Raw genomic sequence first — 72,089 nt, 5'->3', positions numbered from 1 at the left:
TCTCCCATTCCAATAGTAGTCATATTCTTAGCTTCCTTTCTGAGATCAACCAAAATGGACTAGGTGCTACAATTTGTTGTAGATTATGATGTTAATAGATCGACATCGAAAAGAGACTTATGCCATATGGATTGGGTGGAGGCACCAAAGTCTAGAAATGCAGTTCTATTCATGTACCAGCAGATATAAACTCTACTGAGATCAATGTTTTCTATTGCCAAGTGAACTTCCTGAATGATCAGTAGATAACAAGCTGGCATTAGGTGAAGGTCTTTTAACCCACTGAGCAACTCAGCATGTGAATATGCTTTGATTATGGCATTTTCCTCTGTTCTGTTACACGTTATGACTTTGTTTTAACTGCTGCTCCTGCAGTTTTATTTTCCTTCTTTCTGTCTATCTGCAAAGTCTTCTAATTTTTATTTTACCATCTGATGTCTCAAGAGATGTAGCTGAAAGTAGCCATATAACTTTTCTACAGAAACAATTGACTTTATTCAAACATTCCCTCCATATGCTCACAACACCTCCCAAAAAATGCTAGCAGGAAAGAAAGAAAGAAAGAAAGAAAGAAAGAAAGAAAGAAAGAAAGAAAGAAAGAAAGAAAGAAAGAAAGAAAGAAAGAAAGAAAGAAAGAAAGAAAGAAAGACCATATTTTATAACTTTTTCTACTGGTTTAAAAGGCCATTCCTGAGAAAACTGCTATGGAGTAGGAAGTAGCAAACCCCCAATTATCATTACAGATGATATTGCCCTCCATTCTTCAAGGATCATCTACCACCCATGTATCTTTCAGGGCCATCAGTCCATTTATATCCATAGGGATTTCTTTGACAGGAATCACCCATGCCGGGAAAATGAGCTGAATTACAGTGGGAAATTGCTTGAAGCCTTTTCTTTTCTTCACTTCTGCTTATGACAATTTGAACTGAATCCTGTGGAAGAGCTTCAACATTTGTCTTATAGTAGAAAAATGAGCATGAGCTTCTCTTTGGAAGCTCTGTAAACATTTTTACAGAATTTTTAAGTGGGATCCGTAGAAGCCATTTCTTCCCATTTCATCTTCCATTAATTCTGTTCAGCCAACCGTAGCCTTTTTCCTTCCATGCCTCCTCTTCTCCTATTTTGCCACATTTTCTTACTGTCAGGCACAACATTTGGGAGATAAAGAAATATAAGAAGGATGCTGGAAATTCAATTGCACAAACATTATCCTGCATATACTTCTTCTATGGTACCAAGCTACCAATGCAAAAAGTAGGTTTGTAACTGCTTTGTTTTCAGCTGAACAAAAGCATTCTTCTAGGCATACTAGTAGCTAATATTTAAATACATCCCATTTTCTCAATATTTATTTATTTATTTATCTATCCACACACCTCTGTGTATTAAGGAGTCTCTTGTGGAGGTGGTTAGCAGCATCAAATTTCTGGCTGCGCAGCTAATGAGTAGATTAGCTTGATTGCTCAACAGTGAGACAATGGTAGAGCGGGCACTGCAGTGCCTGCATTTTTTGCATCTCATGAGAAAAGCACATCTTCCTTCCCCTGTCCTTACCACTTTCTACAGAGGGACAATTGAGAGCCTCCTGTCATATTACATTACTGTCTGGTTTGGAAGCAATACCGCTTCAGACAGGAAAGTGGTGGAGGGAGTGGTGAGGATGGCAAAAAAGATTATTGGTAGTTCATTTCCTTCTATCCAGGACATAGCATATAAGCGATCCACAGGATTGTCTGAGATGCTACACATCCTCTTCATGGCCTGTTTTCCTTGTTATCTTTTAGGAGAAGGCTTTGTGGTATCCGAAGCAGAACATCCAGATTCAGTCACAGTTTTGTTCCATATAGCATCAACCTTATGAACTCTCAAGTTTCCTCTTTCTGTTATGTGTTCAAAATAGACAGTGATTAATGTGTGTGTGTGTGTGTGTGTGTGTGTGTGTGTGTGTTTAATGAGAATTTTTAATAGGAAGTATAGTAATAGTAATAAAGTAATTGCATATTTCCTCTTTAAATCAGTTCACCCCCTGAGACAGTCAATGTGCAAAACCTATTGGGGAAAAATTGTAACCAAATAGAGCACAGATCTACATGTTGTTGTTTTTTTAATCTTTATATGAAGTCTGGTTTAGTGCCTGGTATCTTTCTTTGGCCCAGCTAGTGATCAGAAGGGTAATCCCTGGTTGCCTGTCAGAGTAACCAAGAAATGTTGTGATTATTTTTATTTTTTATTTATTCTTGTTTGTCATCGTTTCTCAAAAAAAAAAAAACCTCAGGGAAACATGGGAATTGTCCTATTTTATTTAGAGCTGGGTGAGCAATTTATTCAAAAGTCTCTAAGAGAAGGCAAATGCAAGAGCTCCCCTCCATTCTGTTCCCTAGAGATTGAACTGAAACGTAAAACAAATACAGAAAAGTTGTAGACCCCAAAGAAATGATGGTGTAATGAAAAACAGGACACTTCACCCTCAGACTGCCTACCTATTAAGTATGTTCTATAGTGAGGAGTCCTTGGTGGTCTCTGAGCATGCTTGTTTTCTTATAGACATTTCATTACCCAAACTAGGTAACATCATCACTGCTAGTAAGGAGTGCTGTTTGCTGTCAGTTTATATTCTGGTGGCTTGCCTGTCAGTGTTAGTAGGGGTGGTCTTAGAGATTCCTTGAATGGGCTGTTTGCTTTTGGCTTCTTTGGCAGTTTTTTGATTGGGGTATTGTTTACTTGAATGTTGGTCTGATGTTAATCTTGGAGTTACTCTATGCTGATCTGGGTGTTGACTGCTGGTGGAGATGTGCTTGGGACTTTTTGTTCCTTTTGGGGAGTGTAATCTCTTTTGCATAGTCTATAGATAATGATGATGATAATGATGATGATAACAAAAACAACAACAACAACAAAAACAATAATAATAATAATAGTGAGCTACCTGGTTGATACCTAGAATGCTGGCAGCAACCCATGTCAACCATCAGTGCCAATCAGTTTGAATGTTCAGTTGACTGAGGTTCATGTCTAATGAATTATTATTATTATTATTATTACTATTATTTACCATTAGTCAATTGCAAAAGGCGGCCTTATTAGGAACTGTTTCCATCCTGCAATGATATCTGTAATACTATCAAACATCCACATCTACCTATCCCAGGTCCTTGGGAAGGACTCGATAGGTAGACAAAAATGCCAAATCCAGTCTGAACATCTGGCTGACTATGTGATGATCCATAATAATAATAATAATAATAATAATAATAATAATAATAATAATAATAGTAATTGGAAGGGACCTTGGAGGTCTGCTAGTCTAATCCCCTACTCAGGGAGGAAACCCTATACCATTTCAGACAAATGGCTGTCCAGCCTCTTCTTAAAAACTTCCAGTGCTGGAGTATTCACAACTTTTCTAGGCAAGTCGTTCCATTGATTAATTGTTCTGTCAGGAAATTTCTCCTTAGTTCTAGGTTGCTTCTCTCTTTGATTAGTTTCCATCCATTGCTTCTTGTCTTGCCTTCAGATGCTTTGGAGAATAGCTTGACTCCCTCTTCTTTGTGGCAAACCCTGAGATATTGGAACACTGCTATCATGTCACCCTTCGTCCTTCTCTTCATTAAACAAGACATATCCAATTCCAGCAACCGTTCCTTATATGTTTTAGCCTCCAGTCTCCTAATCATCTTTGTTGTTCTTCTTTCTAGAGTCTCAACATATTTTTTACATCGTGATGACCAAAACCGGATTCAGTATTCCAAGTGTGGCCTTACCAAGGCATTGTAAAGTGGTATTAATACTTAATGTGATCTTGATTCTATCCCTTTGTTAATGCAGCCTAGCACTGTGTTGGCTTTTTTGGCAGCTGGAGCACACTGCTGGCTCATATTTAAGTGATTGTCCACTTTTAATGTCTATGTGTCTATTGGTGGCTGATTTGTCAGAGTATCAGGCTTCTAAAAATTCCCTGGCATTTTTGGACTTCACTTGGCTTTGTCTAGGATTCTCACATTTTCACAATCAGCAATTATTAATTGTAATTTTATCAGTTTAGCAATAGCACTTACATACCACTTCACAGTGCTTTACCCAGCACTCTCTCTAAGTGGTTTACAGAGTCAGCATGTTGTCCCCAACAATCTGGGTCCTCATTTTACCAACCTCAGAAGGATGAAAGACTGAGTCAGTCTTGAACCAGTCAAGACTGAACTGCGGGCAGTCACCAGACTTATCCTACAATATAGCATCTAACCACTGCATTACCATGGCTCTTAAGTTTAAGTCCTCAAGCTTTTACACCTGGAAAATCCTTACTAGGTAATATCTTTATCATACATTTCTTAGAAAATCTGGCCTTGGAAAAGCTAATACTGTATTAGCCTCAAGTAACTGTGGGGAAAAAAGTTCCCGAAGGCAATGTTCTCAGAACAGAGATGAAGCATTTATTTTAGCTGTCTGTGTTTATTTCCTTGATTGCTTAAAACAGTTTGGGAGTTTCATGAGATGGTATCTCACCAAAGAATGCAAAGTCAAATTCTACCTTCTCTTTGATAAGACAGCCTACTGTGGCATATTTATATAAGAGAATAGTTGAAAAAGCAGAATTTATTTCATGATACAGGTTATGTGTTTCCCATCTTCCCCTCATCAATCTTTTCTGCATTTATTAACTTTTCTTGGCAACAGTCTAGAATTTTATGAGAAGTAGTTCAGGAGGCCAATTGGCACCAACTCTCCACCCCTTACAATAAACATTATAAACAGAATTTCCACTCAGAATGTTGGGACGTAAATATCAAGCCAAAGAAGCACACGCAATAATTCAAAGAACAGATTGTCCTTTCTGAGAAGTCCTCTTGGATGCATTCTTTCATGCAGAATCCAGATTTTCTGTTGCCTGTAGCAGCCCAACTTCACAATAGCGATGGCAGCACAAAATTGGCTTCACTCAGACTACATTCAGTTTTCCCTCTGCAGTGAAAAACAATTTGCCAAAAAAAAGTGGCAATATTTAAATATTTCCTTGGTCTTTTGCAAAATCTTGAATCCATAATAAGTTCTCAGAGCTTTCCTCTTCATTACATCTTTCTTTTATTTAAAGGCTTTTGGACAAGAAAAGATTGTGCAGCCATTGGTTACCAAAACCTTCCAGCTCTTATTGGAAATCAATAGCAGCATCAACTAATTAAAGTCCAGGTTTAATTGCTGTACTCTAATTAAGTCTGCACTCAACCTATTGTCTTTGCTTTTGAGTTTTTGAGCACTTTGTATTTTAACTATTAGATCAAATAACAACCTCTTGGCAGATAGCTGGGACACATAGAAAATAAATTCAGACAGAGAGCCAGACAGACAGACTGTTTAACATTGTCTTCTCTGAATTCTTTTCTTCCTGTGCCAAATGATTTCTGTCACCACCCTGCTCTATTCCTAGCAACATAGACAGGTCCCTTTTTTATCCACTGATAAGCCATAAGACTTGCTTAGTTGGGAAACTGGACTGATAAATGAATGAATAGCAGTGATGGTGTGCTGGCCATGTTCAAATCTATCCACTGACAAAACATTTCTGATATGTGTGCCTCATTCCACCCCCCAAAGCTGCCAAGCATCTCAGCTGACAACAGGCAGACATGGCATCAACAGGGGGAAAACATCAAAGGGAAAAGAAAAGAACAAAATCAGATGTATGGGATCTTCTTAGGGTTTACCAGGACTGAGGTTCAGAAATAATCTGATTATTTTAGCCTCTGGGACATGGAGGGAGATCAAGCTAAGAATATTTTTTTCCCCACCCAAAAAGTACAACTAGCAAAGAGGAAACAATTTTGACATTACAGTCTCAAGCCTGTGAAGAATTAAACTTCTGCATCCACTCAAGAGCAGCCTCCCCCAACTTGGACATTCCCTGTGTATGGATTTCAATACCTAGAATGCTCAGATGTGTTGGTTCTACCCATGGAATTCTGGGAGGTGCCAAAGGCCAATGATGCAAGTTACAGCCCATCGATAGATTTCAATTAGTACTGAAAGGGAATATACAGTACAGATAACCTTTTCAGCCATTTTAAAAGAGAAATCTAAAGTGAAGATGGAAATACAGGTAGTCTTCAACTTACAATCACAACTGAGTCCAATTTTTATGTTGCTAAGGGGAGGACATTTGTTAAGTGAGTTTTGCCTAGAACTAAGGCGAAACTTCCTGACAGTTAGAACAATTAACCAATGGAACAACCTGCCTCCAGAAGCGGTGAATGCTCCAACACTGGAAGTTTTTAAGAAGAGACTGGACAGCTATTTGTCCAAAATGGTGTAGGGTTTCCTGCCTGAGCTGGGGATTGGACTTGATAACCTCCAAGGTCCTTTCCAACTTTATTATTATTGTTATTATTATTATTATTATTATTATTATTATTATTATTATTATTATTACCTTGCTTGCCACAGTTGTTAAGTGAATCACTGTACTTGTTAAATTAGTAACCCAGTTGTTAAGTGATTCTGGCTTCCCCATTGATTTTGCTTGTCAGAAGGTTGCAGGAGGTGATCACATGACCCTGGGATTCTGCAATCTTCATAAATATGAGTCAGTTGCCAAGCGTCTGAATTTTGATCACATGACCATGGGGATGCTGTAGTGGTTATAAGTGTGAAAAATGGTCATAAGTCCCTTTTTTTAGGGATGTTGTAACTTAAAATGGTCATTAAATGAACTGTTGTAAGTCGAGGACTGTCTCTAAATGCTCTGTCCCGGCTCCCTCAACTAATGACCCGTGTTTACTTGAAAATCTTTGGTGATGTTTTCAATGTGGAGGAAATTCATTTTGTTCACATTTGAATATTGCATTATCAAGCCACTGCGCGAACTGACTTAGTTATCATTCACAGTCTGGAATTTTCAAATTTTACAATGCATTCAATAATGAATGTTTTACAGTATATTATAGGAAAGCTAATAAAAGTGCACATATTCATAAAAAGGATGGATAAAATCTATTACAGAAGGGGAAATGATTTGCAAAAATTGTGCACACTGAGGAAATTTGCAAACAAAAACTGTATTATTTGGAGGCCTGTGTATTTGTAATTTTCTATTTTGTTCAGGATATTTTAAAAAATTCTGAATGCTATCTTTGAACTCTTGCATTCAAAAACAGGTGGAGACAAGTAGAGCTGCTATAGTCATAGATTATCTGGCAAAGAATTATGAAGTGGGTAGTATATAGGACTTGGGTAATGGAGAATGTAGTTCACCTCAGGCTGGCACCATCAGATCCTGACCCACTTCACAAAATTATGATGAGGGTAAAGTAATGATATCAATACATTACTAAGACAGTAATATGTTCTGCAGTAGAGGGAAAGTTGTCATACTCTAGAACAACTTTTCTCACCCTTGGCAACTTTAAGATGTGTGGTCTTCAACTCCCAGAATTCTGGGAGCATGCTGGCTGGAGAATACTGGGAGTTGAAGTCCATAATTCATGAAGCTGCTGATGTTGAGAAACACTGCTGTAGAATATCTAAAGAATATCTATACCATGCATTGAGGTAATGGTGCGCAATGTAGACATTCTTCAGCAGTGTTTCTCAATATCAGCAATTTTATGTTCAGAATGACCTTGGAAAGTAGGAGGGAGACCCAGAGACTAGACAATGGCCAGACAAATGGCAGCTGAGTCCACAAAAGGAATATGCATGACAAACAGAAAGGACTGTACTAGTTTCTTGGATGATAAAGATGAAGGGGAAGAGATGTATTTTCAGACTCACAAGGTTCCGTTAATGTAACTTTACAATAAATTTAAAGCAGACACTTCTAGGTTGGTTCTTGGATGTGCTACCTTGCAATGCTGAAAATCGTTCAGATTAGCTATATACACTTGAACGCATGGAAACTCTAGATCAACAGCATTCATAGGACCACAAAGTCTGAAATTTAGTACCGCCCCCTTTGTGCCAACTGCACCCCAGTTTTAGGCTAAGGCGATACTCAGACTTTAGTCCAACGCATCTGATCAATATGGGAACTAGGCCAACTGACCTTATGGGAGGGAGTGGATTCTCCATCATCATGCTGAGAAAAGGCGTTCAGGTAAGACAACACCCCTTTCTCCAGCATGATTGGATGGAGAACCCACGGATGGGACATACCAAAGCCCTGTGTCCCTAGGGGTGGGAATTAGCTTGGGCCTGGGTCCCATCCAACGTTAATGCGTGTTCTAGAACCTTGCGGCCAAATGAAGCCGTAGAAAAGGCATATATATCCATCTTGTAGTGACGGACAAAGGAAGAGGGCGATGCCCATGTTGCTGCTCTACAAATTTCCTCTATGGAGGCCTGGGTAGACCAGGCAGCTGTAGTAGCTGTGCCCCAGGTGGAATGGGCCGTGATATGCCTAGGAGCTTGCAGTGACTGAGTCTGGTATGCCAGAGAAATACAAGCTCTAATCCACCTGCCTATTGTGGGTGAAGAAACCTTTTGTCCTAGTGACGAAGGGTGAAAGGACACAAACAGAGCCGCTGTTTTGCAGAAGGATGAGGTTCTCTGTATATAACAATATAAAGCCCTGTGCACATCCAATTTTTTCCACTGAACCTCTATATCATTAGATGGGTTAGGACAGAAGTCTGGCAAAACTATTTCCTGAGATCTATGATACAAGGAATTAACCTTGGGCATGAAGGAGGGGTCTAGCCTAAGGATTACCCTGTCCTTATGGAAAGTACACAGGTCCTTCCTTACTGAAAGAGCAGCCAGTTCAGAGATCCTTCTGGCTGAAGTTACAGCAACAAGAAATGCCACCTTCATCGATAACTGTTTGAACAAACAAGTGTCAATAGGTTCAAAGGGTGGTGAAACAAGAGCCTGTAAAACCTGATGAAGATCCCACGAGGGGTATCTATGTATAGTTGGTGGTCTGGCGTTGTTAGCTCCCTTTAGGAAGGAGCGTATCATAGGGTGATGTGTTAAGGATTCATTGTCGCAGGAAATAACTGTGGCAAGTGATGCTACCTGCCTGTGGATGGTGCTTGTGGAAAGCCCCTTGTCCAGACCATCCATCAGGAACTCCAAGATAACTGGCACTGAAACCGCCAAAAGGTCAATTTTGTGAACCGAACACCAATTACAGAAGCTTTTCCATGTGGCATTGTATATTCTATTCGTCGAGGGTCGCCTGGATTGCTGAATCATAGCTATGACCCTTGATGAATATGAGTCTCGGCCTAAGGCCTGCCTCTCAAGTGCCAGACAGTTAACTGGAGCCATTGGGGGTCCGGATGGCGTAGTTTCCCCTGAATGAGGGAGATGCGATTTGCTGGGATCCTCCATGGAGGGGATGCGGAGAGCTCCATCAGGTCAGCGAACCAAGAGCATCTCGGCCAATGCGGCGCAACCAGGAGGACCTCTGCTCGTTCTCGAAGGATCTTCCTGATCATGGCAGGAAGAAGCGGTAGAGGAGGGAAGGCATAGAGCAGTTCCCTGGGCCAGGGACTGCGGAGTGCATCTGTTCCCTCCGCTGATGGAGACGGGAACCTGGAAAGGAATCTGGGAAGTTGTGAGTTGGTTGGGGAGGCAAAAAGGTCTAAGGTTGGGGAACCAAACCTGTCCACGATCTCTCTGAACACCTTCAGATCCAGCTGCCATTCAGAATGGTCCACGGTGGCTCTGCTCAGTGAGTCCACCTGCTGGTTGGTCACTCCGGATATGTGCTCCGCCCTGATGGAGGCAAGATTCAGTTCCGCCCAAGACCCCAGCAATTTGGCCTCCTGCATGAGAGGCCTGGACCTTGTCCCCCCTTGTCTGTTGACATGGGCCTTGGCTGTGATGTTGTCGGTTAGAACCAGGACATGCTGGCCCTGTACTATGTTGCTGAATCTCTTTAGAGCTATGTGTATGGCTCTGAGTTCCAGCCAGTTTATATTGTTCTTTAGATCCTGCTTGGACCATCGACCTTGAGCCCAGTGTGTGTGGAGGTGTGCCCCCCACCCAAACAGGCTTGCGTCTGTGGTAATGGTAATCCTGTCTGGTTCTTTGAATTCTGCTCCCTGTGACAGTGCCGGAGAGTCCCACCATCGAAGGGAGTTCAACACCGACCGTGGAACTCGGACCTTCTGGTGGGATGTGCTGGTGTGAAGTCTCTGAAATGGAAGGAGAAGCCATGTAATTCTCTGGCATGGAGACATGCCCATGGCACAATTTGCATGCAGGACACCATCTTCCTCAGTAGCTGTGATAGGGAGGCCAATGTGACAACTCTGTCCTTTCGGATCCGACGTACAAGGGTCTGAATAGAGTTCCGTCGGTCCTGAGATAGGTAGACCGTACAATTGTCTGTGTCTATAACAGCGCCCAAATGGAGGAGCCGGGTTGTTGGTACAGTATGACTTTTCTGGAAATTAACAGAAAACCCGTGCTCCTGAAAGATCTTGATGGCTAGGGCGAGGTCTGACTGAGCATTTTAGAATGATGATGATTGAATTAGTATGTCATCTAAATAGCATTGAATTCTAATTGGAATTTGTCTAAGGTGGGCTGTGAGCACTGCCAGTACCTTTGTAAATACTCTCGGTGCAGATGAGAGGGCAAATTGTAGGGCTCTGTACTGGTAGTGGCGTTGGGCATAACTGAATCTGAGGAATTTGCGGTGGTCAGGAAAAATAGGAATGTGCAAATATGCCTCAGTCAGGTCTATTAAGGTAAGAAAGTCACCTTGCCTGATGCTGGCCAGGATTGATTGAAGTGATTGCATCTTAAACTTCTTATACCTCAAGTAAAGGTTTAGACCTTTTAAGTCTAAGATTGCCCTCCAGCCCCCCGAAGTCTTGGGGATGACGAAGAGGTTTGAGTAAAACCCTCGTCCTTCTTGGTCTTGTGGTACTGGTTCAATTGCTTGTATTTGTAATAAATGAGCTATGGCCTCTGATATAAGATCAGCTCTGGACCTGCTCGTTGGAATAGGGCAAGAGCGGAATTTGTCAGGTGGTTGGGAACAAAATTCTAGTCTCAGACCTTGGGTGACGATGTCTAACACCCATGCATCTGTAGTGGTGGCTGCCCAAGTGCTAGAATAAAGGGCCAGCCGGCCTCCTATGGGAAGTAAGACTGCGAGATCACTTGCCTCGTTTAAAGGAACGGCCCCCAGTGCCTCGAAAGGGCCGCTTGGTCTGGATCTGTGGTCTGCTTCTGTATGCTGAACGATCTTGCTGTCATTCTTGTCTCTGAAAGGAAGAGCGAGATGCCTGGGCCCAGTCCCAGGATGGAGCTGGCCGAAAGGGCTGCCTCCTGTAATTGCTCTGTGACATGCTGTTCCCCGAGCGCTTATCTCCTTTCTTTGTTGAGTTAACCAGAGTTTTACGTTTGTCCTTACCTTCAGTTAAGTATGGTTCTAGTGCCTTACCAAAGAGATGTCCACCTGTGTAAGGTTTAGAGGCCAGACGCCACTTGGCCTTGGTGTCTGCTCGCCAATTCCTCAGCCAAAGGAGCCTTCGTGCTGAGATGTCTGCAGCGATGGTCTGGGCAGTGTATCTGGCCATGTGCAGAGAAGCGTCGGCTAGGTACTGAGACGTAGCCACTAACTTACCCAGATTTTGGTGAGCTCTGAGCTGGTCCAGAGGAATCATGTCCTGGAGCTCACGTAATGATAGGACTGAAGCCTGGCGAAGAAGGCCATGGATGTTGTCGCTTTTGTTGCCCAGGCTGATGCCAGATGGGACCTACGTAATGCGGACTCAATCTTTTTATCTTCTGCCCTAAGTGCCTCATTTATATCCCCAGGAATGTTAGCATTGGGAAACAATGAGTTCAAGGGCTCATCAATCTGAGGAATCTCCAATAGGGAAGTCAGAGAAGGGGCAACACTGAATAATGTCTTTTCTATGGCACCAGGACTTGAAAGGGATCCTAAATTCTCCCATTGTTTTTGAACTATATTTAGAAAAAGGGGAGGGCAGGGAATATGGTTCTGAGAGACTGAGGGCTCGGTATATATGGCGTGGGGACCTTTGGATGTTGTAGGTGGGGTCTTGAGGGAGGTTTGCAGTTGTGCAGGCCTTGAGTAGCAGGGAATTAAAGAGTGAATGGTCAAAGAGACCGACAGGAGGGGTGGGGTCAGATGGAGTGATACCCTCATCCTCTGACATAATCAGGCCTGATGGTTCAGCCCCTGTTGATTCTAGATCTGATGAAGGTTCATCCATGATATCTGGAGATTGGGAATGATACATGGATTGTGGGGGTGGCTGTGGGGCGTTGGAAGCCATGAATTGAGCCACAGCCTGGGCTATCATGGACTGAAGGTAGTCCAGATTTAGAGTCTGGTTTTCAGGGGGGCGAAGCCCTGCTGCAGTGGGGTGAATGTGGCCTGAGGGCCCAAATTAAGGGTATCCTGGCCAGTCACACCTGTCCCTGGAGCCACTCTTGTGGCTGATTCTGATTGGGAAATTCCCCTGGGGGGAGACCAGGCCCCTGGGGCTGAGGCACAATGTGAGGAAAGGGGGTTCAAAAATGGACCTTCCCGTTGTGCCTGTCTGACCTGGGGAGGCTGCCCTCAGTCTGTGGGACTCCTCTTCCCTCATCTGTGGATTAGTGGTTTCCCTGCTTGACTTGGCTCGCTTGGAATTATTCTTTCCACTTGCCTCAGTAGGATGTTTCCTCTTGGCTGGCTTGTTGGTAGACTTCTCTGCCATGATGAATCTGCTTTGGGCTCAACCTCAGCAAAAACGCCCCCCCCCTCAGCGTTGTAAGCTTACTAAGGGAGCCCAGCAGAGATGATCTGGCCCAGGTGAGGGGGGTGGGCAATGGGGGGTTGGTAGGCAGTGCGTCCTTCCAGAACGAGCTTGCCCTCCCCAATCCAATCAGACTTGTCTGTGAAAGGTTTGTCAAATTTAGAGGCCTCTACCTCAGATCGTCAGAAACTGCTTCTGGAATGTTCCTGCAGGCAGTCTGGGCCTCAGTAATTCTCAAAATGGCGGCCGTGAGGTGATTCAAAATGGCGGCCACAAGCTCTGCGCGCCATAAACGGCCGTTGGAAGAAAGGCCTGCGAAGCCTGAGGCCTAAACTGCGATGAGCCCTCGTTCCACAGAATCACCTGGGCTCCTAATGCAGTGGAGGGTATTTAAATGGTCAGCTAGGAGGCGCTGAGACTGGCCAAGGACCGATAAGGCCTCCAGGCCTCGGAAAGTGAGTTCGTCATCGATACACTCTCCTTTCCTTTGCAATGTTCTGCTGAGGCCGAGGGACCTAAAAAGGCTCCCTCCAGGCCTGGCGACCTTAGTCGCCGCTTGCAGAGCCCCTCAGTCAATCAACAAGGCTTACCCTTGCCTCCGAAGCTGCGGGCAGTCAGCGAGTCAAGAACGAGTCCTCCAACGAACAGCTGACAGCGGGGGAATCGACCAGGCAGCGGCTGGAGTTTCGGAGCTTCCGAAGCTGCGGTAGGTTGTAAAAGTCAGAATAGAGCTTGGCTCTATTCTTTTTTTTCTCTCAGAAGATGAGAGAAAAAAAAGGGGGTCCCTTGAAGGGAAGGGTCTATAGATGCCCAGCCTGTCAGCCCGGCCGGGCAGTCAGCTGAGGATGAATTCCAATCACTGGGAAAAAAAAATATATTAATGAAATTAATTAATGAAATTAATTAATTAATGAAAATGAGGAGTTAGAACTAAGTTAACAGGAATAAGAAAAAGGGAAAATACACAGTCTTCTGCTCCAGGAGCGAAGAAAAAATGCGTCTTAGAGCAAAGAGATAAGTCTAAAACTGGGGTGCAGTTGGCATAGAGGGGGCAGTACTAAATTTCAGACTTAGTCTAATTGAAGCAGATAGATTAAGACAACCCATCCGTGGGCTCTCCATCCAATCATGCTGGAGAACTTCTTTTTTACTGGAATCTCATAAGGAATGTATTTGCATAACGCAGGAGAGAACAAGTTTATATTTGTTCATATAGCTAAATTATTTTTAAAGCTGCTCCCATTTAGCATTAAATCATTGATCCTCTAATATTTAATGTTTTACAGACTTCTTAGTCCTTAGAAAAAGATTGTAATTAGGATCGGATTTTATCTTTGTAAGCAGAACAGTGCAATGCAAACATAAGAATAAATCCTTTGGGACAACAGTGGAACTTGGAAGTGCCTTTCAGCCTTCAATCTCATTGACTGTAAAAAGTAGCAATGCCCTAGAACCTGTTCTTATGAACAGAAAAACTATAGAACAGAACAGAACAGAACAGAACAGAACAGAATAGAATAGAGCTGGAAGGGACCTTGGAGGTCTTCTAGTCCAGCCCCCTGCTCAAGCAGGAGAACCTATACCGTCTCAAACAGTTGAATGTCTAGTCTCTTCTTAAAAAATCTCCAGTGATGGAGCACCCACAATTTCTGGAGGCAAGCTGTTCCACTGGTTGATTGTCCTCGCTGTCAGGAAGTTTATCCTTAATTCCAGGTTGCTTCTCTCTTTGATTAGTTTCCAACCATTGTTTCTCATCCTTCCCTCTGGTGCTTTGGTAAATAATGTGACCCCCTCTTCTTTGTGTCAGCCCCTCAGATACTGGAACATCACTATCATGTCTCCCCTATTTCTTCTTTTCTTTAGACTAGCCAAACCCAAGTCCTGTAGCCGTTCTTCGTATATTCTCAGAATCATTGAAAAGATTTTTCCAGGGCATTAGAATGAATATTAGCCAAGCAGGGTAATATTTTCAAGGCAGGAAGCAATGGTGGTGGTTCTTGCATGGATCATTTCCCTAATAGTAATTTCTAGAATCTTCCAGTTCCAGGTACCAGGCCAGAAGCCAGGAGACCATGAGTTCTAGTCTTGCCTTAGTACTAGATGACTTATGACTGGAGAATGTCTCCTAGCCCTAGGTAGAAGGCAATGGCAAACCACATCCAAAAACACTGCCAAGAAAACTGAAGCGACTTGTTTAGGCTGCTACCAGGAGTCAAGACTGGTTTGAAGGCACAGTATAAATAATAAAACTTTTCTTATCCCAAAATCCATTGTTCTGCCCCACTAACAGTAATGCAAGCAAAAGATGGATAATGCTATAAAGATGTTCCAAATCATTAATTGTGATTATATGTGAGATAAACCTGAGAAATGGGCAAAGAGATGCTGCCTAGGGAACAAACAGATAAGAGTGGGCACAGCCGGAAGTTCCATAATGGACAGAGAAAGCATCCTCAGAAAAAACCCTAACAATTCAGGCTGTAAAGGGGACAGTGAGACATTAGACTTGCAAAATTCTGATAATATAATCTTACAATAAAGTAGAATTAGCTCATACAGTCATGGTTCCTGTCTGATTTATTCCTGAAGACCTCATCTCTTTCCCATTTGTCTCATAGTTCTGGTTTCAAGGTAGTTTTAAAATCTTAATCTATGTAGTTTAAATGTTTAGTTTTTAATTATTTTTCTACTTGTTTTCTACTTGTTTTCTAACAGGTAAGCCACTCAGAGTCACCTTATAACAGAGGTGGGCATCATAATGAAAGAAAGAAAGAGAGAGAGAGAGAGAGAGAGAGAGAGAGAGAGAGAGAGAGAGAGAGAGAGAGAGAGAGAGAGAGAGAAAGAAAGAAAGAAAGAAAGAAAGAAAGAAAGAAAGAAAGAAAGAAAGAAAGAAAATTCATACATCTAGGAAGACTGATACAGTATTGGTGGAGAAATGCCCATGGAGTGCTGACCAAACTGATCTTTCTTGGGGCACCTGTTCATCTTTTTCACGTGATTCCTTCGAGAAGATAAAAACATCCAGGATATATTCATATATTCTTTTAGATTAGAGTTTGACATTCCATCCCACTACCCATGTCTAAGAGTCTGTAAGAATCCCCATCACTATTTTTTTATCAACAGTGGCAATATGATGAGACAATTCCCTCCTGATTTTTCAGTGGGAGATCAAAATACAGATACTGTATGTGGGATATACAGTATTGTATTTGGGATATAAATCCTGAATAGGTTGAATGCATCTGTCAATGCAAAATATTTAAAAAAAAATCTCACTATCATATCGTTCCTTCTTAGATTTCATAATATTACCATACTGCCCACTGTGCTCTTAAGCAGCTAAGGAAGCAAATTTTAAATAGAACTGTGGTCACTGGCTACAAACAGGTTTTTTTTTCCCCTCCTGATGAGATTTTTGAACTTGCTATCTCATCATGTTCTTTGCTTAGATATAAATCTAAGAAGTCAGACCTTTGTTAAACCAACCTTGTAACTGTTTCGAAGTTTCAGTGTGCTTTTTTTTTAAAAAAAAAGCAGAGAAAGTGAAATAATAGGAATGTTGGGGGTATAAAGAGAGAAAGATTGTGGGCGTTGTTAGGAAACATTCAAGCATCTGATGTTTCAAGCCATTTTGCTCAGTAGGATTTTCTTCCAGGTAAATGTGTACAGAATTATAACTATGCTGTTCTTTCATTCCAATAGATGTATGCTGGGCAGGTCTTTTTTTTATAATATGAAAGACGTATGTTTTTTATAAAGATAGACGTATCTTTCACATACATATATGTACCTAAGTAGTGATATATCTGCTTTATCCTTTGGGGGTAAGCAACATTGTGCAAAACACAGAAAACAAGTAATCGAAAATCATTAAGGCATAAGAGAAGAAATGGAAAAGAAAATAAGCAATTACTTGCACAGATTTTGGTCTTCTGTTCAAATTATTGTATATCATTTAGTGAATCTCTAAGTGAACTGAGGCTAACACAGCCTCTACATGGCAAACTATTAAACATAAGATCTTTCTGTAAATTTAAATTCATACTTAATGATTATGTATAGATGTTTACAAATTCCTAATAAAACTTTTTCCTCCTTAAATGTAGAAGTTACTTGTACCAACTTGAATAATAATCCTGTCTGGTTTCAGATTGGCCCTTGGCAAGTTCAGTGGTCTCTAACACCATTTGCTATGTATCTCCATCCTTGTCTATCACTAGAATTTAATCTTGTTTCTACTATGTCCATACACCCATTCGGATATTGCCTTTCTTTCTTCCAGCTGCTCACTTCTCTGTCTGAAGAACTCATGATCTCCATTCAACCACAACTTTCTCAGTACTGGTAGTCCTCAACTTATGACCAAAGCAGGGACCAGAATTTCTGCTGTTAAGCAAAGCAGTTGTTAAGCAAAGCAGCTGGATTTTACAACTTTTTTTTTTTGCCATGGTTGCTAAACGAATTACTGTAGTTAAATAACTCACATATTCATTAAGCAAATCCAGCTTCTCTCATTGTTTCTTTCTTGGAAGCTGATTGGGAAGGTTGCAAATGGCAGTCACATAGGTCCTAGGATAGTGCAACTCATGTAAATATATGCCAGTCACCAAACACCTGAATGTGGATCATGTGGCCATAGGAGGCTGTGATGGCTGTAAGTGTATTTGTTGTAAGTCATTTTTTTCAGTGCTGTTGTAAATTTCAAACAGTCGGAAACAAATGGTTGTAGGTAGAAAATGACCTGCATTCTTCTCCTCAGCTCATTCATTTTGCAATTTAATCTTCATCCATTCTCTCCATATGACTAAATTGCCTCTATATACATCTTTTTGGCTGAAATATTAGCAATATTCTAATAGAAGACAAAAATGGAGCAACTTTGTATAAAATAGGCAACATACAGTACATGTGTGTGTGTTTGTTTGTGTGTGTGTTTAAGAAGTGGAACATCATCTCCCCTTCCTCTCTAAAGTATGATTGGCCCTCACCTTTATGTTTTTATTCAAGGCCCTGAAGATATAGTTTTGTCAGATCACAAATGGAGATGCCAGCAGATCAAATGATTAATTTGCTTGTGTTGTTGTTACTATATGGAAGGGAGGCTATGGACTTTTACTTTGTGGATTTTAAAGTGGTTAAGTCCCACAGAATCATCTGTGTGTGATTGGGTGGCCATATAATTTTGCTAAATAAGGAAGGAAGGAAGCAAGCAAGCAAGTAAGTAACAGATCATTTAGGCAGTTGGAAAGGGCATTTGTGGTAAAGTTGTTACCTGACTTAATACCAGAACTGTTTCTTCATTTATATTTATTATTTTACATCCTGAGTGTGTACCAATAATTATCTATGTATATATAATTGTTATTTGATGAGATGTGGGTAGCTGTACACTGGCTTGTAGAGAGTCTCTAGATGAAACATCTTAGCTTACATAGAATAGTACTTAGCATGCTTCAGGTGTCACAACATGAGGCAAGGCAAGACTGGCAGATAAGCCTGGAAGAGCCAGCAACCCAAGTGCCGCTGGCTAATTGATGCAAAGCTAGTTTGTCCCCTGCAATCCACCACTGATAGGTGTGCAAGCCCCAAATGGAAAGAAGTAGCAGTCTAGGCTGTTAGGCCTGCATTGTGTCTAGCATGTGTAGATTTCCTTGACATTGTATGCCATATGCTAAATAAATAAAGCATGCTTTTAAAAAATGGGAGTTTGACTTTAAGTGACTGAAATGTGCTAAAATTAATTGGTATTTCTTTACCACTAGCAAGGAATGATGAATTAGTGGCTTGAGTACAACTAAGCTTGATAAACTAGTTTACTCTTGTTGAGTCCGTGGCGGGAAAACAGACACGAGAAGCAGCTGGAGTTCTCAGTTTCTTTTATTCAGTGTTCAGCTTACAGGAAGATGGCTTCAGTCTCGCCCAAACGCCTCGCAGCCTCTTATATAGGCAACTCCCGGGTAAAAGGGTTACTTTTCCCGCGCCAGCACCCGCGCATGCGCATGGCGCTGGCGACAGCCTGTCTGGTCCCGGGCAGCTTTGCACCTGCCCGGGACTGCCTGCAAACGCCTGAGCCATTTGCAAAGGCTCGGGACATAACACCCCTTTCCCCCGGGCTAAAACTACTACCAACATACAACATTTATTTATATGACATTTTGCTCCCCAGTGCTCCCACTGTTTACTGGCTTTTGCCTTGCCAGCAATGTTATGTAATCTTCTAGATACTTAGGAGATTTCTTTGCTCTCTGTGACCTTCTTAGCTCTGGGTGACTGGCATAAGTCCCCTGACTGGAGGGAGGCGTGAGCCTGTTCTCTCTATTGTGCCCTGGTGTCTTCCAGGGACTGTGCCTCGATGCCTGGCCTGCTTGCTTGCCCACCGGGCTCGTCAGGCCAGGGCTTCTGTTGCTTTGTGACCTGGTTGTCCTACCTAGCTGTAGACCCTCAGGCCCCTTGAAGTGATAGCCACTGCTGGGCGTCTCTGTAGAACCTCCTAGGTCAGTCCAAGACCTGTCAGGAGGCTGTCCCATCCCTGAACCCCATTCTGTGCTCGGGCTCGTGTGGGTTTCTGTACTTTCCCAAAACTCAGGTGTTCCCTGATTTGTGCTAGGGGTGTTGTAGTCGGGACTTGGTTCCTCGACTAGCTCTGTGTATGTTTGACCCCCTGTAGGATTTGGGGTAAGGTCAGGCCAACCTTGGGAATTGTGTGCCAGCTCTCTTGCGGGGAATGATTTGTTGGGATGCCCCCGGGTATCCTCCGTTGCTGGAGTGCTGTGTGATGTGTGTGGAAAGTGAGTATGCCCCCGGGGTGACTCCCTGGCTGGAGTAGGCGTGAGTGCCTGTTGTGTGGGTAAGCTCCATGACTTTCTTTTCGGAGCAATTGCAGAACCCTGAGATGGGCCGTTTGTGGCTCCCTCAGTGGAGGTGGGCAGTAGCTCTTGCCCTTCCCTTTGCTCCAAAGGGTCCCCCTCCCCCCCTGGAAAAGACCCAGGAGTCTCATCAGAAAAGTCTCGCCTAGAGCGAAGTTGGTCGATGTGCCGACGCAGGACACGACCGTTGTCCAGGGCAACCTCGTAGGAGAGAGGACCTGTGATCCTGGACACAGAAGCGGGGACCCATGTATGACCAGGCCCGTAATTGCGAGCCCAAACCGGGGCACCCACAAGTAGTTGTCTAGGTGCCCTAGGATGTGAGGTAGATGAAGGCAGTCTGTCCGGATGCAACCGGTCAAGTCTAGTAGTAAGTTGGCGCCCCCAACGAAGTTCAGCTGGACTTCTCCCTGTAGAAGTGGACGGTGTGGTGCGATAAGAAAGGAGAAAGTCAGCCAACCTGTGATGCCAGTCCCCGTAGGTGAGTCTCTTCAAGGCGTCCTTTGCGATGCGCACCATGCGTTCAGCCATACCGTTGGTGGACGGGTGAAAAGGCGCAGACGTGGCATGACGAATCAGGTTTGCCTGTAAGAAAGCTTGGAATTCGGAGGAGGTGAATTGAGGGCCGTTGTCGGACACAATGACATCTGGCAGCCCGTGTGCAGCAAAAATCCCCCTCAGTACCTGAATAGTCTTTGCAGTGGTGGTGGATGAGACAGGCACAACCTCAAGCCATTTTGAATGGCTGTCAACAAGGACCAAGAAGAACTGGCCCTGAAAGGGCCCAGCGTAGTCAATGTGCACCCTAGACCATGGGGACTGTGTTTCCTCCCATCTATGCACAGGAGCTTGGGGCATCTCTGGGCGAGATCGTTGGCACAGGTGGCATGCGTGTACCTTAGCCTCAATATCTTTATCTAAACCAGGCCACCACAAGTGGCTGCGTGCAAGAGCCTTCATACGAACAATGCCAGGATGACCCTCGTGGAGGGATTCTAAGACCCTAGTCCTCATTGAGGTGGGAATGACAACTCTGTTTCCCCAAAGCAGACAACCCTGAGAAAGGGACAGTTCGTTTCTTTTGGACCAGAAACTCTGAAACTCAGGACTAGGGCAGTGCTCAGGCCACCCGGACAGGACCCAGGAGCGGACACGTGAAAGTGTGTGATCTGTACCTGTTTCAGCGGTAACATCCCTGGCACTAAGAGGGAGCTCGGGCAAGGCTTGGATTGATAGAATGTTGACAGCTGGCGCGGGGTCAGCTTCTACTACTGGCAGGGGCAACCTACTGAGGCCATCAGCATGGCCCATTTCTTTCCCAGGCTTGTGGAGTAATGAAAAATCATATGCAGACAAAAAAATAGACCACCTAAGCATTCTAGGGGAAATGATGTGGGGAGTCTGCTTACGTGTGGTAAACAGTCCCAGCAGAGGCTTATGGTCAGTGAAGACCGTGAAATGCCTGCCATATAGAAAATCGTGGAATTTTTTAATTCCAGCAACAACAGCCAGAGCCTCCCTGTCTATCTGAGCGTAGTTGCGCTCGGCAGAAGACAGTGTTCTGGAGTAGTATGCAATAGGAACCTGAGTTCCATCAGACCTGAGGTGACTCAGGACAGCTCCAACCCCGTAGGGGGACGCATCACAAGCGATGCACACAGGAGAGACTCGTTGAAATGTGCAAGAACACTGTTAGAAGTGAGCAAGGCCTTGACTTCTTTAAAGCAAGCCTCATGTGCTTGTGACCACAGCCACACAGCTTGTTTGTCTAGTAGCCTGTGAAGAGGCTCAGCTACACTAGCTTTATGTGGAAGAAAAGAATTGTAGAAATTCAGGAGGCCTAAGAAGGCCTGAAGTTCGGCCTTAGACTTTGGCCTGGGTGCTTCTAAAATAGCAGTTAGTTTGGATTCAGCAGGATGAATCCCAGCAGCATCAATTTTGAATCCCAGAAATTCAGTAGAAGGCACCCCAATCTTGCATTTGTCTTTTCTGAGCTTGAGGCCTGATTTCCTGAATCTTAACAGGACAGCCCTCAGCCTTTCAGCTAGAATGTGTGTGGAGTCTCCTGCAATCAAGACATCGTCAAAGTAGGGGCAGACCCCTGGTATACCTCGTAGTGTGTTTTCCATTACGCTTTGGAAAATCCCAGGAGCGACATTCACTCCAAACTGTAGCCTTTTTACCTTAAAGGCTCCCCTGTGGGTCACAATGGTCTGAGCTATGGCAGCATCATCATCAACAGGCAGCTGTTGATATGCTTGAGCTAGGTCAAGCTTTGCAAAAACACGCCCCCCCTTGAGAGAGGCCAGGATGTGACTGACCACAGGAACAGGATAGGCATGTTGCTGCAATGCCTTATTGAGTGTGCATTTGTAATCAGCACAAATGCGAATGTCCCCATTTGCCTTTAGAGGCGTGACAATGGGGGTCTCCCACGGGCTGGAATCAACAGGTTCTAGGATTCCCTGTTGGATTAGTTTGTCTAATTCAGTATCAATCTTACTTTTTAAAGCAAAAGGGACCCTTCTTGCTTTAATCCTAATGGGAGTGACAGTGGGGTCTAGCTTTAAGGACACAGGTGGTCCTTTGAATGTGCCCAGCTGGGGGCTGAAAACATCTGCAAATTCTTTGCAGACTTCCTGTAGGTCGAGTGTTTGTAAGCTGTTGAGTCCTGTGACGTGTATCCCCAGGGCCTCAAACCAATCGAGTCCTATGAGACTCGTTCGTTCACCCCCTACTACTAATAAGTCTAGTGGACCTTCAAAACTCTTGTATTGCACGTTAAGGGTGGCCTCCCCCTTAACACACACTCTTGAGTTCTGAAAATCTGTTAATACAATATCAGAAGGCCTTAACTTGGCCTTAGTCCCACTACTGGAACAAATCTTCCTAAATGTATGCAATGAAATGATGGAAAGGGCAGACCCTGTGTCTAGTTCCATAGATAATGGAACCCCTTGTAGCTTCACGTTGAGTGACAGCTTTTTCTTCATGGGCTTGTGTGTGCCTGTTCTACAGATGCTTCTTCGCGAAGCGCAAAAACCTACCCTATTCTGGCTGGGGAATCTGGTACCCTTCAGGCGTTCTTCTTGGGGTTGTGCCTTTCGTCGGCCCAGACACACAGCTGCAATGTGCCCTTGTTTGCCGCATGCCCGGCAGGTAGCGGAGCGGAACTTGCAGTCGGTTCTCCTGTGGCGACCTCCACAGCCGATGCACTTGAGCGGAGCCGAAGAGCTTCCCTTCTGGTTCTCTTCCTTCGCGGGGTGTAGACGGTCGACTTCTTCGTCCGGATCCTCCTCGGAGTTTCGTCGGACGTCTTCCTGGTGCACGGACGCACCCTCTGCACTGCTTCTGATCGGCCGCATGTTCTTGACGGCGCCGCCTGCTGCTTCTTCTGCGGTGACTTCCCTTAAGGCGTCTTGGAAGGATAATTCTTCCTTAGCAAAAAGTCTCGTTGTAGCTCTCGATGCCTTAACCCGCACACGAATCGGTCCCTCAGTCGTTCCTCGAGGTCCTTGAACTCGCAGGGCTTGGCGGCCTTCCGTAACGCGGCGATGTATTCCTTGGCTGACTCACCGGACCGTTGATCCCTCTGTTCGAAGGTGTGGCGCCATGAGATAACGGACACCTTGGGGTGGAAGTGCTCCTTCAGCAGCTTCTTCAGGTCTGCGTAGCTTACAGACTCTACTGGAACAGGTGCTGCAAGGTTTTCTGCGATTTCGAAGGCGTCTTGGCCGCAAACGCAAAGCAGGGTGGCAGCCTTCAAGCTATCTTCCGTCACTTGGTTTGCCTTGAAGTAGTTCTCCATTCTGGATACGTAGGACTCCCACCGCTCTGGATGTGAGACGTCGAATTCTGAAAGCCTTCCGATTTTCGCCATCTTCGGATCTTCAGGAGACGGGTCTATCAGCCAGCCTACCCCCGAATGCGCACCGGAATGGCGGGCAGCTGCCGAGTCGACGCCGTTCCTCTTCCGCCGCTCAGGACTCCTTGGGTAAGCTTACACTTCTTCCTTTCAAGGTAGTGCAAGGCATCCCATCCTCGTCGCCAGTGTTGAGTCCGTGGCGGGAAAACAGACACGAGAAGCAGCTGGAGTTCTCAGTTTCTTTTATTCAGCGTTCAGCTTACAGGAAGATGGCTTCAGCCTCGCCCAAACGCCTCGCAGCCTCTTATATAGGCAACTCCCGGGTAAATGGGTTACTTTTCCCGCGCCAGCACCCGCGCATGCGCACGGCGCTGGCGACAGCCTGTCTGGTCCCGGGCAGCTTTGCACCTGCCCGGGACTGCCTGCAAACGCCCGAGCCGTTTGCAAAGGCTCGGGACATAACAACTCTTTCTAAATTTTACTTAAAAATGTGAAAGCCCTAATTGATTAAAGTCATTGTAGGCCACAGAAGTCAGTATCTTTGGCTTACTTGGTGATGATTATGGCATCAAGAAGATTAGATTATAGAGGACTAAATGGTAAACAAATGAAAGGAAGAAAAATTATTATGCTGTGTATCTGTAAAGTAAGAGAACATAGGAGGATACAACAGATCTGACCGAAGGTGACCTGTTCTTGTGGAATGGAATGGCTGAATAAATGCATAGAAATAAAGGTGAGGGGTTAGTTAAACATTGAGAAAAGAAAACCACTGTATGAAATGGAGTATGAATGCAGTTGAAACAAGAATGTTTTTGCAAGGATAGAAACACATGAGGAGGCATAATGTAGTGTTGCTGTAACCTTAAGTTATATAAGGTTGCAGTAACAGTACATTAGTTATATCGTTATATAGTTCTTTTCTTCTGCTTCCAATTTCTTTTGCTTCTACTTCTGTACTTTTTATGGTAGGGATGTTTGCCTTCTATCGACAATTTATAGGAGCATGGTGGCTCATGTGGTTAGGTCGCTGGGTGGAGGCTAGCAACCCCACATTCAAAACTTGTATACTGCCATGAGGCAGGGTTGAGCTCCCGACCTTTGCTCCAGCACCTTCTGGCAACATGAAAGGAGCCCCCAACTGCATGTCCCCAGGGCAATGGGGCTGTCACCAGCTAATCCTTTCAACCCAGAAGTGCTTCAGTGCTTCTGATACAAAAGTTGTCCATGATTTAAATGGAAAATATTATTCTTGTTCACTTCTCAAAAATTTTGTGTCCATAGTTTGAGCAATAAGAGACTTATCACAATATTCCATCATCACTGGCTTTTCTATTAAAATAAACCAGTGGTGGGATTCAAATACCTGAATAACTGGTTCTCTTATTGGATGCAGGCCTGGGCCTCTGAGGCCTAGATTTCCAGAAGTGGCATCCATGCACTTCCAGCGGGCCGTTCTAGGCCTGCAAAGCCTCCGCCAGGCCTCTGAGGCCTAGACTGGACTTCTGGAAGCAGTGTGCATTCAAGCTGGTTCTCCAAACTCAGCAAAATTTAGCTACTGGTTCTGCCAAACCGGTACGAAGCAGCTAAATCCCACAACTGACATAAACCCATTAAATTTAATTTTATCTACTGGGACAATCAAGCAGTCTTTGACCTCTTGGCTCTGGAAGAACTTCAGAACTTTTAAGAATTCTCTCTGTCTGCTTTGTCATTTCTTCCTCCAGTTAAATATTGTAAAGGTTATATTTCATTTCTTATCCAGGTTCCCTTTCTATATGACTGATTATGTCTGTTGGTGTCTACTAACCATTGCAGATTTTCTCTGTATTTCTTAATAGGGAGTAGTCTGAGTCAACACATGAAATTTATTTCCAAGAGAGGGTTAGGTTTAGGGTTTTTTTTTTTTCAAAGCAGTCTCTTTAATATTATCTATTTTTTTAAAGAAAAGAACTACCTCACGAAATAAGTGATAAGAGACTTTCAAAATTTGTAATTCTTTGGGCAGGAAGGATGAGGGAAATAATCAAATGCATACTTTCCAATAGCAGTTCAAATACTAACAATTATTAGCAAGATCATGTAGGAAATAAAGATTGCTTTTCATTTGGCTGAAGGTTTTGTTAAATTCATCATCATCATCACCTGCTATTATACCATCTACTACAAGTAGTTCTCAACACAATTGAGCCCAAAATTTCTGTTGCTAAGTGAGACAGTTAAGTGAGTTTTGCCCCATTTTTTGCTACAGTTAAGTGAATCACTGCAATTGTTAAATTAGTAACATGGTTGTTAAGTGAATCTGGCTTTCCCTTTGACTTTGTTTGTCAGAAGTTTGCAAAAGGTGATCGATTACATGATTCCAAGACACTGCAACCATCATAAATATGAACCAGGTGCCAAGGGTCTGAATTTTGATCATGTGACTGTGGGGATGTTGTGACAGTCATGTGAAAAACCATCATAAATCACTGTTTTCAGTGCCGTTGTAATTTTGAATGGTCACTAAACGAACTGTTGTATGTCGAAGACTCCCTCTACTGAATAATATCATGGAGTTACACCATTGCATAAGAATGCTTCAATCCATCATAGTGGAGTGAAAAACATATTTTGGCTCTGCAGCCTTTTCTTCCATTTTTGATAGCAGAACAGTAACCAGAAGTGGTGGAAATGAATTTTTATGCTTACCACGAATTAATTCTGCCCTGAAATGGTAAATGTATTCAGGAAGGAGATAAAAAAAACATTATGGACTATAGTTTTAAAATGTTTTATTAAAAGCTGTAAGTTAGAACCAAGTTAGCTATTTCAGTGCTGGTACAACCTGCATATAGAAATGTACTTTTGCTATTATGAAACATAAAAACTTGGTGGAGGAAGTTCTGTCTATTTTATACATAAGAAGGCCTGTCTGCCCAGACCATTATGACATCATAGAACCCTCATAGGGTGCACCTTGGGAGTCCCATGTAAGTCACAAGCATGCAGAACCAAAGTGGACTTGGCAGAGTAAAGGAGGAATTTAAAATGAATCTATACTTTCTCATATATAACGGCACTCGTACTAAATGATATTGCTGCCTTTATTGAAGATTTCTACACATGCCACTAAGATTATACATTTAAAATACTAGAATATCAACTTTACCCAAATTGGATCATTCCAGGTGTGTTGCATTACAACTCCCATCATGTCCAGCCAGAAAGATGATGGATGACAGTTGTAGTCTGACTCACTGGAAGACCAACAAGTTGGAGAAATGCAATAGTTGGGTAAAAAAAAGAGAAAAGAGGGTGCATTTGTATGCTTATTTTTCCCTATTGTACAATTAAGCTATAAATAACTTCTGGATAAAATGACTAGATGTCAATGAAACTTGTTAACCAATTACATTCAAGGAAGTCCCATTGTCATGGTGAGCATAGCTTTCCTATTCCAGTGGCTTCTCCTGTTTCTTGCCTTCTTTTTTCTTTTTCTTGGGTTCTGTTGACACAAGAAGAATAAGAATAAGGGTCAAAACATCATCAAAAAGAAAGCTGACTCCAGAGGCTGGCAAGGAAAGAATGAGCATTTATTAGTTCCCAGAAACAAGAGAAACGCCCACCACCATCACAACACTATTTTGTACAATGTACTCAAGACTACCACGTGTAGTCCAAGAAAAAAATATATCTATTTGCACATCTCTTCCAATTTAGCATCAAGATCCTGCAAATATAACCCAGAGAAAAAGTAACTTGAATTTTTCAAATGTCTGATTACTGATACCTAAATATTTATCTGCATTAAAACTGATTGCATACTTCACATTGATATTCTACATGCAATTAAATTCTTACTGCTTAAAAAAAAACTGGGAGACCTAAATTTGTTGTTTGACAAAAAAGAGAACAAAGTCTCATAGCTAGCAATTCTATAGGAAAGGGGTGACACAGGAAAAGATAATAAAACTTCATTGGCTGGTGGCAACCATTTTAGATTTCCTAGAATGCCCAATTTTAAAAACATTTGGGGAGAAACTGGACCCATGCCCCTAGGGCTTTCTTCTTATTAGCAGCTAGCTAAATGAGGTAGCCCTGGAATTCATACCATCTACCTTCAGTTACTGAAGAAGCAGTTTTGCACAGAACAACAATTGGTAACTTCCTTTTTTTTTAAATGATGCTTCTTGCAGATATATGCCTCCATTGGAAAAAGGTCAATCAGTATCTCACACATACACATTCTATTAGGACATTTTTTTCTGCAATGAGTATTCTTCAACTTATGCTGTCCTGAGTTGTATATCAAGCAGGTACCTATATAAATCAAACAGTCAACAAACAAACAAACAAACAAAAAAAAAAACAAATAAGCAGCATAACACTGGGTGGAATAACTAATCATCTTAGAAGATAAAAGCAAATTTCAAATTGATCTTGACATGTTAGAGAAGTGGTCTGAAAATTACAAAATGAAATGTAACACTAATAAATGTAGCTTCCTTCTTATGGAAAAATATACAATTTGAAGCAGGAGATACCTAACTTTGTTACAGTATGTGTGAAAAAGATCTTGATCAAATATGATTCAGCTATGTGATATGGCTGCCAAAAAAGCAATAGCAATTTTATGAATAGAATATAATGTCCAAATACTTGAAAATAATAATTCTACTATACTCTGCCAGATACTACCTTGCATACTATACCCAATTCCAGCCGTCTTTCAGAAGGATTCAGACAAACTGAGACAGAGGTAAAGAAAGTCAACAAGGTGGATAAAAGGGACTGGAAATTAAGTCCTAAAAGGAACTTCATATCCAACAGAAGAAGATATCTGTAGCTTAGAATTGGACTATGCAGTTTTTGGTGCTCTCTGAACTTGGTTGTTTACAGACATTTAATTATCCAACTAGGTAATATCAGTGTTAGTGACCATGTTAGCTACTTAAGTAACAGAGGTTCTGCAAGCAAGTATCCAAGCTTAGAGAGCATCAAGAACATCCCAGAATAGTATATGTTTAAGTTTGTGAAAACTAATTGAAAGAAGACGTAAGAGCACTTTTCAAGTATCAAAAGACAAAAGTATTTCTAGAGTTCAGTGGGCAGCATAATAGATTTAAATTACAGGTAGACATAATCTAGTCATTGGGTGGAGGAGTGTTTTATAGAGCAGTTCAACAATCATAATTATTTAAAGTGGGAGTGGTCTCCCACTCAATGACTGTGTTCAAGAATGGCTGAAGAACTTTCTACCAGGCATACTTTAATATGGTTTCTGCACTGTTTACAGGTTAGGACCTGATGAAATAAATAGTCCTTTTCAATTCTTTCATTCTCTGCTGCAATCTTCTAGGAAATGATGGATGGATTCTTTCAGCAGTTCTGAAAGCTGAGTATGTAAAGTGGGCAACAAAAAATGTGTGTCACAGAGACATTAAACGACTAGCTTTTTCCAGGTATGAATGCTTTGAATTTAAGTGCTAAACTTTGAAATAGCCTCCTATCGGTGTATTTGTTCCCCAAGATTCACAGCAGAAGTGTTGTCAAGGTAAAAGAACTAGGTATTCAGTCAGGGGAAGAATTGCCACCTGCCTTCTAAAACCCATAGGCTTTGTGAGATTTGCTATTGACCTTCAGAAAATTACAGACCCTACTGTCACATCTGGTCTGTTCACTTCTCTGCTCAAAACTGATGAATGAGTTGGGATAGGAACAAGAAGGAGCAGCCACAACCACCATTCATCTTGCTTTCTTCCTCTGTGCAATGATGAGTTTTCAGCGATAGGAAAAGAGCAGGTCAGTGGGTGTTGCTTTCTGTGGGAAAGGGATTTTGTCCACACCTACCTTCTCCCTCTGCCAAAGAAATGTTAAAAATAAATGTGTGATTAAAAAATGGGCAGTGTATATCTTTCATCACCTATGCAGAAATTGAATGTTACTTTACAGATATACTTCCCTGTCCAGTTATTTTAAAGGATATTAATAGAGTGGGAAGAAATGGGGAGAGGAGAGAGACAGAACTCAACTATGATCCAAATCCAGCTTTTCTTATCTCAACAGCCAGTTATACTTGGCGTGCAAGTGTTTCTCTCAAGGATTAGCTGGTGGAGGACTCCAAAAATATCAGTTAGCTCTTGGAGAAAGATGGTTGGAGTCCAGCAGTGGAAGGCAAATGAGAAGATGCTACATGGCTCTGAAAACACACACCTGCATCCACAAATGCTTTGAGTTGCCTGCCACTGTTTCTTTCCTCCCTCTCCCACTGGGTAATCTTTGGAATGTGCTCACTGTGCAGGTTATCAGTCTATTCTGCATCTTTGCCAAAAATGCTTTGTTTCATCTACATATTTCACATATATGAGCACTTGTGAATTTGCACACACAAATATACATGAACACTGGTTATATGAAAGTGCTTATCACACTTCAGGACAAGATGCAAACTTTAGCCATATAACTATTCTTGTGGAGCCATCCTCATCAATGCAAAGAACAAGCCATAAAACTCATACATGGAATTAAATTTGACAAATGAAACAAGTTACTTTGTTCTCTCTTGCCTAATCTGAAACAACGGTGTGGAAGATATGCAAGAATGAGATATAGGTAAAGCCACCTTCACTCCAAATAATATTGGAAAGGGGGAACAATCTTTTTGCTTTACTACTTCCAAACTTTAACAATTCCTCCCAAATAACCACACAAGAAACAATTGCTTTGAAATTTTGCAGATGTTATCCAAATCAAATGGCCAACCATATCGATAGATGTCAGTTAATTTGGTCAAAAATAAAGAAATTACAGACATTTCCTTTTCTTTTTTTAAAGTAGACAGCAACATTTTATGGAGCCTAACATCAGCTTCTACACCCTTATCTCTAATACTGTCTCAGCAAGGTAGACTGTATTTGCACATTTCATTTGATAATGTTAAAATATACAACAATTACATTTATGGAATTCTGAGGACCCCAAATTTTAAATGCTGAAACTCATCTTGGATTAAAAATGAAGTCTAAACAGGAAAACTCAGAACTAGGGATTTTGACCAAGGATTAATGAACTGGAATTTCAACATCACCTTATGGTTCTTATATTCTGCTGTCAAATTCTTCACCTTAGATTAGAAGTTCTTATTTTTGTTTAAGTATTATGTTCACTCATGGTTCTTTTCCATGAAGGTAACACACATAGACCAAGAAGAGATTCAAATGAAATTGAGCTATCATTTGCCACGTTAAGGCATATCAAGTCTGTCAGAAAAAAGTCAACAACTTTTCCTATTTGATGGAACCGAAGCGCTACTTTATCTTCCAAATTAACAATGCAATTTATTCTATATTTTTTTCATAGTCTAATTTGCTTTCATTTTTACTAAAAGGAGAAATTCATTGAAATGCTTATGAGTAGAATGCAATTTTTGCTTCTGGTTTTTTTTTTTTTTTTTTTTTTTTTTTTTAGTAATGAAGTGGCCAGAATAAGTGGATGTCCCTTCTTTCATTGTGACATTTATTGTGGTTGTCAGGCTCCTGGTTTCTCATAGTTCTTTAAATCCATAAAAACTCATTTCACGTCTCTGTTCAAATTGGGAAATATGGACATCAGAGAGACTTCAGGGTAAGTGAAAGCTAGGTAACTAAAGAGAATGTCAGCAGTAGCAACTCTTCCCCCCCCCCTTCCCCTTAGTAACATTTTTTAAAAAGCACCAAAAGGAATATGTCAAGCATCCTGAGAATAAAGCAGAAGCTTCTTTTCATAGGGGAAGAAATCTTTTGAGAAACTACATAAATTACAGTATATGGGATATTTATAATGAAGCAAAGGCTAGTGTAGAAGGTATTTTTCCTTTTTAAAAAAAATAACCATAGATGTCTTGGAGAAATCTAAATATTATTTTTATCCATTTGCAGTCCTGGAACACTCAGGATCAACCCGATTTGGTTAGTAAGTACTGAAAAGTGCAAAATGATGAGAAAGTTGTGCCATTGTTAAATCAAAGGTCTTTCTTCAGCTAACCAAAGTCAGTGCAATTGGGTCCACATCTGAATATTCAGCATTTTTTCTTAATAGCATGGTAGAAATATTAGATAATTCTGATTTGATTTTTAGGAAAAAGCAGTTGACAGCTCATCCCCCAGACTGTACAGCCACATGGAGTTTAAACTAAAAAGAGAAACATAATAACTAGCATTTTGTGGAAATCAAATTAAAAATATATTATAATTTATTCTTCAGTAAGCAAAGAGACTGGGTTGGCCTAAACACAAATAATGGTGAATTGCATCAGATTCTATAAAAGCACCGCATTTCTTGTAAAATATGTCAGTTCTTGGATCCAACCTGCTGATGCAACTGGACCATTATAGTATTGTCTGTCCTGGCCAAAGGAACGGAGAATTCCCAACAATGTGCTGCACAACTTGATTCATTGGATTAATCAGATTTTGTTATTTTCCATTAGGAGCAATAAATGGCTCAGCATTCTGAATCATGCTGACACAGACATAAGTAAGAATGCTGATTCTCACTGGAACTGCAAAGCTTGAACAATATATTTAAGCTTGTGAAGATGGCAGCCATATTGGTCAATAGCATGTAAAGATCCAAACAATCACTAAATGGCAGCAAAGAGTTAAATTGTTAATATCTCTTTGCTGCCAATATAGTGGTCTTCTCTATCTTTGCAGCCCAGATATGGAAGCCCTACTAGACTGATGAAGAAGCAGGCGCTGGAAGGACTGGAGGTTTTTTTGGCTTATTAGTTGCATATCTTTTCCCCTTTTCCTTTGAAAACTCAAAGCAACATTCTCTGAGGTATCCTTTCATTTTATTTCCACAGTAACAACTGTGAAAGAGTTCAGAGAAAGAGTGAGAAGAGCAACAAAGATGATCAGAGGACTGGAGGCTAAAACATATAAAGAAGGGTTGCTGGAATTGGGTATGCCTAGTTTAATGAAGAGAAGGATGAGGGATGCCATGATAGCTGTGTTCCAATATCTAAGGAGTTGCCACAAAGAAGAGGGAGTCAAGCTATTCTCCAAAGCACCTGAAGGCAGGACAAGAAGCAATGGATGGAAACTAATCAAGGAGAGAAGCAACCTAGAACTAAGAAGAAATTTCCTGACAGTTAGAACAATTAATCAGTGGAACAACCTGCCTCCAGAAGTTATGATTGCTCCAACACTGGAAGTTTTTAAGAAGAGATTGGACAACCATTTGTCTGAAATGGTATAGGGTTTCCTGCCTGAGCAGAGGGCTGGACTAGAAGACCACCAAGGTCCCTTCTAACTCTGTTTTGTTCTGTTCTGCTCTGCTCTCCTCTGCTCTCCTCTATTCTATTCTATTCTATTCTATTCTATTCTATTCTAATAAATTCTGTATGATAGATTAATCTGACAAAGAAATGGTTGAGGAAAAGTACTTGAATCTTCTTGGCATTGATCCAAGCTCAGAATATTAATAATTACTAAACAACCCATCATTGGGGCATCATTGGAGAGAGATTTTCATAAGAGATTCCTCAGTGCCTTCAACAATGGGAGAATTTCTAATATACTGTCATCATTGGAAAAGTTCTTAAAACTTCAAGGAGATATTCAGAGATGCATTTGCCTTGAAACTGACCTTTATTGAACTGGATACACAATCAAGCTTCAGTTGTCCATATTAATGTTTTATAACATTTTGTATTATGTCATAAATATTTTATGATAATTTATATCATAAAATGTTACAGAAAAATTGCCAGATTTCAACTTCATGGGGCTCATGGATTCCAAATTTTAGACACATTCTATAAATTAGCCCATCTGAAGTATCTTGATTCAAAAATTGTTACCCTATGATGCACCATTTCATCCAATTATGGGAATGAGAGTTTTAGTAGTATATAGACTTGACAACCTGTGATCTCTTGAGTTATTGTTTCAGAGATATTTCCTTACTAGATTCCTCAATTCCTTGACAAAGCTTCTAATGTTACCTGAAAATTTTCTTTAAAAATCTTAAAAATTAAGATTTTTAATCTTAAAAAATTGTGCTGCCTTCACTGGAAATGCTAGGATACATTCAGAGATGCCCATGCTTTGAAAATAATCCTTGTTGAACTATGTAGCAAAGTCAAACATTAACACAGGAAATCTTTATGAGATTTTGTATTATGTCATAAAATGTTTTATGATTTATGTTGTAACATGTTTTACCAAATTTGCCAAATTTCAAACCCATGGGAGTCATGGGTTCCAGATTTTGAACACATCCTGTAAGTTAGCCCATTTGAGATACTGTGATTCAAAAATTGTTGCCTTACAATGCATCATTTCTGCCAGTTAAAAGTTACAGGAACAAGAATTTTAGTAGGATATAGATTGCTTGAGTCATAATCCAGACATGACTAAATTTCCTAGGGTACAATTAGTCAAAACCCTAAAATTCATCACTGGGCGTTAAATATATAAAGCAAGAAGAACCTGATTCATTGTGTGTTATGCTATGAATTGTTTATTGAATAAACTGAAAGTGGTCATCCTGGATCTTGTTGTAATTCTCTTCTAATTGGTCAGAGAGCGATCCAAGGGCTTTTCATCCTGTCTACTCTTAATTATCCATCTTTTTTTTTACAAGTTAGTTAGCCAATAACTATTTGTGAATTGAAATCCACGTGCATATTCGTGTAAGCTATCCAAACTTACAAACTGGATCTGCACATCCACTTTCTTTTTTCTCTAGTAAAATATTATTATATTATGGTATCACTATATCTGCAAGTTATATTGCTGTCTTCCTGCTGCTTGAATAAAAAAGTTCTCAATATAATGACCTGACATCAGAGGACGAAAAAAAAAAAAGACTGAGATAAAAGTTTGTCATTTTCAACAGCAGCTCGTGTTTCTTGAAAGATGTGCCTCCCTTTTAGATTTCAAGTTTTTTCCAGTTTCCCAAAGTAGAAATATAGATAGTTCGGCAGATGCAAACAGCCAAACAATGAAAAGTTTCATACTTTTTGTGCTTTGTTCAATTTAACCACAATTGTGATAATGCATATTACTTTTTTGAGACCCAAGGGCTATAAAAGTTGGGTGGAACTTCTGTAGTGCACATACCATGGATTGCCTACCCCAATCATGTAGGAGAAGAGCAGGTAGAGCTGGAAGACAGAGTTAAGCATTTCATCAGCATAGAGTTGTTGTTGTTTTCTCACAAACAGTCCAAGTCCATCCCCTCTTGAATTTTGTTGACAGATATCTGGTGACAATTTAGTATTGAACTTTAGTTGACTAGATTCTTGTATATAGTCTTGAGCAAGACTGCAACTTAATGTATGATTCTGATCCTTTGTGCCCGATATATCCTGTACTATACTTTGGACAACCATGTCAACCAGGCCAAGTAAAAGAGGGGTTTGCAAGAACTTGGAAAAATGCTTTTCAATGGATCTCCTTTTTACTATATATCATGGTGGAGGACATTATTCTTTTCTGGAACCCCACACACTTAAAAACAAATCAAAGTAATTTCTGAGTCATTGCTGAAAAATCAATATATATCTTCTGTTAAGAATGGATAATTTTGCCTATTATTTAAATAATTCTTTAAGCAATAAGCTTAAACCAATTCTTTAAATAATTCTTCAAACAAAAATATCTTGAAGGAAGGAAGCAAGAATAATTTCTTATTCCTTTTCTTGCTTCCTTCATTCTTTATAATAATAGTGAATTGAGAATCCTCTGTTAGTTCGTTTTGAAAAAAATTGTTTTTATATTACTATATTCTTTTATTTGATAAATTCTTGCATCTGATGACTAATATCTGTGATGGGACCTCTGTCATGGTTATGTTCAGAAATGATTCGTAGTGGAACCAATACAAAAATAAGTTTTTTTTGTTTCTGAAAATACCTCCAAGGACTCAAAACATCATTACTGGTGATCAAACTATGGGTCATTCATGCCACAATTCTTTTTCTTGCTTCATTTTTTTACAAATAACAATAGCTTATAAACCTTCTAGTAGCTGGATCTGAGAAACATTTATTTTATATTGTTATATTTCTTTTTCTTTATTCCTTTATTTGATAACCATCCTAGCATCTTCACCCTATGTATCCCCCCCCCAAAAAAATGCCAGTTTCAGAGCAAAAGAATCCTTGTTTAAATTGTAGAATACATTGGATAGAAACATTTTGTTTGGGAAAGTTAAAAGGGAAGACTTATTTGAAGACAGAGTTAGTAAATTTTTGAAATCTTGAAATGTTTTGTGGACTTCTGGGGGGAATTATGGCAAACTGAAGATTTCTCCATGAAAGTAAAGTCATCAATCATGGCAAAGACCCAAGAACCAGTGACTAGACAAGGAAAGGATGTGAGATCAGTCACACGCACTCTAGATATCTGCTTTTCAGAAGGAGACCACAAGACAGCAGTTTTCTGCAGGTTTGAGCATCTAGAGATTACGGGATTAACTGTTTTGCTTGCAGCCATGGCAGAGCCTTTAAAAGGGCACTAAGTTCACTTTTTAGAAATTGCCTATTAACTATCCTAAAGCAATTAGAGACCTTCAGAATAACAAGTTTGAAAAGTCACCGAGTTAGTTTAGCTTCAACTCTGAATAAAAGAATAATTAATTGGAAGGTTAAGAACCTAAACAATTTGCAATAAACAGCAAAAAGCTATATAAAATTTTAATCTAAGAAAGTTATAAATGGATTAAAGATCCAAATACATTTGAAATGGGTTTTCTCCTGCATAAAATTGGAAGTGTCTTGGCAACGTTTCGACGAAGTCCCATTCGTCATCTTCAGGCTGGTATTTTCAGCTTCGTGCTGAAAACACGAAGATTGCTCCTCGAAGCACAAAGCTGAAAACACCAGCCTGAAGATGATTGTAAGTCATAACAAAAAAAAGCAAATTTCTGATTGTAGAAACTGGATAAGAGAGGGGACTAAAGATTCTAAGAGATGACTAAAGAGAAAAATACAAGTCTGCTTTTAGTGTTAGTTAGTACTGAATCTTACAAAATGACACAAACACTTTGCTTTTCAGAGTTCATAAAAGGTAATCACATGACCCCAGGATACTGCAACTGTCATAAATATGAATCAGTTGCCAAGCATCTAAATTTTGATCATGTGACTATGGGGATGCTGCAACGATCGTAAGTTTGAAAAATGATCATGTCACTTTTTCAATGTTATTGTAACTTTGAACAGTCACTAAATGAACTATTGTAAGTTGAGGAATACATGTATAGGGCAAAAAAAAAAATGGAATGAAAGTGATGAAAAAAATTAAACAGAAAAAAAGGGGCATTAGATCCAGAATGGAAAGGGTTTTTTTTCCTCATTTGGAATAATAATTAGAATAAATATTAACTTATGCTGAATCTATCTCTTTTTTAAAATTTATCTCAATAAATATAATAGCTTCAAGCAGTGCTCCCACTGTGGTCAGGCACTGCTGAGTGCCAAATCTACAAGTAAAGCCATTGTTATGATTAATTTTTCTTCTTTCTCTCCATTTCACTTAAGAACAATAGCATCACCACAAAAAAAAATTCTGCCAATATTACCCACTATTTCATGGAAGCCATTATTCTTGCCATTTTCTGCCCCTGCATGAACTGTTTTCAAGAGCCTATTAGAATTAGAATTAGAATTACAGAGTTGGGAGGAACCTTGTAGGTCATCTAGTCCAACCCCCTGCCCAAGCAGGAGACCCTACATCATTTTTGACAGGTGGCAGTCAAGTCTCTCCTTGAAAGCTTCCAGTGATGAAGCTCCCACAACATCTGAAGGCAAACTATTCCATCAGTTGATTGTTCTCATTGTCAGAAAATTTCTCCTTATTTCTAGATTGAATCTCTCCTTGATCAGTTTCCATCTGTTATTCCTTGTCTGGCCTTCAGGTGCTTTGGAAAATAGGTTGGTCCCCTCCTCTCTGTGACAGGCCCTCAAATATTGGAACACTGTTTGCATGTCTCTCCTGGTTCTTCTCTTCACTAGACAAGTCATGCCCAGTTCCTGTAACCATTCTTCATAGGTTAAATCCAACCCAGTGTCTGGGCTGCCCCAAAATTCTATTTTTGGGATCAAGCAGAAAGTCAGGAAGTTTGGAAAGTATAAACATCATGATAACTGATTCCTGATAGATGTATTTTTAAGATCAGGTCAGCTTAGATAAGAATTGGCAAAGTGACGAATTTCTTAAGCTTCCATTTCCTACACTTGGGAAAGGAGCCATTGCTAAGCATTAACTGTAGGTATGTATGAAAACAGCTGTCTTCAAACTGGGATTTTCCAGATGTGCTGGACTACAACTCCTATCACATTTGTTTAGAAAACCAAATTCCTATCATACCCAGGCAACAATCATGGGCCCTTTATAGGAATGGGAGAAAACTACATTCCAGGATATCTGGAAGGCTGGAGTAAGGTAGAAAAGGGGAGTGAAAGAGACATTTTCCATACAGTAGAACGAGTATGTGGATATAATTCATGAATCTCTAAACCTAGGTTAACAAAACAGAACAGTTCAGATCATGTTATTTACTACAACTAAACAATAACCATGTTGACATTTAATATAAACATATGGCTCATTCAACATGTTAAGGCATTGGTTGGTTTGGGTGCACCCAAAATATAGAACCCCAGATTACTTAATCCCATTTTAGTTAAGTCTGGGTTTTTTGCAATCCCTGCCAATATCAGAAAAATCCTTCATTTCTCTACCAAATTATTCCAAGCAGCAGCTTATTCCTTTGCCTCCAGTAATGCTAAAGATTAACCTTTTAATGCATCCATCTAATGAGCCACATTATAGATTAAGCAGTACAATAATCACAGAAGCAGCTGAAACCGAGAGCACAAAATCAAAGGGAGGAAAATCCAGCATTTTATGATAGAATTCGTATGAAAGAGCTTTAAACAAGCATAGGTATTAAACATTTCAGCATTTTAGTTCAATAACTTTACATTGTTTAACTCAAACTTTTATTGCAGGGCTTTTAAAAAGTATTGAAAAGACAATATTTTTTTAAAAAAGATGTTTATGCAGATTTTTAAAAAGAAAAGCTACTTCCATTTTCTTACTGTCAATATGATATGCCTTTGTATTTTGATTAATTTAAATGCCTGGAATACTGATGTTTGAGCTGTATACATGAATAAAATTCAATTTCAGTAGCTAAGGCTCAGAAAACAGATTTATAAGGATTAGTTCAAGGATTTTTAGAACCGGAATTCAAACTAAATTCTGATAGCTATTTAATCTTCATTTAAACCCATGCAATGAATGGGTATCCACCATGTTTCATGCCCCTATTCTGTGCTCTGTCCTTTAACCACTGAAAGACTTTGAAAATCTGAGCTCCCACTACAGATGCAGCAAGAGACAAATACTGTAAGATGTAAAAAATATTTTCCTTTCAGAAACCACTTTGCTTCTTGAGATAAAGCCATCTTTTGGGACAATATCCCATGTGGAAAGAGAAGGATAAAACAAGAATGCTTTCATAAATCTATCATGCCACTTTGCAATTTTCCACATGGTGGAGAGACAACCTTTGGCATGGGCTCTTCTTATGTAGTGTCTCTTGAGGGAACCCCAAACTGTCCTGACACAATTCCCATTCTTCCCAATACAACAAAGATAATGACCATGATGGAATAGGTAGCATCAACAAGACCATTTTCTACTGTTTCCTTTAATGAAGTTGTATACCTAGGGAGGAGAGAGAGAGAATGCTTGATTGTCTTATTGATTCATATATGGGGGCAGGGAGATTATTGCATTTACATTCTTCTTGTGGACTTTCTATTGTTATCTGATTGTAAACAAAATCCTGGACTATTTGAGCCTTTAGCCTGATCCAGCAAGGGTTTATATTTGAGAAGAGCTAACTGCACCTGCTCAGCTACTCCAGGAAAAAAAATGTCTCTTTTACTCTGACTCACTTTCACAGAAATATACACAAACACACACATCTACATAAATCTTCCTCCTTTTAAGGCCATTAAATAAGCTGAGGCTCACAAAATCTTCTCCATTTTAGAATGTGGATGAAAGTGAATGTCACTCTGCATATGATTGATACATTCCATTGTGACTTTACATGTAGTTTGGAGCAAATATCTATAAGAGAAATGCTTGAAGTATCTCCAAGTGTAAATGCGGATTGTTTTATATTTGGAGTTTTGCTGTTAGACTTATAGAAAGACTTGATAGCAAACAGCAACCCCTGGTGACAGACCTCAATAATACATTGACATCCCCCAAGGGTATGAGGGAAAGTAATTGTCAAGAGGGACACCTAGTGGTGGAATTTGATCCAGGAAGTTGGCAGAGATGCCTGCCTATACAACTGTCTAATAATATTCTACTGGAAAAACAGAAAAGCAAGTAAATTAATTCTTAAGACCATAAAATCAAGTGGAATATATCAGTCACCTGTATGAAACTGCAGAGAAGGAAAAAGACTGGGGGTATCAATCTCAAAAGATGAGCTATCAGAGCTTCATCCAGAGATACACAACACAACAGTTATGTCAAAACTAACTGAGAGAAAGCATTCTCACTGCCTGGTTGGAAAAATCACCTGAGAAATTCAATCTTGTCTTGACATCCATAAAATGTACAAATTCTCTTAGCTATTATTTATTTTCATTCATGTTAGCAGAATTTAAATGTCAAATTAAAAGTACACAATAGGTATTTCAGTATCTATTGAGTTCACTGTGGAGCTATATATAATATTAAATGTGACTTATATTCACTCTCATTTCCTTGGTAGGAAGTGATGTAAAAATGACACATATCTTATGAAATTGTATACCAACTCAGATGTTCTCCCCATGAATGTAATAAATATATACAATACATGGGAAGGAACCAGTAGGTTTCACCTTTCTCCACTCTGCTCCAGAAAGGAGGTATTAAATAGGTACCTGAAAATTCAAATAGTTGTCCTCAGAAGAGATAACTTGTTAGTGATCATTGTTCATTCCCAGGGACACATTCCTTGACAATGTATGAAGATGAAAACACCCTCCCTGAGTGCCAAGTATCACAAAAAAGGAAACAGGAATAGAACTTGGTATCCTACTCCTCCTAACATGCATTACCCAACCAAGTGGAATATTTGAAATGTCTTAATAGAAATACACTTTGGAGATTTTAAACCATGCAACCAGTCCTGCAAAGTGCTTTAAATCCAAAGGATCTTTCTAGATTTTTAAAAATTATATTCTAGATCAGTGGTTCTCAACCTGTGGGTCGGGACCCCATTTGGGGTCGAACGACCATTTCACGGGGGTCGCCAAAGCTGTCCGCCATTTTCCCCCTTTTCTTTGGCCATGCCCCTGACACCCAGTGATGTATAAGTGATTGGGGGTCACCACAACATGGGGAACTGTATTATGGGGTCGCGGCATTAGAAAGGTTGAGAACCACTGTTCTAGATGGTGTTTGCCAACTAAGGCTTCATGATAGGATCCAAGACACAGATCAATAGTTTGGAATTGTGAAAAAAGTAAAGTGGGGGTACCATCAAGAAACAATTTTAGTCCAAACAAAAAAACTTCTATCCAGACTAGAGAAACCTTTATGACCATGCAAGGCTGAACTGAGTAAGAGGCCTCTCTTTTCTCCTTCCCACCCAGACATGGGCAGCCTGTTCCCCTTTCAAAACATAAAAAAAAAGTTTGTCTAGAACTCAAAGACTTTTCAGAGGCAGGCTGATATTTGCAGCTGGAGGGCTGAACATGGAGGAACGCTACATGTACTCTATTCTCAATTTAAATGGGCAATGGCAATTTCTTCCTTCTAGAGCAGGGGTTCTCAACCTTGGCAACTTTAAGACTTGTGGACTTCAAGTCCCAGAATTCTGGGAGTTGAAGTCCACAAGTCTTAAAGTTGCCAAGGTTGAGAACTCCTGTTCTAGAGATATTTGCAAATTAAGGGAATCTTAGCAGGAAAAAAAAGAGAGAGAGACATTTCAGGCTTTATTTGTAACAGAATGAAAAGAATGGGGAGAATGCAGCAGGACTAGCTCACCAATTTTGGAAAAATGTAAAATAAAAGACATTTGGCATCTTAAAGAGGAATGAGATGTAGCAACATTAAATCTAAAGTTTAAAATTACTTATCTGCACCATTGGATATAGAATGTCTTCCCTGAAGGTTGAAAATTTGAGCAGACACCAAGATAGAAAGCTCTTGTTCCTCCTGTTTCCATCTAATCTTCATCTCAGTAACCAGCTGAGTAAACCAAAAGAAGCCTCTGGTATTTGACTGAGCTCCGTAGCATGCTAAGTAACAGCAGTAACACTGAGCCAGCAAATAAGCCACCAAGCTGTGCACCTTTGTGAAGGATGCACAATACCTTGTCTTAGACACAGTAGCACATCTCTCCACCTCAACTCCCACTATCACTCTGTACACACCACCTGCTGCAGCTGCAGAGCTCGTTACACTTCTCAATTAATTAAGGGGAAAAGGCATGTTTTTCTTCGGTTGGCAGAGGTAGGCCTATGTTAAAGCACAAAACTCTCTTGGAGCTAACAATTAAAAGACAACTTATTCCTTCAAAGGAAAATTGGTACACTCGATGGATCATTATTTTCAGTTTTCCTCTATTGCCAAACACAATGTATATGGGGACAGAGAAGCTGAGGTTATCTAGCTGTTGCTGTATTACAACTCCCAGTTGCACTAGCCATCATGGTCTGTGCTGAAGGATGCCAAGAGCTATGATTTAATAACACCAGTAAAGTCATGGTTTCCCCATCCATGATCAACAGAATCCTATGGAAAATGATCTGATGAGCTTTAGAGCTGTGCACATTTACACAGGAATACTTCCCATCACCAGACATTTTAGGAAAGTGCTTCTTTGAAGCTAAACAGTGGCCGAGTCGCTTGTTGACACCAATGTCTGATGTGCATAATACATATATAGAAGCCAATACTGGTAAGATGGTTTAATTGATGAAGATAGATCAATGTTTTCTCAAGGCGAAATGTCACAGCTACATGAGGTGCTTGCAGTTGATCAGTTGTTATTTGTTTTCAATTTTGAACACATTATTGTCTAAGATTATGATAAATTACTTCTTTTTTTAAAAAAAAAAATCTGTCTGGCTATTTAATCTGCCCCAACCTGTTGCCCTTCAGATGCATTCATATTCTGTAGGGTTTTCCAAGTAGAACAGATTTTTTTATTATGGCAACACTTTCTATCTGTCTAAGATTATTGTTTTCAAGATTTCTTTCACTAGGAATTGAGAATGTAGTTAAAACTGAGGGTAATGTTGCACAGAATATTTTCCCTTTTTTAATATTCATTAGACGAACTTATAAATAACAGTATATCTTGTTATTATAACAATATAACCCTCAAATGGGTCATTATACATTCTTCTACTTCAGCCCATCACCACCACTATCAATCCTTCTTATATTCCTCCTACATAAGCACATGAACTTTACTAAATAATAACAGAACAACAGATTTGGAAGGGACCTTGGAGGTCTTCTAGTCCAACCCCTTAAAACTGCTATGAGGAATCTTCAGCCCTGAGCAAAAGCAGCCCATGACTTACAACGTCCCTTCCAACTCTATTATTCTATTCTAACATGTGCTCTCTAACTTTCCTCAGTTGTCCTGTTTCAGAATAATATTTTCAGATCCTTTTCTCTTTCACAAGGCCAAATCTTTCCATATTTATTAACCTTATTTCTCATGTGTAGGGAGCATCATATCTTACGGAAAGTCCAACTGGATTCCAATAGGTACATTACCAAAGAGCTGAAGAAACTGGGTATAATACTGTGATCTAAATAAATTTCTTCCTTGTAAAACAGACCTGGATGCTAATAAATGATGAATGGATAAATGGATAGATTATTAAATGAAGGATTTTGGTGGGAAATTATTGCAGGGCATTGTTAAATCAGCAAGGGCAGTTGAATAAAAAGTATATTTGATTAATGTTTGGGGCTTTTTTAATTGTTGAATATTATAAGAAATTACAGAATAATAGCTGTCCTTTCTAATAATGATTACCAGTTCTTATTTACCAAACTGAAAATTCGGCAAAACATGTGGGTAATATGTCAGCTACATGATCTCTCTCTCTCTCTCTCTCTCTCTCTCTCTCTCTCTCTCTCTCTCTCTCTCTCTCTCTCTTTCTTACACACACACACACACACACACACACATGGACATTCTCTAAAAATTCCTTTATTCATTGGACCATCCAAATATTTCTCCATGAAAGCATGATGCCCTGGATGAAAAGATGGGTCCATCTAGACCAGAGCTGTCTGCTTTGTCAACAGTTTCTGGGAGGGTCTTCTTCCATAGTTTAATCTTGGATACTGAAACTCTATTTCCTTGGCAACTGGAGATTTTAAAGGATTACATTTAGAAGCATTGATGGGAAAGCCCCTAATGCAATCATTTTTAAAATGATATTACCTTGAGGTTTGGGTTTGATAAGCTTCCCGCAAGGCTTTGAGATGGTGACGGTCTTCTGGCAGTCCGCATTGTGCAAAGCTCGTTTTAGATTTCCAGTTCGAGTCTTCAGAGCAGTATTTAGATCACATTCTCCCCATGCCTGGAACTGATATTTACATTCCGCTGTGAATAATAAATGACCATGTTACTTTTTTTTATTATCAGCAGCTGATAAAAGCAAAGCTCGGCATAATAACAAAGCTATTTTATCCAGCCTTTATTTGGAATAATACAGGCAATAAGGCAGATTTTCATGGCGGAGACTATAAAACCACTTCCACTGTCACTATATCATGGACTCAAAATTGAATTTGTACAAATGAATTAAGCAGGTTTTCAAACACACTCCCAAAAGGTACTGGCTCCAGCTCATTAGAAACAGAGGTATAAACAAGATGAAAATGGAGTGCTCACAAACCCAGGATGCAAATTGCATACTGATGTCACAATCACATCTCTCTGAATGTGTGGTAACAGAATCACAAGATTTACCATAGAGTGAATGAATGCCTTTTGAAAAAAGGAGAGGAGAAAATAATGAGAGAATGATGTACCTTTGCCATGAAGTTCTGTTAATCTTATTGTATTCTGCTAGTCATCCTAGAATTCCCTCAAAATTCTTCTATTTAATTTTATTACAGTAAGGTAGTACAGCTTTATACTGTACTGGTAAGACTACACTTAGTATACTGCATTCAGTTTTGGTCATCATGATACAAAAAAGATGCTGAGACTCTAGAAAGAGAGCAGAGAAGAGCAACAAAGGGGACTAGAGGCTAAAGCATATGGTGAACAGTTGTGAAAACTGGGTAAGTCTATCTAACAAAGAGATGGACTAGAGCTGACATAATAGCAGTCTTCCAATATTTGAGGGTTTGCCACCGACAGGCAAATTCTCCAAAACACTTGAGGGCATGACAAGAAGTAACAGATGGAAGATTATCAAACAGAAATCTAAGGTGAAATTTCCTGACAGTGAGAAAAATTAATCAGTGGAACAGCTTGCCTCCAGAAATTGTGAGTGCTCCATCACTGGAGGTTTTTCAGAAGAGATTGGACAGCCACTTGTCCCAAATAGTTTAGAGCAGGGCTTTTCAACCAGTGGTATGGGTGGTACATTGGCACCTGGCAGGTGGTACGCCACCATCCTAGAAAAGTGGAAGCAGGGGAGGGGAATGAGCTGTACCGGTGGCAGCAATGCACAAGCCTGAGCAAGAGATGGCTGGATCTGCAGGGCTGTCAGGGCTCAGTGGAAGCGCCAGGATCAGCGCCAGGCTCCAGCTGGAGCTCGGCGCTGATCTTGGTGCTTCCGCTGAGCCCAGAAGAAGCGCCAATCAGCTGGAATGTTGCAGCATCTCCAGGGTCTTGTGATTTACATTCAGATGCTTGGCAAATGATTCATATTTATGATGGTCACAGTGTCCCAGGGTCATGTGAAGTGACCAAAACCTGCTGCAACTACCCAGCAGAAAGGGGGAATAAAAACCAAATATTGCGCTGACAAAGTTTCTCTGTTCCATCACTATTACCTTGAGACTGGTGATGGAAGATCCTGGGAAGTTGAAATCTTCCCTATAGGCTACCATGAAATTCTGCAGTTAGTAGGGTAAGCAAGAGAGCTCAAGGATACATTTTACTTAAGAGCAATCCATCAAAGATAGAAAACTTCCTAAAAGATTAAACAGTGGTAACTTTTATTATAACCCTTTTTCCATATCTGAATTGAAGTCGTATCCACACATTCCTGAATCAATAGAGAATTTTGCTAGCAAGAATTTTGCTAGCAAGGAAATTCTGTTCCCATTTCCTAACTTTATCCTGCCACTCTATCACTAGCTATTTGTCTTTCCTCCAAGGTTACAGATTAAAAAAAAAATCTAGCATATGCTTCATGCCTTGAGGCTGACCTTGGATGGTATTCAAATAATGGAAAAATTACTACTTTAACATTGTTATATCTAAAGACAACTTCAATCTGACTCATTCATGGGTTGGAAATGAGCAGTGCCATGAGAAGGAGGAAAGAGAAAATGCTATTATGGTATATTTGTGCTATGGATGGATGCATAGGAGAAAAGATCAAAAGGGAAAGCTCCGAGAAGGGTGAACAAGAAGGTGGAAAGGACATATTCTACAACAGAAACAAATCCAAGATTCCCCATTGCAGATGATAAAATAATGATAAGATGTTGGTTATAAATCAGTGTGCAAATTGTCCTTCATGTCAGAATCCAATTATATTTCATCTTTAATTATCAAACATAGAAACTCCCAATTCTGCCTTCTCTGGATTCTGCCATAAGAGGGAGAAAAGGGGGAGAGCAAAGGGGCTTTATGGCCCTCACTTCCTTCAGCACACTTCAAAGGACTGAATGTGTGTTTATTGTGGCCTCTAAGCTTTAACATATCAAAGAAGAGTAATTGCCTTTCATGTAGTTATCTGAAGTCTCCATCCAGACGGAAGAAGAAAGGGGATGGAATTGTGATACTTGAAACTATCACTGGAAGGGGGGTTGATTGGGTGGGACTACTGGGGAACCCCTTAAAACCTTGAATGGGAGAGCTTGAACCCCAAGTCCTGTCTAGCATGCCTGCAACCATTTTCTCTTAATAAAGGATTCCTGTTGGAAGAGCTATTCCAAGAGTTCTGTCTTCTTAAGATGCAAAGTGGGGTGGGTCCTTACATTAGACAGGACTTGCAAAATTAATCCACCTGGAAGGTAGACCCTTGCCGGGGGATTTTGCAAAAATTTACCATGTCAGACAACGAAGCAAGAGAGGGAGAAAACTCCCTGGAAAGAGAGCCGCTGACCCAGTTGGAACCTTGCCAGATGTTGGGATCCGAGAGGCCAGATTTCTCAGAAGAAGAAGTGGTGGAGACACAGGACCACAAGCCTCGCTGGTCGATGGGCGTTGGAAAGAAAAGCGAGTGGGGAAAGGAATCAAGAAAAGTGACCCTGAGACGGGGGACCAAGCAACCAGAATGGAAGCAGGAGATGGAGAAATCCCTGCACGCAAGTGAAGAGGGAGGAAGCTGTATGCCGTACTCAGACTGGATCCTAGAGAGAGCTATTGACCTGATGAAGAGAACTCTCAGCTCCCTAGGAGAGGAGATTCCTGAGCCCTACGCCCGCCCCAGTTCCTGGAGCCACAAAGGGAGAGACACCGAGGGGGACGTGGAACCTGCAACCCCAGGGACATTTACTGATCCAGGAGCTCCCACCCCCTACCGGACCACAGATGGAAATCTGGACGGAAGACACTACCACCCACAATGGAGGCACCGATCCATTCCAAGACGTCCACCGTTGGAGGTGAAATTCAAAGGGGAGCCAACACGCTTGGGGTTTTTCCTAACCCAAGTCCTCAGCTACATGGAGGAATATGGGCAGGACATCCCCAGCGACAAAGCCCGCATCCGGATCGTGCAATCTGCCCTGGATGGACCAGCTGCAGATTGGGTGGTGAACCTGCATGACTCCAATGCCCCAGAACTCAGTAACTTCAACCGTTTCATGTCCTCGTTGAGAAGACGATTTGAAGACCCCCTGGCTGATCGCAAAGCCCGTGAAAGAATAACAACGATGAGGCAGGGCAAACGCCCAGTGGCTGAGTATACACAAGAATTCCGAGCCATTGCCAGCAAACTGAATTGGCCAGAAGACATCCTCCTTGGCCGTTTCAAAGACGGACTAAACTATGATCTATATGATGCTTGCCTGCCCCGAGGAGACCCACATCGACTTGAGGAATGGTACGTCTTGGCAGAGGAAGCAGAGATCGACATATTGAAGAGGCATCGCCGAGGAAAACAATGGAGCCGCCCCCCGCCTGAGCTGACACACCAACCGGTGAAATCATCGGATACAGCCAAGAAGCAGATGGGGTGTTTCAAGTGCGGAAGAGAAGGGCATCGAGCTGTAGAATGCCGCTCAAAGGCCCCCCAGCACAACCCAGACAGATCCCCAATCAACAAACCCAGAGGGTATTCAGCTAAGCCAAAAGAAACAGCCATGAAAATGATGGAAATTGCAGAAAACCCCACCTCTGCTCACCAAGGGGAAAGAACTCCAGCCTACACCACAGGGACGGTGGATGCCTCAGATGACAGCTCGGAAGGCGAACCCCTGGTAAGTGGACGCATCACACCCATCTTCAAAACAGTGACTATATTAATCCCCCCCATGCCCGAAGCTGTGAAGGTGAAAGCCTTAATAGACTCTGGCTGCACCCGCTGCCTCATTAGCCCAACACTAGTGGGGAATCTGGGCATCCCATCCAGGAGACTGGAACAACCAATCTCATTTGGCCAGCTAGATGGATCCATAGCAGGGGGGGTGCCAGCTACCCTAGCCACTCTGCCAATACACCTCTCCCTGGGCAACCATGAAGAGGACTTAACGTTTGTGGTGACCCCAGGTATGGAATGCCCAATGATTCTAGGGATGGAATGGTTGAAAAAATGGAACCCCTGGGTAAATTGGAGGACGACAGAAATCAAATTCCCGAAGGGGGACCCTATGGACTTAAAACCCCAAGAGAGGCTACCAGAATCAAGAATAGAAAAAGCATCCATAGGAGAGGAAAAAAGATTAACAGAAATACCAGAGGAATATAGGGACCTTGCTGAAGTCTTCAGTGAGGAGAGGGCGAATGAGCTTCCCCCCCACCGACCCACAGACTGTACCATTGAATTCAAGCCTGGGGCAAAACTCCCGAAACCCAGATTATACTCCATGAGCCCAAAGGAGAAGGAGGAAATGGAAAGATTTATAAAAAAAAACCTGGAGAGAGGTTTCATTGAACCAGCTAAGCCTAAAGTGGCTGCCCCGGTCCTTTTTAGAGAGAAGAAGGATGGCTCTTTACGTTTATGCGTGGATTATAGGGCCCTGAACACAATCAGTGAAAGCAACCTATACCCGCTGCCCCTCATGAAAGACATGCTGTCACACCTATCGAAAGGGAAAATTTTTTCTAAACTAGACTTAAGGGAAGCTTACTATCGCGTGAGAATCAAGGAAGGGGACGAATGGAAGACTGCATTTAACTGCCCCATGGGGTGCTATCAATTCAAAGTCTTGCCATTTGGATTACAAGGGGGCCCTGCAGTCTTTATGCAATTAATCAATGACGTTCTAAGGGAGCACCTGTTTAAGGGGGTCCTTGTTTACTTGGACGACATTCTTATCTTTACCGAAACAAAAGAAGAACACGTCAAACTTGTCAGAGCGGTTTTAAAGAAGCTGCGAGCCGCTCACCTATATGCCAAACTCTCAAAATGCGAATTCCACCAGGAAAGGATAGACTACCTAGGCTATCGCATATCCCCACAGGGCATTGAAATGGACCCAGAGAAGGTCAGAGCAGTATTAGAATGGGCACCACCCCGCACAAGAAAGCAACTACAAAGTTTCCTGGGCTTTGCAAATTTTTACCGCCAATTCATCCCCTCATTTGCACAGATAGCCTTGCCCCTCACCAACTTACTAAAAATGAAGGGAACATCCTCAGTAAAACCTAGCCAGCCACTAACATGGACAATGGAGTGCCAAGCAGCGTTTGAGAGACTAAAGAGACTTTTTTCTGCCGAACCAGTACTAAGGCACCCAGATATGGACAAGCCCTTCATAATACAGGCAGATGCAAGTGATGTGGCAGTGGGGGCTGTGCTATTACAAGAAAATGATGATGCAGTATTGCAACCCTGTGCATATACATCTAAGAAACTCACGGAAACAGAACAGCGCTGGCCCGTATGGGAGAAGGAGGCTTATGGGATACGTTGGGCATTACTCACGTGGCGACAGTTCCTGGAAGGCAACAAAATCCCCTTCCAGGTATGGACTGATCACAAAAATTTAGAAGCCCTGAAAACTTCCAGGAAACTCAATCCCAAACAAGCCCGCTGGTCCCAGCATTTTCACCAATTCCAATTTAAGCTCAAACATTTACCAGGAAGAAAGAACTTCCTGGCAGATGCACTATCTCGCATGCCCCAATATAACAGCGCACGAACCACAGACTCTAGACCAATAATGGCAGAATCACAACTGGCAGCGCCAGTAACCACAAGAACCCAAGCCAAAATAAAACCACAACTGGACAGCCAAACTGGGATTGAATTCAGAAAAAGTTTGGAAACAGATGATTGGTTCCAGAAAAACAAACATGTGTGCACAATGAGAGACGGATTGCCTTGGGTAGGGGAAAAGTTATATATACCAACAACTCAAAGACTAACTTTCATGCAACTTTGCCATGACACAAAATCAGCAGGGCATTTTGGATTTGTAAAAACTTTACACTTAATTAAACGGCAATTTTGGTGGCCATCAATAAAAAAGGACATAGAAAGTTATGTTGCCAGCTGCCCAACCTGTGCATCAGCAAAGAGGTTGCAAGGGAAATCGCCAGGGCTGTTACAACCAGTGGCAAGTCCCTCAGCCCCCTGGAGGGAAATAGCCATGGATTTTATAGTGGAATTGCCTGAAAGCAATGGGAATACTGTTATCTGGACAGTCACGGACCTATTTTCCAAACAGGTGCACTTTATCCCTTGCCAAAAAATTCCCACTGCAAAGGCCTTAGCAAAACTTTTTATCCAGCACATTTACAGATTGCACGGGGCACCCCAACGCATCATCTCTGATAGGGGAGTGCAATTTACGTCTACATTTTGGAAGGAATTTTTATCCCTCTTAGGGACCACTCAGGGACTGACATCTAGCCATCACCCTCAGACAGATGGACAAGCGGAACGCTGCCAGTCGGTACTTGAGCAATATTTGAGATGTTTTTTAAATTTCCAACAGAGTGATTGGACGGACTTACTTCCTTTTGCAGAAGTTGCCTACAATAATGCAGTCCACTCCAGCACAGGCTACACTCCTTTTCAAATAGCCAACGGCCAAAGTTTCAACCCTATGCCAGAGTTAACCCCAAAAGAACCAACGATCCCTTCACTGAAAGAATGGATGGAAAACCTACAAAACACCTGGCCAATAGTCAGAAAATCACTAGATGAAGCTAGGCGGGCATACAAAGCACAAGCCGATAAAAAAAGGGTTGAGCCTACACCATTCATTATAGGAGAAATGGTGTACTTATCTACAAAATACCTAAAGTCCCTACAGCCCTGTAAAAAACTTGGACCAAAATATATAGGACCTTTTCCAATTAAAAGGATCATAAATCCAGTAACAGTAGAATTAGAATTACCCAAAAACCTCAGGCAAATACACCCAATTTTTCATTGCAGCTTGCTGAAAAGAGAGCATCAGTCACCTCTACGGCCAAAAATCCCCCCCCCACCACCTCCAATCATGGTGGAGGGGGAACAACACTTCGAAATAAAAGAGATCCTTGACTCTAGGAGATATCGTGGAACAACTCAGTACCTAGTTGCCTGGAAACACCTCCCTGCCTCACAAAATGAGTGGGTCCATAAACGTCACGTCAGAGCCCCGAAGCTATTGAAGAAGTTTCACACAGAGTATCCTAACAAGCCTAACTAAATTTTTTACTTGTGTTTTCTTTCAGGTGGATCTCTCTTATTGTTAAGAGGGGCCGGATGTCAGAATCCAATTATATTTCATCTTTAATTATCAAACATAGAAACTCCCAATTCTGCCTTCTCTGGATTCTGCCATAAGAGGGAGAAAAGGGGGAGAGCAAAGGGGCTTTATGGCCCTCACTTCCTTCAGCACACTTCAAAGGACTGAATGTGTGTTTATTGTGGCCTCTAAGCTTTAACATATCAAAGAAGAGTAATTGCCTTTCATGTAGTTATCTGAAGTCTCCATCCAGACGGAAGAAGAAAGGGGATGGAATTGTGATACTTGAAACTATCACTGGAAGGGGGGTTGATTGGGTGGGACTACTGGGGAACCCCTTAAAACCTTGAATGGGAGAGCTTGAACCCCAAGTCCTGTCTAGCATGCCTGCAACCATTTTCTCTTAATAAAGGATTCCTGTTGGAAGAGCTATTCCAAGAGTTCTGTCTTCTTAAGATGCAAAGTGGGGTGGGTCCTTACACTTCATTTGTTTAAAAAAACATGGAATCTATTATAGCTTTGATACTGTAATCTTTCCATCTTGTATTTGAATTTCAGTGGAACTTTTGATGTTAGGGATACTCTACAAGCCCTCTGTTGCTAAAAAGTACTTCTGTTCTCCTTGCAATGCAAGACATATGAGAAATCCTTGTCCCTTGGTTTAGAACTCAGCCTGATCCTTGTACAGTCCATAGCTTTATCTTCCATGTATGGGTGATCAGCTGTTATTCAGATTGTAAGGAACAAATGTAGTTCTGGAAATGGTGGAAGAAAGAAGAAGTTGACCAGTAGCAGGGTAGATGAATTCAGTTACAGAGGAAATGAATGCACCACTGGAAGATATGAAAGGCCAATCTGAAAATGAGTCATCCTGGACAAGGTCTATATATGTGGTTCCTATGAGTTAACAAATCACTGATGATACATGATTTATCCATTCATTACAGAACAAAGGAGCATCTTCTTCAGGATCTCTTGCGATAGGTAGCTGTAACTTCAGCCACTCTAACAGGTCCAGTGAAGTCTTTCCCTAGTCCGCAATAATTTCCCCAGACCAAGATGTTAATTATGTTTCCTCATCTCTATCAAATCTTAGAGTTATTTTGTCATTTAGAAAAGGCAGGGATTGCAGCTCTGAAGTGTGAAAATTGTGATGGCCACGTTAAATAGTGGAACTCCTTGACCTGGAAATTATTTTGGTACCTTCTCTGGTGGTCTTCTTGTAGGGAGATACTTTATCTGATATTTTACTTTAATTTTACTTTAATTACAAGTATGCTTGTTTTTACTTTTCATTTAGATAGGACAATACTTTGTATCAATGGCTCAAGGGTTCAAGGCCCAAATGCCACATAACAGGGTGAGTTCCTGTTACCTGCCCCAGCTCCTGCCCACTTAACAGTTTGAAAGTATGAAAATACAAGTAGATAAATAGGCACCATATAAGTGGGAAGATAACAGTGTTCCATGCACCTCAGCTGATAATCATGCTGGCCAAATGACCATGGAAGTGTCTTTGGACAATGTTGACTCCCTGGGCTAAGAAAAGGAGATGAGTGCTGCCCTTTAGAGTTGGGCATGACTGGACAGGGGAAACCTTTACCTTTTACCTTTATCAATTTATTTCACTGTAAGCTAAGTATGTGTGTAAAGTAAAAAGAAAGACATATGGTAGCATCACAGTTCCAATGCACACATTTTCAGCCACCTTGATGGGGTGCCAATTAAAATTCTGCACAAAATACAGGTCATATCATGACCTTTGGACTAAGACTGTGGAGGAAGATCATACAACCTGCCCCTGTGACTTACAGAGAATGGTGTGTGGCATAGTTAGAACAAGTATACATTCAGAGGAGTAAAATGCACTTCCACATCTTGCTAGATATGCTGAAGAATGTTCCCACATGGAAGGGTATGAAGAACAAAAATCAAGAGTCTGTGGGTAGACGAGACAAAGCAGCAATTCTTTGAACCCAGGTAGATGCAAGAGGAAAGAGACATGGAATGGATTTGGGCAATGTTGTTCAGCTGGTGCCAATAAACTCTGGATCAAATTTTGCTTTCTTGTATTGAAAACTGCAAAACCTGTTATTTTTCTGTGCTTTAATAAACATGTTATTAACTATTTTGGATGATAAGTAAGTGCTAGAAGATCAGAAATGAGTTTATGTCTACGCCTTTATAGATAGTTCTCAACTCATAACATTTGTTTAGTGACTGAGGTTATTATGGCCCTTGTTGCAGCATCCCTGTAGTTAGGTTGATCAAAATTTGGGTCTTGACAACTGACATGTATTTATGATGGTTGCAGTGTCTCAGGAATCACGTGATCACCTTTTGAGACCTTCTGACAAGCAATGTCAATGGGGAAGTCAGATTCATCTAATGGCCATGCTACTAACTTAACAACTGCAGTGTTTCACTTAACAACTGTGTCAAGAAAGATCATAAAATAAGGCAAAATTCACTTACCATATTTTCCGGCGTGTAAGATGACTGGGCGTATAAGACGACCCCCAACTTTTGAGAAGATTTTCATGGTTTAGAAAGTCATCTTATACAATGGAAAATACGGGTACTTTAACTTTCCAATAAAAGTAATGTAAGTCCTAAACACATTAGCATTTCATTATATTTCATTGCTTGTTCCTGATCTGCTGAAGACAAATGTAGCTGGGTAACATCCTATAATAAGCATGGGGGTGCACTTGTGAAACTTTGCAGTATATGAGGAACTGCCTCACCCCAAGGGACTAGCTGGCCCCTCTCATTCCAGTGGAAGCCTGCCAGACCGCTTCCGGGATGATACCCTGTGGGTGGATCGCTCTGTCATCTGCGCAGCGAGAGCACCAGCCATGGCGGCACGTTGCCAAAAAAGCAGCAGAGCATGGAGGAGGAAATGCTGAGCACCCATCCATCGGGGTCCCAGGGCTTCTGGCACTCAGCGCAACAGCACCAGCTGTGGTCAACCTTGAGGAAGCAGCACCTTCTGTGCAGCCCGACGGCTCCCACCAGCTGCTCCTGCCGCCCACCTGAGCAGAGGCTGGTGGCAGGGGGTTTCCCTGGGGGAGGAAAAGGCCCGCTCGCACCGCCTCCCTCCACTGCCCTAGACTGGGAGGGGCAGGATCCCTACCCGAGGGACAGACGCTTCTGCAAAATCGCTGGCTTTCTGTGAGCGTTGAGCAGCACTTCGGCAGCAAGGGAGGCGGGGGCACTTCTTCTCGGGAAGCCCCCGCCGCTGACCCAACATGGGCATTCTTACTTGGGTGGCTCTCCACCAGCGCTTCTCTCCCACCATTGGTCCGCCAACGCTCCAACCTCACCCCTTCCTCCCGGCTGTTTCTTGGAGGGACACTTTTCTAGGGCTATTTGGCTGCGTGGGACACACCATCAGCAACTCTCATCCGGACAGCCAATCCCCACGCCAAGGGATGAGGAGCATGGGGCGCAGGATACGGGGGAGCTTGCTTTGATGTACACGTATTTTCCGGTGTATAAGACGACTGGGCGTATAAGACGACCCCCAACTTTTGAGAAGATTTTCATGGTTTAGAAAGTTGTCTTATACACCAGAAAATACGGTAATAATGTCTTGCTCAGCAACAGAAATTTTGGGCTCAATTGTGGTAATAGGTCGGAACTACCTGCATACAACACACACACCATAAAATACTCCAAATATGCTTTCCTTTCATCTTTCTTGGTAACTTGAAGAGAGGAATGCCAGATCTATTTCCCTGCCTGATTGAATATACCATATGCTAAATGTTTGGATCAGTCATTAACTGCTAACAAAGTCATTAAACAGAATAAGAAGTTATTAATATAAATATGAGACTGAATTAATTATCTACCTATCTGCCTGCTGGAAATTTCTTTCTGACTGCCTTTCCTTCTTTCTTTCTGTTTTTTGTTTTCTTTTGTTTTCACTTGGTTGTTGGTTTCTTTCTTGCTGACTTTTCTTTCTTGCTTGCTTTTCTTGCTTGCTTGTCTGTCTGTCTTCCTGTTTTTCTCTCTTTCTCTCTTTCTCTCTTCCTGTCTTTCTGTCTTCCTCTCTTTCTCTCTTTCTCTCTTCCTGTCTTCTTGTCTTCCTGTCTTCCTGTTTCTCTGCTTTCCTGCATTTCTCTCCTTCTCTCTTTCTCTCTTAATCTCCTTCTCTCTTCCTCTCTTCCTGCCTTTCTGTCTTTCCAGGCTGTTGACTGGAATTCTGGAAGATGCTGTTCTAATATATTTCAAATTGAAAAAGGCAGGTTTAAGTAATCTAAATAAATACATGCCTTAACATTGGTCAAGTTTTAATGCTTGTATTAAATATGTTTTAAGTTGCTTATTAAAGGGGAAGACTTCTTTTTCAAATTACAAGTTTTTTTAAAAAAATAATAGATTAGTCTTTAATAATGATTAATCAAAATCCCATGGATATTACCTCCAAATTGCTTCTTCCAGTTGCAGGGAATCTTACATCTTTGGGTCTTCATTGTCTGCTTACAATCAATTCCACTCCGGGTGCCCTCACGGGTCCCAAGGCCACAATCTCCACTTGTCGGAACACAGACACTCCATTGCCATTCTCCACAATCAGATTTCTTCACCTTCTTCTCTGAAGAGAGTCATGGGGAAAAAGCAAAAGACAACGATATTGTATAATTTTAAATTTTTTAATCTTAAATTATTCTGATCTTAATGTTTAATTTTATTAAATCATACCCCAGCCTAGAACCCCTCTCCAAGGGAGATGAGTGATTAAGAAGTATGAAATATAAATGAACGAATGAATGTTAGTGCCCAGGTATGAAAATCAAGTGTTCTTTCTGTAATGGGCTCTGAGAATAACTTTGGAAGATGGAAGAAAGAGCCCTAGCCTAGACAATAGCCTGACAAGAGATATCTTAGCCTCCAGAAGGAATGCGGATGGAGAAAACATCTCATCAAGGGCTCTCCCCAGTTCTCTGGAAAGTAAGGACAAGGGAGAGGACCAGTGCTTTCAGACTTGCAAGGTTCTGTTACTGTAACCTTACAATAAAGGTAGTGTTGTTACTCATGGTTTTGGTTTCCTGTATGGACTACATCAAAAGGCTGACACATTTTTTGACAGATGTTCTAACTAGACATGGACAATTTCCAGGAGTTTGAGGTTCTGTGCAGTACATTGAGAACAACTCTTCTTAAACACACACAAAGCTTACTCTAAGTCCTCCTTTGGGACTATTTAACCCCCATCTCCCCAAAAATGCAAAACGGGAGCTCCAAGTTTTGCCTTTACCTTTTATAAAACCACAAAACAGGACTCTAGAAGGCCATGTATCACTCGTGGATTGCCCTTTTTATACTTTTTTTAAATATTCAAAATGTGTGCTTATATAAAGAGAACGTGACAACCTCTAAGACAAACATAAAATGGGTAAACAATTATTTCACTCAATCTGTAACTTTTATTGGAGTTTGCAAACAGTTTATATAATTGCTTTATATAATGTTAAATGTTATGATAATCACTATAGTATATCTTTGATATGCCTGAGACATCTAATCTATAGGGACATAATGTAACTACTGTCAAATTATTTATTAATGTAACAGGGGGCTCCTTAAATGGCTTCAGTTAACTTATTATAAAACTCTGCATCTTTTTTATACAGAGCAGCTCCCCCCAGCGTGTCAAGTTGTGACCTTTTTAAGAACTTTACTGAGTCAGACACTTATGCAGGTGCGGTGCTGTACATGTCTTCTTTGTCATAAACCAATGAGTACAGGCTGTCAAATTCTACTGCACTTAATTTCTCCATTGCCACTTACAGTGAAACACACCATCAGCATCTTGTCACTTTGGCAAGTCCCTAGATTCTTCATCAAAAAAAGAAAAAGTTAATGGCTTCTCTATATTTTAAAACAAAGCACAAAGCACTTGACAATGTTATGTCTGCTGAAATCTGTCCCGTGGGGGGGAAAAATAGCATGGATGAGCTTGCTCAACAAAACTGGTAATATTTGTAATAGAGCTGTGAACAAAGAAGGCACAAAATAAATGTCTGTGTATTCAGACTTTCTGCTTTACTGGCACCTGCTTTTGGCTCTCCATAGAAAATACTTGGCTGTTCCTAGGAAGATGGGTGATCTTCTCAACCCAGGAGTTACATTTGGTTATTCTGGGAGCTACATGCCTGTGGAGCCAGTGGAAAATGGAAATGGTCTTTGACCAGACCTTTACTGTCTAATGCATCCTATAACAAGTAAATAAAGATTCTTTCCTCACTCCAGCCATCCAGAACTTATGAAGGGAAAATAAAATAAAATGAATCAATGGATAGGCAAGTAACCATGAAATCAGACCAGACACAGTGATAGAATCCAGTCAATCAGACTATTTCATTGCTGAACCAGGATCTTATGATGGCCACTGCAGGAGAATGATAGAATGGGTTTATTTATTTATTTATTGCAGTCCATCTTAAAACACAACTTTGGGTGGCTCACACCAATAATAAAAGCACAAAGTATAACATCATAAAAACAAAACTAAAAATCTGTTCCCTCAGTCATCATCTAGAATGACCCAAAGATGGTCCCATCACTCTATCCAAGTGTCAGGAAGGCTAAAGGTTAAAATGGTAGGAGTTGCCCCATTCATTTTAACCAATGGATTTGGTTCAAAAGTCGGACCTAAGTTGAATGCTTAGAATTCATACTAGGGATCTATCACATGTTTGAATATCATTTCTGAATCTAAAGAAAAAAACTAATGAAGGACAATAGCTAGAGTATAGGGGTACCTGCTTGAATTTATGCATACGTGAATAAAAAATCTGATTCTACTGAGATGTAGTTGTCTTCATGCACTTGAAGTTAATCCAAAAGCTTCACCTTTTGCAATGTTCAACAGACTGGTTAGTTATGGATACGTTTAGGTTTATCCTTATAACCAGTGGTGGGATTCAGCCGGTTCACACCACTTTGGCAGAACCGGTAACTAATTTTTTGTTGCCCAGGCCCAAAATGGACTTCCGGAAGTGACATTTACACAGAGAACCGGTTGTTCACATATTTGAATCCCACCACTGCTTATAACACTATTACTATGGGAATTGCATGGTATGTCAGTTAGCTTCTAGATTCAATTGACGTTACTAGAAGTTACATTTAAGGTTCTGTGTTACTCAAGATCTGGATATTTTCATGACTTTTTTTTCCAAATTTAATTTGCCTCTTGAGAAAAATATGGAACAGAGGACTTGCTGAGGACCTCTCCTCTTCAGGGGAAAAATATCATCATCAGAAATCTTCAACTCCAAACTTTCAGTATGGCTTCCCTCTTCTGGAATGACTTGCCCCCAAAATTTAGGCCACCTCCTTCAGTTAAGATGCTGTGCTGTTACCAGAATGTTGAGATCCAAGTATTGTATGACAGGTGAGCTCCCATTCTTGCCCCACCTCCTGCCAAATTAATAGTTCAAACGCATGCAAATGCAAGTAGATAAATAGGTACCATTTCAGTGGGAAGGTAAGAGCATTCCATGAGTCTCAACTTATGGAAGAGTCTTCAGACAATGTTGGCTCCCTCAACTAGGAAATGGGGATGAGTACCACCTTCTAGAGTTGGACACAACTGAGCAAAGGAAACATTTAGCTTTTTACTTCTGATTATATTTTTAAAAAGCTGTAAAAATATGATTCTTAATTTTAGAATGAATAAGATGTCATCCCAAATGAAGGGGTATTGAACTGGTTGGTTTCAGCTGTATTATTTTTTTATAAAAATATTTTGGTATCAATATTGTAAGCCAGTCCGGGTCCCAGGACATGAAGCAGTATAGAATTTGTAGTAATGAATAATAATAACAAATACATCAGTTTGGTACATCAATTTGTTGTTTATGGCACAATGCCATTTAACTTGTGGGAAGCATTGGATATATTTATTCTGGGAAGATAAAGTGTAAGCCGTCTTCAAGTATCTGAAAGTCTGTCTTGTAAGAGATGGAGCAGAATTGTTTGGAGTTATTCCAGCACAAGACACAATGGGTTTCAATTACGAAAAAGTAGGTTTGGTTGGTCATAAAGAAAAAAATCTTCAAAGAGTAAAAGTTATCAATAACAACAACAAGTTGTCTCAGGTGGTAAAGTAATTTTCTTTGCTGGTAGTGAGACTGTGGAATTCTGTGAGTTGAATTCCAGACACTTCAAAATTGCCAAACCCTAGTATGATAGCCCCCAGTTATCATTTGCCCGATTACAAGTGAGGAACTTAATCTATCTTTGTTTATTGCTGATTTTCAATATTCAACAACCTCAACAGCATCTGGAGACTACAGATTGATCAGACTTGAATGAATCAATACAATCAATGCCCTCGAAGAGTCATGCAATAGATCCATTCAGCTGCTGCTGATTTTCAATAAGTTTAAATTCAGCAGCATTATTTTAAGGTAAGATAACATAGGGATGGAATGGGGAAATCAGCTTTTTTTTAAAAAAAAATGTGGATTAAGAAAAATGTGATTTAAACATTACATATCCTGGCTTTCTTTACTGATCACACTCATATTTCTCCTTGCCTTTTTCATCTGTGGTCAGGATGTGGGCACATCCTTTTTTTACACTGAAGCTGCCTTAGTTTGTCAAAAAAAAAAAAAAAGTATTTTAAAAGGGATTCCAGAGTGTCAGCAACTAATATCACAGATGAGAAAATTATACAATTCCTCATCTTGGAGCGTATTCTATATATAACATTTAACTATTCTTAGAGACATCTTTGCTGTCTGTGATAAATCAAACGATAGAATCTTTTGGGAGACATTTTGATTCAAAGTCTGATTTTAAGTCTCCTGCAACATAGTGGACAACTGCAGTAGATAAAACTGTAAATCAGTTTGGCACATATCTTCCATATGAATTGTTTTAATGTTTCTGAGTTCTTGATATGGAAACTACAGTAATTGCATTGGTTTTCCTCTTTAGACCTAATTGGACTTTTGTTATGAGCAACAGTAAACTGAAATGGTTAATAGCATTGAAAGTCACCTACTTATTCTGGTTATATATAAATTCTGCATGTAAATTTATCTTACTTTGTCTTTATTCTCTAAATTATCAGTATTACCATTGTTGCAGTTAAAATAGCTATCATGTAACTACTGTAGCAATGTGAGTCACAATGTCGGAAAACTTAATGTGTCCACTCCTCCTACAAAGGCAGGAATAGTATGAGGTTACCCACCCCATTAATTATACTGGAGTTGGCAGTGTGACTTCTACGGGCACTTTGTCACCCACAAAAACTCCCAAATTAAAACAAGAGTCTGAAGGAATGTGAAATAATGATATCTATTGAGAGTCAGCATTGTTATGGGCAAGCTTCCAATATGCGAGGGACTGTCACAGGGAAGAGGGGGTAAACCTATTCTCCAAAGTACCTGCGGACAGGATGAGAAGTAACTGATAGAAACCTATCAAGGAGAGATCCAAACTAAATTTCCTTACAGTGAGAACAAATAACCAGTGGAATAGCTTGCCTCCAGAAGTTCCATCACTAGAGGTTTGTGGATGTTCCATCACTAGAGGTTTGTAAGAAAAGATTGGGCAGCCATTTCCCTGGAATGGTATAGGACAGTGGTTCTCAACCTGTGGGTTGGGACCCCATTTGGGGTCAAACGACCATTTCACGGGGGTCGCCAAACAACGCAGTCCACCATTTTTTTCCCCTTTTCCTTAGCTGTGCTACTCCCTTTTATTCTATTGGCTTTTGAAAGCCAATAGAATAGACTCTCTTGAATAGAGTCTAATTCTATTGGCTTTCAAAAGCCAATAGGAATTGTCCAGGCTGTCTCTGCCCTGCTGAGCCCGCCAAAAGTCCCATTCTGCAAATGGTGCTGCACCAGTTGAGTAGTCCTCGATTTATGACCGGTTGGGTAGTCCTCGGTTGGGGGTCGCGCATTAAAAAGGTTGAGAACCACTGGTATAGGATCTCCTGCTTGGGCAGAGGGTTGGACTAGAAGACCTCCAAGATCCCTTCCAACTGTGTTATTCTGTATTCTGTAAGAACCCCCAAATCTGGTGAGAGTTCAGGCAACCCTCTGATATCTCACAAGATTTGGTATCGATTCTTGAATTAAATCCTTTTTTGGATTTTGCAATCTCTATTAGATCAGCTAAAAGCTACAGAGGGCACATTCAGGTTCCATGCTTTGTTTCAGGAGATGGTTGCCTCTTGGCCTGACTGGGAAAGCATGGAAATGGAGCCAATTCAATTTCATCCTGTGAAAGTAGATTCCACTATTTAATTGATAGAAGTGAAGTGACACAAGGAGCCAATTTGTGGTTTTGCTAAGAGGATACTTTCCTTAAAAACTAAGGACCTGGCTCCCTGCTTTGAAGCTCCACTCATCTCTATTAAAGGTACCAGTGACATGCATAAAAAAAGAGACTTAAGCCCAGCATTGTGCAGTATTTTTTCACTTAGCTGAAATAGAGCACTTTAATACCAACCATCAGTAAACCAAAGATGGAAGAAGAAATTACAGCATGCCACCCCCTCTCTAAATGTCTATAATTATTTGCACTTACCTATTTTTTCTTTTTTGCCAGCCTCAGTAGTACTCACAGCTGCCAGCAGGAAAATAAATGTGAAGATGAGAACTGCAAATATCTGACACTGTTCTTGCTGTTTCTGCATTCTGGAAATTAATGAGGAAAAAAATAAAGTTAACATCAAATGTCAGTAAATAGGTAAGGACAGTTCTGAAATGAGAAAAAGAACAACCTTTGGCATCCAGAATGCACTGAGAATGGATCAAAGGAGTCTAATGCATATTAGTAACAGATTAGAGGATGAGCTCATTAAGACAAGAGCCCCCCCAGCCATATGGAAAAGCAAAGGTTGTCCTCATTAGCAATTGTGATATTCAACAGATTCCTTACTACTTAACCATAATTTATGACATGAAACTCATCTGCACCTGTAATGTTATTTGTTAACAATGTTGTGCTATCACTTTAGTTTCTGCTGGATACCTAACATAATAAACATTTCACAGAATATATTTTCACATCAGTGTAAGTGCTAAATTAGCACACTCACTTTGCTTATCAACTAATTCCCCTTGCTCCCAAACCTAAATGCCAAACTTAAAAGTATTTAATGCTACTGTAATTCTTCTCTTCTTTTTTCTATTAATTTTCTGCACTGTTTATTTTGGCTTAGTCTTCACTGCCCTTGTTTTCAAATTGATAGATTTTGCTGAACTACACAGTTGTTGTTAAGGTTGTCTATGACATCATATTGCCAAATATGGCAACTGGAGCCCTCAGAGGAATCACACTGTTATCTCAAACATCAAGCATACAATGCAATTTTATATATGTATAGTAGGATGTAATGTCAAGTTTAATGTGAATAGAATAGAACAGAACAGAACAGAATAGACCTTGGAGGTCTCCTAGTCCAGCTCCCTGCTCAAGCAGGAAAACCTATACCATTTCAGACCAGTGACTGTGTAGTGTCTCTTCTTAAAAATCTCCAGTGATGGAGCACCCACAATTTCTGGAGGCAAGCTGTTCCACTGGTTAATTGTCCTCACTATCAGGAAGTTTCTCCTTAATTCCAGGTTGCTTCTCTCTTTGATCAGTTTCCAACCATTGTTTTTCGTCTTTCCCTCTGGTGCTTTGGTAAATAATGTGACCCCCTCTTCTTTGTGGCAGCCTCTCAAATACTGGAATACCGCTATTATGTCTCCCCTATTTCTTCTTTTCTTTAGACTAGCCAAACCCAAGTCCCACAGCCATTGTTCATATGTTTTAGTCTCCAGGCCTTTGATCATCTTAGTTGCTCTTCTCTGAATTTTTTTCCAAACTCTCAATGTCTTTTTTGTGATATGGTAACCAAAATTGGCTGCAGTATTCCAAGTGTGGTCTTACTAGAGTTTTATAAAGCGATACTAAATACTTCACATGATCTTGATTCTATGCCTCTGTTTATACAACCCAGGATTGTATTAGTTTTTTTGTTTGCTGCTGCACACTGCTGGGTCATAGTCAAGTGATCGTCCACTAGGACTCCAAGGTCCTTCTCACAGTTACTGTTTTTGAGCTAGGTCTCACCCATTCTGTACTTGTACCATTGATTTTTCCTGCCTAAATGTAAAATTTTGCTTTTGTCCACATTGAAATTCATTTTGTTGGATAGGGCCCATTGTTCAAGTTCGTCAAGATCTTTTTGGATCCTGAGTTTGTCTTCTGGGGTGTTGGCTACTCCTGTCATTTTGGTGTCATCTGCAAATTTGATGAGTTCCCCTTTAATTTCTTCATCTAAGTCATTTATGAAGATATTAAAGAGTACTGGGTCTAAGACGGAACCTTGTGGTAAGGATGAGAAGATTAAGGGAAGCAAAGCATTGAAAAAGACTGAATATTCAGTAAAATGTGTATAAATGTGTGTTTTTATATTTGCGTCACATATGCTGATTTTGTCAGTACAATAATTAGCAAGTAATTCATAAACTGGCTGAGTGACTTTGGGCCAGCCACTCATTCTCAGCCCAACCTACTCACAGGCTTGTTATTGTGAGGAAAAGAGAAGGAGAAAGGTATGTTGGATATGTTGAATTATTTGTAAAATGACTTGTAAAATGATACAAATAAATAATATAAATAAACTATTCATTGTGGTATCCAAACATTATGAAGAGGTTTGCAAGTACTAAAGATCACCAGAGGAAAGGAGGTGTTTTGTTTTATTTGTGGCAGTCACAAATTTGAATAGACAAGCTAAGTGGGCTCCTCTGAGTCCTGAACAAAAACAAGAAAATGAAAGCAGATTCAATAAAATTGAATAGTTTACAAACTAAGAGTAAAATGAAAGCAAACAGATATTTGTAATTGGAAATAAGGCCTGGTTTGGGGGGGGATGTATTGAAATGTATGTAAATTATTTCAAAAGGGTGGGGTTTTTTTAACATTTAGTAGATTTACACAAGTTTCTACATTTGTCTAATTTAATTTGAATGGGTGTGTGGCCTTCATTCCAAGATTAATGAAGTGAATTAAATAGAGCAAATTATTTGAACTTCCAACTCAGCATCTGCTAGATTTACAAAATATATCCAGGTTGCTTTAAAATCAATCTGCCTTTATCCCTATGTTGTCCTACCAAATGTGACTGCAAACCAGTTATCACAGTAGTAGGATCTCTTCCTAAGCCAGCAATATCTCATCTTTGGAAGGATTAGTGTTAACTGTAGGAATCAGACACCCGGTAGAGAGAGAAGCTATGAGTTAAGACTGGTTGGTCCACATGTCCCCACTTTCTACTCTCTGAAGAAATAACATGCACTGGTAGGAAAGGACTTTGTCTTCCTGAAGTATACAGAAAACAAACAAAAAAATGATTTCCAGGGAGTGGCCAAGAACTAGATTATCTGCATTAGAAACAAATCATAACTGGCTTGATGCCACACAAGCTTTGGGGATAGGATTAGCAAGAGCACAGATTATGATTCCCATGTGGTAGGATTCTGAAGCATTGAACGTGAAACTATGCTGTGCAAGCTTCCTCAGATGAGAATGTATCATGGACATGAACTGATGGACATGCACTGTTCCATCCCATCATTTGCCATACCTCTTTAACTGTTCAAGTAATCCTTACTAAGACTCACCCTACCTTTGAACCTCATATTCTAGATGGGTGAGATAGTTCTGTATTAACCTTTGGGTCCCACATGGTAAGTGTTAGGAACCTAATAACATTTTTAAAATGCTATAAAGGTCTCACTTACATTTTTGTCGGAGTAGTTTTTCTTGAAAAGCCCTGCCTTTATCACTTGGCTATTAAAAATGATCTCTTTCTGAACACTTCCTCAGATAGGCAAAGTCACATTACCAAAAGAAATGAATCAAAACTTGTGCTGCTCTGAAACTAGACACGATAAAATCCTGATTGCCCATAAATGAGCCAGTCTGGTATACTAATTAAGGCATCAGGCTAGAAATCGGGAGATTGGGAGTTCTAGTCCTGCCTTAAGCACAAAACCACCTGGGTAAACTTGAGCCAGTCACATCCTCTCAGTCCTAGAAAGTAGGCAATCACAAACTACTTCCAAACACATTGCCAAGAAAACTGCAAAGACAATCACTCCTAGGAGTTAAAAACGGACAGGAAGGCATGCATTCATACAAGCATACTATTTCAATCCAGGTAGTCCCTGACTTACAACCATTTGTTTAGTGATTGTTCAAAGTTACAACAGCACTGAAAAAAGTGACATGCCATTTTTCACATGTACGACAATTGCAGCAACCCCCCTGGTTCATATCTATGACAGTTGCAATGACCTAGTCCTATGGTCATATGATCACCTTTTGCAAACTTCTGACAAGCAAAGTCAATAGGGATGCCAGATTCCATTTGCAACCATGTTTCTAATTTAACAAATGCAGTGATCCACTCAACAACTATGGCAAGAAAGGTCGTAAAATAGGGCAAAGCTCACTTAACAACTGTCTTGGTTAGCAATGGAAATTTTGAGCTCAATCATAAGTCGAGGACTACCTGTATTGCAGTCTATTCCAAACTGATTCTTTATAAATAAGCTGGACATTCCAGTTCAACTGGCACAAGGCAAATGTAATCACGGCTACCAGTAAAAGAAAATGTTTAGACTAAGAAGACAAGATTGTCTAAGAAGACAATCTTTGTCAGGTTCCCTTTTTGGTGCCCTGCCATTCTGGTGGAGGGGGCAGGCGGATGCTCCAAAGGGAGCACCAGTTCAGCAGAACCAGTAGCTAATTTTTTGTTGCCCAGGCCCAGAATGGACTTCCGGAAGCGGCATCCACACAGAGAACTGGTTGTTAACATGTTTGAATCCCACCACTGGACAGGACGGACTCCTTCCAAGCTGGTTCCAGCCAGGACCCAAAGTCGCTGCGCCTTGTCTTTTACCTCAGCACTCTCAAAACAATCTTGCAGCACTGTATTGGCTGCCGGTGGACTAGTCGGGGGGGGGGGGTTGAAGAGGAAAGAATGGCTTGGTGCTTGGTGCAGGAATGTTAGATTCCACTTGACTTTACTGCAACCACTGTTTCTCAGTAAAAGTTATTTTGATTAACCACATGGCATCAAGAATTGTACTTTCCTGAGAGGGACAGCTGGGGCAGGTCCCTACATTCTTAGAATAGCAATATAGTTCTTCACTGTCTCTTTCAGGGTATTTGCCCTGTTGCTACTGAAATTGTGAATGTAGATATTACATTTTAGTGAGGCTGATCTTGAGGGAAGCAGTCTTTCGCATCCCATCTTCAGGTAACCCCCCCCCCCAGTTTTCAAAAAGCCAGGTTTTAAATTCACATTGAAAAGAAAGCTAAAAGATTCCTCTAATCTGATAAGAGAAGATGCAATTCTCACCATGAAATGTGTTTGAAAATGTCATTTGGCACTCTTAAGAATCTCCTGCTGGTAGCCATCTTGTGAAAAAGCCACATAATTGCTATTGATGCACACTACTGAGAAGGGAAGCCCTCTACTGCAGAAAGCAAAGCACACACAACTTCCACAGTGAAGAATGTATTTTAATATTTGGAAATGACACATAGCTGCTTGACATAAAGGTTATTATGTGATTTAAAATGGCCTTAAAAACCTCAAAAATATTAATATTTTAGTATAATTGATGGTTATACATACCACTATTTGGACTCCCTCAGACTTATATTTAATATAGTACTTGTCTACCATTACTATTTTTTTATCATATTCCAGTTGGTTCACATTCATAACTGCCTAATACACACAAATTTGCATGTATTTTATTCCAAAATATGTTTTCTAAACAAAATTAGAGTACACTTTTAAAAATGTGACTACCTCAAGTAGTATAAACTTCTGATATGTAGTCTTATCAAACAGACAGGTTTTTTTTTTCCACCATTCCTTTTTCCAAATACATGACTTTTGGTGCAAATTGTTTCTAATCTATGCTGTATTTGACTCCAGGTTGCTCCTGTGAACTTCATGATGTCTTTTTTTTTTCATTCCTCACACTCTGGAAAGCCAAAAAGGATGGTGTGACAAATAAAACATTTCTGTAGAACAAGAGAGAGACACCATCCCTATCCACCCTGACTACCCTAAAAGAAATAACCTGACATTAAATCCAAACATACAACATATCCCAAAAGTGCTTTTTTTTCAAGAGGCAACTGGGCGTTCTTGATTTTTCCTTGAAGATATTTCACTTCTCATCCAAGAAGCTTCTTCAGTTCTGAAACGAAGAAGCTTCTTGGATGAGAAGCAAAACATCTTTAAAGAAAAAAACAAGAAAGTCCAGTTGCCTCTTGAAAAAAACACCTTTGGGACAACCATGACCTGGATGACTGAGAATCTACATAGACAAATATACAACATATAATTATACTGGCACAAATGGCCCTTCAAACATGTCCACTCAAATTATTGGGAAAAAAATTACTTTCAGGATGACCTTTCCCCAATTGTTTCTGCCATTTTAAAGTTCTGGTAGAGTAGACATGCACTGAGTCCACTCTTGAGCCCAAAAATTCCGCTGTCATTGGGGGGGGGAGCGGAATGTCCCAAGAAATGTGCCTTCTCGGTCATGTTGTCTGTGTTGTGGACCAGCCTCCCTACAGAGGTATGGAAAACTTGACCTACTGGCCTTTCATAAGATTTTGAAGATCAGGCTCTTCTTCCTTAGTCATTGGACCCAGCCTATTAGTTTAGGAGCTCTGGCATGGAAGTATGACATGGCTGTCCTTTGTGATTTGTAGCGTGCCTCCTGACTTGTTTATATACGTGAGCTATAATTTTTTTAAAATTATTATTATTATTTGTTGCCACTTAATGTTTTACTGGATAGAATCTTGATAAATAAATGAATAAATAAATAAGTCAGGTAACAAGGATAGCAATAATTTTTCGCTATTAGAGTTTTCAATTTATACAAAAAAGAAAGAAAGAGAGAGAGAAAGAGAGAGAGAAAGAAAGGAAGGAAGGAAGGAAGGAAGGAAGGAAGGAAGGAAGGAAGGAAGGAAGGAAAGAAAGAAAGAAAGAAAGAAAGAAAAGAAAAATTCATTGATCTGAGAATTCTGACTAATTTCCCAAATTCTGCCTTAAAAGGAAGGAAGAAAGGAAGAGTAATTTTTTAATCTACATTTGAGAACTCAACAAATAAAATAGGAGGAGACTTGGGAATTGTATGCAGGCCTGGAGTTTAGTTTAACTAGTCTTTAAGTCAGTAATAAACCATGGTGAGAATCAGGCCATAGGAAAAATAAGTAGATCACATATCTTCATATATCTCATCTATATTCTGCGGTGCTTAGCAGATTCATAGGTTGGATGAATTATTCTATTGATTACTCTCAGTATAAATATGTCCATGAGTCATAGATGGCAGGCCTGGTATTAAAAAAAAAAGAAAAGCATCCTCATTCACAGTAACAGAAATATCTAAAATATGTTGTTAGAGAATTGCTCAGACCCTTTGGAATATTTTATCCATCCATCCATTTTTGCCATTTTTGACTTAATTTATTTAAGAATAATAGGAACTACCAGTTAAGATTTCTTTAATCAACTGACAGCCCTGGTGATCTATATTATCTGGCACTTTAGGAGTGCATTAAAAATGCATGGGAGAATACTGAATGTAGGAACTTTATATGGGTGAGAATATACTATTCCATATTCCCTGGGGCAAAAATCATTTATCCATATTTTAATGCTACCCTTTAATCTTACTCCTAAGGCAATTTACAAAAAGAATCAAGTATGTGCAGAAATGAAAAAAGTATCAGACTAAATAATTTTGATAAGATGAATGAAATATCCTGAAGTGAGATGAGAACCCCCCCCCCCCGAATACATTCATCAAATGATCAAACATACAGGATAAGAGGGGAGATCATGAGAATGAAGCAGCCGTATTCAGGAACTTACATCCATGTGAGCTCCCCGTGTAACTATGCTTCAATGTTTGTAGATAGAAGCAACAGTTAGTTACTTTTAATCATTCAGTTGTGTCCAATTGTTAGCAACTTTATAGGCAAGTGCTCTCCATGCTACCCTGTCAAGCACAGCTTCTTTTAGTTGTTAAATGTTTGTCTTTGCATCAGCTTTGATAGTATCAAGCAAGCGAGGTCTTTGCTGATTGAAGCAACAGCAGGCCACCATAATATTCCAGCCTCTTTTAGTGGCTGCTTCTGAAAAGTTTCCATAATGCTACCCAAATAGAATGATTTCAGGGCATCGTGGTAAATTTAAATTATGACTTAATGGGCACTAATTGGAGTTGCAGGGATCCCACAACAATCAATGCTTTATGCTAAAGCTGGGCTGAGAGATTTAGAACAGCACCTCATATTGCTACCGTAAATAATATGCATTTTTCAATACATATGAAAAGGTAAGGATAGTGGAAGCCACCTTGAATAGGATGTCCCCTTTACTTACCTCCCCGTTTTCACAGCCCCTTCCCATCAATTGATTCAGTTCTTAATTCTGTAAAATAATGGTTCATTTCATTCCAAAATAAATCATTTTATTTATTTATCAAATTTAGATACCTCCATTTCACTTTCAGGATGACTCCAGATTAAACATTGTTGTGTTGCCCTATTCTGGAAGAAATGGGATCAGCAACAGTACAAGACTGAATGAAATTATAAAGTATATGATGATGTTATAAAATATATATCAAGTGTTACACATATATGCAGGCACTTGCATTCCTTATGGTTTTCTCCAATATAGTCTTCTTACTCCTTACTCCACTTACTCCCATCATTCCTGAACATTATCTTATAAATCCTCTTCCTGTTTCATCTTCAATCTGTCACCCTTTGGTCACCCTTCTATATTTACTTCATGTAAATATAAGAGCCTGGTGGCACAGTGATTAAAATGCAGTACTGCAGGCTACTTTGGCTGACTGATGGCTGTCAGCAGTTCAGCAGTTCAATTCTCACCGGCTCAAGGTTGACTCAGCCTTTCCATCCTTCCGAGGATCCAGATTGTTGGGGGCAAATCGCTGACTCTGTAAACCACTTAGAGAGGGCTATAAAGCACTGTGAAGTGAGATGTAAATCTAAGTGCTCTTGCTATTGCTGTGTAGTATATAATTCTGAGTATTACAGATGGGTATGCCTTGGTTTCAATCGGTAGGAAGTTTTCTGCTAGAAAGATCAAGATGTTCTAGCTCAATTCTAGACAGCTTTGAGTTATGGGGAAATTTATGGTAATTTTGCACAGGAAGAGGAAACAGTACAATTTCCTGCAGTCAGAGATCCAGAAAAAAGGAGAAGGGGTTCAAAACTGCTCAAAAGTACAAGTGGAGTTCATAAAATAAATGGGAAGAAACAATTGTTAATAGGAGTTCAATAGCTGGAGCCATAAAAGCATGAGATGTAATGAGAAGAAAAGTAACCATTTCAGACAAATGCAGTGGAACAAGTTTCTTCTCCAGGGGAGCATGAGAGAGAAGCATTACCGAGAAGTATTGGTTCATTTCATCATTGATTCCTCATAGAGATTTTTTTTAAAAAATGAGAAAAAATAAGCATGTTCTAATAAGCAGAAATATTTTGACTTAATTGAGTTCATGTGCTAGCTTGAAGTAAAGTCTAAAGTATTTCTATAGGTCTCTTTTTTAAAAGAGTCTTATTTTACCTCAAAAGAGACTCTTGGGTTGTAGAACTATATAACCGATACTGTAGTGTGAGAAATAGATGTGGGGCCAAAAAAAAGATTAGACAGTCATTTGTCCGGCATGCAATAAATCTCCTGCCCTAGGCAGGAGGTTAATCTAGAGCAGGGATAGGCAATCTTGGCTCTTTTATGACTCGTGGACCTCAACTCCCAGAATTCCTGAGCCGGCATGGCTCAGCTTGGAAACCTCTCCCTTTTCCCTCAGCCTGGCTGGCTCAGGAATTCTGGGAGTTGAGGTCCACGGGTCATAAAAGAGTCAAGGTTGCCTACCTCTGATCTAGAAGCCCTCCAAGGACCATTCCAGTCTTATGATGATCTTTGATTCTTTGTTTCTATGATTCTATTAAATTCCAGGCTTTCAAAAGTTAAACACACAAAACCATTTATCTCTTCAATAGATTTGTCAGTTTTTGTTTTCTCCCCTTTCAACTTTTTAAAGTTTGCCACCATATTTATAAAGAAAATTACACATTTTGATAAGATGATTATTTTAAAAAAATCTCAAATTTTGGATATATAATTTCATTTTACAGTCTAATCTAAAACTCTATGGATGCTGCTGTCTGAAAACTATTTTTATATAAGTCAACACTGGTGCCTTCTTTAAGCCTATTAGTGAGTAGATACTCTTTGTTTTAGACCAGACTTCCATATTCACTCATCCCACATAGTCATGTAACTTTTGAAAGGAGTTACAATTATAAATGTAGAAGGGAGAAGGAATGGCACTGAGGGATAGGAGAAAGAGTCACTATCAAGGCAACAGTCAGATAAGGAGGTCTTTAGCCCAGGCCAAGAAAATAACTGATGGATGTCAGCCCTATAAGGTAAATCAGACAAAATAATCAATGCTGTATAAGTCAGGAT

General features: G+C 40.5%; 1 protein-coding gene across 1 annotated transcript; it reads right to left on the bottom strand.

Moving 5' to 3' along the window:
• Positions 1 to 26,210: 26,210 nt before the first annotated feature.
• PTN (pleiotrophin) lies at positions 26,211 to 69,976 on the bottom strand. The gene is made up of 5 exons (XM_039357414.1): positions 69,969 to 69,976; positions 62,072 to 62,181; positions 55,938 to 56,111; positions 43,917 to 44,078; positions 26,211 to 26,940 (listed from the first exon to the last, which is right to left on the bottom strand). Exons 2-5 carry the CDS (start codon positions 62,178 to 62,180, stop codon positions 26,888 to 26,890), a joined length of 498 nt encoding a protein of 165 aa, XP_039213348.1. The 5' UTR covers position 62,181; positions 69,969 to 69,976; the 3' UTR covers positions 26,211 to 26,887.
• Between the last annotated feature and the right edge of the window lie 2,113 nt (positions 69,977 to 72,089).

The sequence above is a fragment of the Crotalus tigris genome, unplaced genomic scaffold (assembly GCF_016545835.1).
Source record: "Crotalus tigris isolate CLP2741 ecotype Arizona unplaced genomic scaffold, ASM1654583v1 scf7180000018919.839542, whole genome shotgun sequence".
NCBI classification, from domain to species: domain Eukaryota; kingdom Metazoa; phylum Chordata; class Lepidosauria; order Squamata; family Viperidae; genus Crotalus; species Crotalus tigris.
The sequence above is the reverse complement of the archived record's forward strand: the minus strand, read 5'-3'. Positions and strand labels throughout refer to the sequence as shown.

Coding starts and splice junctions, on each gene's coding strand:
- PTN (XM_039357414.1), bottom strand. CDS start 62,180: ATGCAGAAACAGCAAGAACAGTGTCAGATATTTGCAGTTCTCATCTTC. Junction 56,112..62,071: donor TGGCAAAAAAGAAAAAATAG/GTAAGTGCAAAT, acceptor GACTCTCTTCAG/AGAAGAAGGTGAAGAAATCT. Junction 44,079..55,937: donor CTGGAAGAAGCAATTTGGAG/GTAATATCCATG, acceptor TATTATTCACAG/CGGAATGTAAATATCAGTTC.